Here is a 60,948-nt window from a genome sequence, read left to right on the forward strand (position 1 = left end):
CAGCTGGCTTATTTACATCCAATAATTTAATTGACAAATTTTGAAACTGACAAATAGTAAAATGTTTAAAACAGTTAAACTGATAGTCCTCTATCATTATTCATATCTTGATTGCCTGAAATACAGATCCCATAGCAACAACTTACTTATTAAATCAATCAAGCATTTCTGCTTTATCTGTGATTTATATGGAGTTATCCATTATGTAAGAAGGAAACTTACAGCCACTGAAATAGAATCAGTATTTTCCAAAAAATGCATAGGCTTGTTTAAGTTACATAGATGTTTAATTAAAAAAGTAATCCGCTTTAGCTCTCCTAGTCATCACAGCGCATCTATTACAATTGTCTAAAACAAAGCCAGTCCGATTGCAGATCAGAATACCTCGCTCTAACCCAAGTAACATGCTCATGAATCAAATATGATATTGTAGGTGAAAACCAAGCGACAACCTCCCCCAGTTTCTGTTGAAGCCAATATGGAAGTAACTTAAACTGCAATTAATCGACAGGCTCCAGAAAGGAGTAGAATCTCATTGAGACTTGAGCCAACTTTACAGCAGAAAAAAACATGCTTAAAGTCTGGTACAAATTGTGGTTTTGGTCTATACAGCTAAAAAAAATCCTTCATGAAAACTGTGAGGGGGTAATTAAGGGCGTGGTCACTTTGAGTGACAGGTGGATAGCCATTAATCGCTGTCTGTTAGTCATTGTGTCACCTAAGATCCGCCCACGTCCTGCCTCTTTGCCCCTTTTCTGTAACCCGGGTGTGATGCGAGATGACACGCTGCCAAGCTGGCAATGGCCAGCTCGTCTCTACTTTAAGCTTCAGAACTGCACTTCAGAATCCTATGAGTGAAGTAACGGACACTACGTCTATATTTTTTTACAGTCTATGGTGAAAAGCAAGGGTTGTCACAACCCTTTACAAGGTATTTTTTGAGAAGAACATAAGTGAGCTAGCCTGACAAGCCAGACCCACATCAAGATGTTTGGTCTGGAAACTCACCATAGACAGGGCTCAATCTGAGGAGCGGGATAAACGGTTGTCTTTCAAACTCCCTCTGCACGCGATAGGATAGCGCTACACCAACCAGAGCAACGAAGGTGAAGCAGAGCTAGTTGACAGATCAGAACACATCTTCCCTTTTTAAGAAGTTCTTTGTTCTTTTCTCAGAGAAAAGCTTAACTCCAAGTCTTCCAAAGTCGCGGTCAAAGCTGATTCGAAAGACCGCCATTCGCCAGTTTCTGTGTTTACTAGCAGCACACAAGCGCAACTCTGCCGTCATTATGTTAAGCCCCGCCCAACGACTCTATAACCGATGTGATTGCCCCGACCAGAGTTTGGCTTTTACAGCTCAGAACTGTATTGAGAGTTGCTAGACACTCGCAGCAAATTAGATTTGCAGCCGCTATAGGGTGCGTCTAGATTTCTAGGCTATAAGTGAGCTCTTCAAAAAATACTTCCAGGCAGACTTCATATCTGGAATAAAAAAAAAATCTTCTCCCACTCGACTCGAGCAAGATCATGATAAAAACCCTGTTCATTAAATGGAGTCATACACCGCATAGTAATAATACAAATTTTTCTTTTAAGTAATATAGCATTTCTAACTATTGCAGTGGCACAATGATTGCTGTGGAGATGCTACTGAATATCTACCAGTCACTTTTGTAAAAAAAATAAGATCAAGCTGATGATTTAGCTGGCTTATTTAGGTTTAATCTAGTTGGTGTATTTACTTTTTGCTGAATGTTAAAAGTATCACAAAATAATTAACCCCAATTTCCCAAATTAAAATCTCCAATTAATGAATCCATGCCTTGTGAAGCTGCGTTCACGGGATTCCCCTTGGAACTGATGCGTCTCCAACGAGTTGTTGTCGAGAGGAACTAAATAAATGACATGCCACAAAGGTTTTGTATCTCTTTGTAGTATTTGTGATGTACCTTTAAACTGTTATGCTGTCTGACCAAGACTCGGGTTTCAGCATTTTATCAAGACGTACAGCTAAGACAGCAGGAAGCTTCATTCTAGTTTGTTTGCTTCAGAGGCCTTGGCTTTTCCAATGACGAATGCAGCAATGTGTTCACCACTGCTGTTTGAAATTCACAGGTAAGAAATAGCATCAAAGCCAGCCTCACTAGCGTAAATGGTACAGTTCTGCTGCTGTCCAAACCCTCTGGGAATTAAGCATCGATTTTTACTAAATGCGTAATAAACTCAAGTCACCCAACCATCACTGCCATGAGCAGTGGAATGACTTCCTCCCATCCTAACTTCAGTTTGCTTAGCCGGAGGAATAACTGACTCTACAAAGCCCAGAGGATCATAAAGAGAACTAGCAATGGACAGAACGCCACGGATGGGTATCAGTATGCAGAATGGGGCTTGATTTCAATACTGCAGGTGAATATGTCCCATTCCACGTACCATTGAACTCCTAGGGCCCTTTCCATGGGCAGCTGGTCCCTAATGAGGTCTAGTTGCTTTACATGCTTAGCTCTGTTCTCTTCAGCGATAGCAGACAAAAGTGTGCAATTATTGCTTATCCATTTATTGAGTCTAAACCTCTCTTTGGCATAGATACAATGCCTGTTCCTCTGTGTTAACAGATTTTTTATAGAAGCTGTCCCTGATTAAGCTTATAACATCATCTGAATGATCCTGATTATCATCCGCTGCCTTCAGACGAGCAAACGTGGTACAGTTTGGCGGCGATACGAGCTCTGAAAATGTTTATGAGCGTTCTGCACTCTACAAGTTCTGCATTTCCATTTGGCCACCACAGAAAACATAGAAAGCTGACATCCTCCTTTGTCACCCTAACCTGATGGAATATTCATTCTATATCTGTCATGAAAGCAACTGAGCCTTGTCAGACTAGAAAGTAGCAGTCCTATGAGTGTATTAGTCAGATCTGTACCTTGCAAGAGCTTTGTTCAAAGAAGTTCCACCAAATGTGGCTACATAATCAAACACCACAGGTAGCTTCCCTTTGGGGCTTCCCTTTTAATCATTTTTCAGCCCACATTGGGACTCAATGCCCCATTAATTCCCTACCCAAAGAGCAGTTTTACAGTGTACTGTCCACTACTCTTGGCGTTAATCTCTAAGGCTTCAAGGTTTTTGGAGCATTTACTCCATTTCAAGAATTCACACTTACAAATAAATCTGATAGAATAAATGGTATGCATATTTAGAGTGCTGTTAGAAGAGAGGGCTCCGAGCTCAGTATTTGGCCCGAAACCCTGAGTACTCCCCCTGTATCTCTGGTTAGGAAAGTAACCAGGTGAGTGTGAGGAAGACAGGGTGGCGGAGGAATTCTGAAAACCTGTCAAGGAACATTGGTTCTTGCACACTGTAAAAAATTATTTAGAAAAAAAGTTACCTGGTTGCCTTAAAATTTTGAGTTCATTGAAATTGAAATTTTGAGTTAATATAATGAACATTTTTTGAGATTCGACAACCTTTATTAAAAGATTATTAAAAGATTTTTTAAGCATATTGGGTAATTGTGTGTTTTATTTCTGATGACGCAGTGAAACATGCCAAATAGCGCTTTTTCATGATTTATCAAATTTTTTATGTGGTTCAGAGACAATAATATTTTGAGTTTATATTTATTAAACACATTTCCTTCATTGTATCAACTCAAATTTTTAATTTCAATAAACTCAAAATTTTAAGGCAACCAGGTTACTTACTATTTTAAGTAAAACCAACAAAAAACAACCAAATGTTTTACAGTGCAGAAGCTCAAATGTGCTGTGTAATATGAGAATAAACCTCACTGGTTCTTGCTGAAGCTCAAACGTGCTGCATAACATGAAAATCAATGAACTTCACTGGTTCATTGGGAAGCTCAAACGTGCTGCGTAACATGAGAATGAACCTCATTTAATTAAAAATGCCTTTATTTGTGTTTCAAATATAAACAAATGTCAGGTTTCAGGGTTTCATATTCACAAAACATCTTAAGGCTAAAAGTAGCTCCTAACTTGCCAATTTAGGAGAAACAAATTTTAGGACTTTTAAGAAATTTTCAGTACATTTTTTAAGTATTTTACAATGGATTTTAGCATTAAAACTAGCTCCTAAATCCATGAAACACTACACTGTAAAAAATAAATTAAAAAAATTATTCTAAATTTTTCAGTTGGCCAAATTTAACTTCTGTAAATTGATGCAATTTAATTCATAGATATTCAATTTGGCCAACTAAACATTTTTGATGTAGGAGTAGTCAAGAGAACTCCTAAGTCACTAAAACCAAAGCACACACAATCATAATAACCACCCACAGACAGTTTTTACAGATTTTGTAGCTAGAAACAGTTTTTTTCCTGACCCATTTTTTTTTTTAAAGTGACTAATTTAGTTGTAACACGCATGGTTTACAACTTTCCACACTTCATGATGACAAAACTATATTTACTAGGTGCCATATCAACATTACTACTTAGATAAAAAATTGTGCCAAAATTTTAAAATATTTGGAACATATTACTAAACATTTATTTAATTAAAGCAAAAGTTTTTTTTTTTTTTACCTAAGTTTTTTTTTTCATCTCTAATTTTGTGTTTATTTTAAAAAGACAAATCAGATATTATTGAAATCTTATATCTGTTACACAAGCTGTGGTTTTTAAATGTATTCTAAACTAGCTTTTTTATTGTTTTATACTGTTATCTGAGGTGAACTAATGACATTTTTGTAGTTTTTACATTCAAAAACATCATAACTAATAAATAATAGGCTATTTTCTACACTGGTTTTGAGGCTCTCTCCAGAACGCTGGGTTTTGATGGGCTTGATGCACTGGAGACTTGGAAGTAAACGCCACGGCTAGGATTGGATAAGATTTGCATATTTAATGAGCTTCTGCTCCCTTAATGAGGGAGGGATTGTTTTGAAAGCGGCAACCAGAATAATTATCTGACAGGGCTCTCAAAACGTCTTTATCAAACAAACACAAGGATTTACCTCTCATCCATCCGCAACTGATTTATTTTTTTATTACTTGACCTGCCCGATTGGTGGATAAGCGCGAACCGCAGACAGATAAGCGGACGCACGCTTTTCAAATATCAAGTCAAGAGACTGAACATTAACAACGCAGATCAAGAAATGAATGTTATTTCACTATTTAAGATACTAGATACCTGCTGACGTGCTTACGTTTTGGTCTGGCTAACACATAGTGTTAGCCCTGGAGTGTTGGGCTTTGTCAGCCCCCTGGCTCATAACATATCCGATCTGGGGCCTGTTCTTCATACGTCGATAACTCAGTTAGCTGGATTTGACTGTTGACGATTTGGCTTGATCTCAGATTGTTTGGTTCTTAGAAGCTCATCCTGGACTTGCTGTCATAGCAACAGGTCCGTCAGCTTAAACCTGCTCGGGAGCGGCTTATTTCATGTAAACAGGATTAGATTGCATGTTGAGGTGATACTTAAAATCTGTCCCAGCCACTGCGCCTTTATTACAAGACTACATTATTGAACCAGGGGCAATAATAATTTAAAATAATAATAAATATAAAAGTTTATTTGAAAATAATATTTTAATGTTGTGTAAAATTTGCATATAATACTATAGACACAGTGGCTTGATTGAGAGATTTATTTGTGAATTGTGATGGAATCATTACTTTATAGATGTATTGGAGGTTTACACACATTGTGCAGTTAATCTTTGTCATGCATTAATTAAAGTGTTGACGGATAATATGGGAGTGGCTTGATGCAGCTCAAGAGGTGCAGATAATTTGATCTTGACTGTTAAGAAACTTTAATTAATACCGTCACATAACAAATCTGCTATGTGATTTGTATTCTACAAGTATTCAGTTCTTTGAGCCAGCCCCAGTATGGCTTCCAGCATCCATAGAAACTAAAGCACTTGACAGTGATGATCCTTTTCATTCAAACCTGCCAACTTTTTGATTAATTTAATTTTCCTTTCTATCAATGTGAAGTACTTTAGGATGTGTGGTACTAAAAGTGCTGCTCATGTGCCCCTTTCACACCTTCCATTAATTTCACAAACTTTTTTTTACCTTTAATTTATTAGATTCTTTTTGAACAGGCAACAGAACTCCATAGTTTGGTCTTTTGTGGCCACAAAATGCACAAAATTACCTTACAGCTACCGAGGAAGCGTTGATTGGTCTCTCTTTGAAGTTCAGTTTAGTTTGATTGCTGTTTTGTTCAGCTTCTGCAGTGATTGCTGTGGCAAAACTGCTCCCCCTGCTGGCCATTTTAATGTTGAGTTTTTAAGTTTTGTTTTGGGAATTCTTCTATTATTCACTGGACTTCTCCAAAAGCTGGATCAAGTAGGACTAGTGCTCGTTTCTCTGTGAAGATCCTTGAACCCTGGCTTTCATTTGTCATTTTCTTGTATGCTGCAAGCAAGCAACAGATTTGTCAGGTAGGGTGCTAAATCTACAGTAGGGGAATACAGTCATAAAAAATTAATCTATATAAAACTGGAGCATCTTATCTTTTTCATCTCATCGTCATTCAAGTCTAAATGTATTCAAGACTCAAAAGCCATTCATACAACAACTTTATGATTGTTCTTCATCAAGCTTAAAATGTCATGAAAGATGCAAGTCTACAAGTTGACATGTATTTTACTTCTGCATATTAATAATTTTTAATTAAATAATTATAGTAAACAATTAATGATATGACAATTTATTGTACATTTATCTCCAATAAACCAGTATCACCAGTATTTTTATAAACAAGACCATTACCAGTTATTGTAACATTCTTGTAAAATACATACAAATATATAATGCAACTTTATAGAATAAATTATTATAAGTTCAACTGAAAAAGTTTGAGTTTCTAACTCTTCTTTGCAGAAACATCAGAAAGACCTTATTTGAATTCATGAATAAAGTCATTAGGGCTAATATTGATTTATTATTTTAAAATGAGTTTCTTTGACTTTATTATGAATGACATATCATTCTGACCACAGTTTCCAATCCATGACAGCATTGACCAACAGGAAGATCCAGAAGAGAACCAATTACAGGTTTGTACCTTTCTTCATTTTTAAGTGAGTTTCATGGAAATACTACAACGGACACATTTTAAATATTCTTTTTGAAATACATTATATTAACAAATTCACTTTTATTATGCAGATCACCCAATGAAGCCAACAGTTGGAAATATTTCTTGTCTTTGTAAAAATTTGAGGCTCATAAAGGCAGTATTGTTACAATTCCTAAGTACTGTAAGAATTTATGTACTGCCATAGCCATAATGAACTAACTTTTACAGTGTTTTTATTTTGAGCATGCATGTATAGGGTACAACAGGGCTAAATGCACACCGGGCGCATTTGACTCTCTTTTAAACCACAGTTCAGCCGCTTTTGATGATGCATTTGGACTAATTTGAACTAATATTTGATGTTTTTTTATGTTCTATATTTAAGAAGCAAATGAGAATTGATAAAATGACTGACAAAGGTCAATTTGAGACAAATGTCTTCTTAAGTGTCCTTCAGCTATTGGTCAAGCTAATTTAAGCAACAGTTTTTCAATAACAGAAAAATATGCAAAAGTATGGTATTTAGGGTAAAAGTTAAAGGCCCAATTAACGATAATACATTTTCCATTTGTTGGCATGACGGTTCGATTCAGATGGTAAATATAGCCTATTTGGGTGTCCACCAGATAAATCACCATATAATGAAACCATCAGATTTAAAAATATATTATTCTCATATAATAAAATATAATGTACTGTTACTACTGTACATTTATATTAAATTATTATGGTATCTAGGTATTTATCTAGGTAAATAATTTTGTTTCTGTATTTTTTACATTTTTATTAAAGCTGCAGTCCGTAGTTTTTTCCTCTTTGCCGCCATCTCTGTTCGAAAACTGCAACTGCAGTTATTCACGGACTTATCCAAGTACCTCAGAGATGGCACACAGCGCAGTCCAATGTTTGGAGGAGAATGTGCAGCTGTCACCCCTGGCACAGGTGTGGATACTCTCATTTTAAAACACAGACTCGACTGTTTGAATGAATGACCGACATAAGAATGCTATCTGAACAAGTAAAGCTAACATCCAAAAAGGGGGAAAGCATTGCAAAAAATCGCGAAACCGTGCAAATTATACTTTTCCAAATTATTAATGTTAACATTAACATTGCATGACTAGGCTACATTTAATGTGGGCTACCTGTAGTTCAGTTTCCATTTCTGTGTAGTCTAATTTCTAATTTCATATAGGCCTACCAACATGTGGAGCAGAGGTAAATTGTTCCCTCCATAGCTAGCAAAAAATAATACGTTAGATATTTAGGCTACCATAGCAAACGAGAGGCTAAACAAAGAAAACTCCGTAACTAGCCTATATGAATTAAGCGAACAACTATGTTACAGCCTATAATTGAACTATTAAAATGTCTTACCTGTCCAGCAGAAAAAAACATTCAAAAGCCCTTTTTATCCTTGTTTTCGTATGGGCTCTTTTTTTCTGTAACGTTAGCCGTTAACTCCGATGTCCGAAGACTTTTGCATTTTACATCGGGTGAATCTCAAGTTGTCACTGGTCGTTTGAACCTTTTTGGATCCGCCATAAAATTGCTAAGTTTAATTATATTAAGTGATGTGAGAAAAGGCTATAAATCTCAACATACTCGCACCCATCATAGGCTGCTAACCGGGAGACCTTAGATGTGATGTGACGCAATATGCTTGAATTTCCCGCGGAAATCTACCAGTACTGGAATTAAAAACATTGTTACCGTTGTAAATCGAGCTACAGTAAGTGGATAGTTTTGAAAACTGGCTGGTTCCTGGTTGTGCTTGCTCAAATTTATTTTGGATTAGTTTAACCCCAAAAAAGTTAGGCTACAGACAGCAGCTTTAACATAATTTAATAAATAGAATTAATAATTTATTTTATTTTATTTATTTATTATTTATTTTTTACTTTTTACTTTAATTATCAAAATAAACAGAAAAACTTAGTAAAGTGATTGTTTTGAGCAAGTATGAACTTAGACATGATTAAACTGAAAAATATTCATAAATTAATCGCATCCAAAATAAAAGATTGTGTTTAAATAATATATGTGTGTAGCCTACTGTGTATTATGTTATTAGTTATTATGTATATATATATATATATATATATATATATATATATATATATATATATATATATATATATATATATATATATATATATATATGATAAATTATATATACAGTTTGTACATGTAGGCTACATATTTCTTAAATATATAGCATGTGGGTGTATATAGCCTATATAATAATTACACAGTACACGCATAGGCCTATATTATGTAAACACACTTTTATTTTGGATGTGATTAATCACGAATCATTTCCCCCCAGCATTGTTAAAAACATAGAAAAAAAAAAAAAAAAAAAAAAAAACCAGACAAGTATTTCTTCCTTTATTTATTTTATTTACTTTATTTTATTTCTCTTGTTAACCTTGTTGAAAACATGTGGCTACTGTCTGTGAAACGTTTTTTGTTGTTTGTTGGATTCAATGTTGTAATTCATATGTTCGCTCAATAAAAAAAAAAAAAAAAAAAAAAAAAAAAAAAAAAAAAAAATTGTTAAAAACATATTATTTTAGCTAAATTTGTATCACTGTTTTTTGCCCCGTACGTGCTGTTTTTGTCTGTGTGGGGTAAAAACCCTAATCACCTCATTCATTAATAATATTTTGCAAACAAAATAAACCACTTTTATGATTTATTTTTATACAAAATCTGTTGCTCCATCAATGTTCAAAGCATATTCTGTAATTATACACAATATGAGTAATGAAAAGCAAAATTTTCTTAATTTAGCCCGTTGATTTTGACGCACATTACTTTGATAAAGTTTGATTTAAGTTTGAATAAAGAACAAATCTCCAACTCTGCTTCTCCCTCCAGCTCAGCAGGCAGCGGTAGTGCGTCATAAACTGGATTACAGACAGAAGACTGTAATGCTGATTTGAGACCAGCAGGTGGAGGTATACACACTGTGGGACTAAAATCAGCGGCAGAAGAAGATATACGCGTGTTGTATGGTTGTTACTAAAGGAATAGTGGTTATTCAATGGCGGGGCTTGAGTTGCTGTCAGATCAGGGATACCGACTGGATGGACGGAAAGCGTCCGAGCTGCGTAAAGTGCAGGCCCGCATGAGTGTGTTCGCTCAGGCCGACGGCTCTGCTTATCTGGAGCAGGGGAACACCAAGGCCCTGGCGGTGGTCTACGGGCCGCACGAGGTGAGGATACACCAGCACATCTTGTGTTCATTCAGAGCCTTTACTAACAAAATTCGCTAAAACTTAGGGCTAAAACAGTTTAAGCGGATTTTTTTCCCAGAAGGGAAGGCATTTAAAAAGTCTTACATCACAGCAGAAAGTCTGAAATTCCCTGTCATCATGATATCAAATATTGCATGCATTGCAAACATGAAGAATTCCCCATACAAAAAATATAATAATAAATGTGTGATATTATATACAGACTTTTTGAGAGCACTTTGTCAACTATCAAATGTGAAACCTGACAGAGTTGACACAATTTAATTTCCAGGACTTTGTGAGATCCACAATGAAGTGCTCCTCAAAGTTAAAGCTGCCCATGGCACAGCCTGATTTCTTATGAATTATAAAAATCTGAATCTGAATAAATTTAACTTCTAGTTGACACGAAGTGAGGACACAACTTTGATAGCCATTTTTTAAATGTAAAATTTAGTCCTCCTTAAAGATCTCCGCCTTTTAATGTAACCATATTTTGTAAATTCATTTGTTTGGCAGTTTTACATTTTGACATGCTGAGAGTAGGTTAATGTGTTTTCAAGTATGTGTTTTTAAAATAATTTAAATAATAAAAATATTTTTATTATTAATAGAAATGATTTAAAAGTATAAGCAATAATGCCCTAAATATACACATTTCCTTTAGATTCAAGATATGGTTACTTGAGTAGCAATTATTAAAAAAAATCTTGAAGCAAGAACAAATATCTGTCAGTGCATTATAAAAATGACTTACCTTTGAAATATGTTCCCTTTTTTTCTGAGCCCTTTGACCGATTGTTTTATTCATCTCACTTCTTTAATCATCTCACTTCCTTTTTGATAATTCTTTTCAGAAAACAAGACTTCATGTCTTGTGTTATTTTGCATCTCAATCAAATTCATCTTGATTTAAGTATATCTAGACATTTGCACTGGAAAACAAGACAAAACTTATGAAGAATATAATTTTTTTGCAATGCAGTCAGAAAAGGTTATTTCCATATTCGAGTAGTGGTTGGGACCAGGTATTCAAGCTTCTTTTTTGTAAAATGAATTAAGAAGAAAATGATATCTGTTTGTGTTGCTGATACAAGACAACATTTACAAATTTCTGAGAACATTGTCAAATTTTTTAGGAATTAATTAAGCAAAATGTGTCTTCTCTCATTCCTCATGTGTTACCTCACATTCTTTGGATTTATGTGAGTTCAGAAAAACCCGGTTTCTTTGATTTGATTGGCCATCTCAGTCATTTTGTTAAAAATCTGAGGCAATTTAAACTCCCTCAAGACATAGTAAAGGTTTAATTCACTTCAAGATGAACATTTCCTGATAGTTTACTCACCCCCATCATGTCATCCAAGAGCTTCAGTCGAAAAGGAATATTTATTTATTTATTTCTGGGAAAACATTACATATAATGTATTTCAATGTCCTTTCAAATCCTGGCCAAATCACAGAGATGCCGATGTGCACGGGACTACAATTATCACAGGACCTCTGTGTTCTGTGAAATATGGTTGGTAATTTGCGGGGGAATTTTGACGTTACAAATTACAGACATGGCCGATTCGCACGGGATTAAGATCACAGACATTCTCTGCAATTATTACAAATCACCAGAGGTTCCTAGATAATATTAATCCCGTGCGAATAGGGCTAAAAACCCTATTCCTTGGCTAGGATCATGCTCTGAAGCCCTTTGAAACTGCTTTGATTTGGACCTTCTACCTGTTGCCATTGAAATACATTGTATGGAGAAAATTCCTGGAATGTTTTCCTCAAAAAACTTAATTTCTTTTCGACTGAAGAAAGAAAAACATGAACATCTCGGATGACACGGGTGAGTAAATTTATAAAGAAATTGTGAAGTGAACTAATCCTTAAAAAGACCCGCTGTTATGTGCGATGTATGCACACTATCCTGTTATTGAGGACGAACTGTATAATAATGTGAGCTGTTCTCCTGCAGACGCGAGGCTCGCGCAGTAAATCCCTGCACGATCGTGCGGTCATTAACTGTCAGTACAGCATGGCCACATTCAGCACGGCTGAGAGGAAGAGACGTCCACACGGCGACCGCAAGTCCAGCGAGATGAGCCTTCATCTTAAACAGACCTTTGAAGCCGCAGTGCTGACAGAGCTCTACCCGCGCTCACAGATCGACATCTACGTCAAGGTATGCATGTGCGTCTGTCAGCGCCGTTTCTGTGTTACACTCCACTAACCTGAGCTGGGAGAGAAATGGGCAATTTGAATGAAATAGCACTGAACACAAATCTCTTACCCAAGAGATGTTTATCCCAGAATTTGCTCCTGTGTCTTGCCACAGAAGCTAATCCGTTCTTATGATGCTTTTATTTAAAAGATTAATGTAATAGCTTAATCAATTTTTCCGAAATGGCAAAGAAGTCTATTACTGTAGTGTTCTTTACAGATCCTCCTTCAAATACAATGAACAGTTGACATTTGGTCCCTTTACACATTCTCGGGGTTCACAGAGGCGGAAGTCATCATAGTTGGGTAAACTTCTATAGCGCGCAATAGTTGGTTCCAAAAGTAAAAACTCAAAACATTAAATATCTACATGCGGATATGTATTTTTAGTTATAACTCCTAAACCTTTAAAGATAGTCTTAAGCACTATTCGCACTGGATTAGGGACCTCTGTGATTTAGAAATTACTCCCCCACATCTGAGTTTTGCGTGGCACATTCGCACGGGATAAGCAAAGCCTGTGATTTTTACTCGAATTTACTGACTTATCTCCCGGATATGATGTCAAGACGTGTAAATGTTTTTTCATTATAGATATAGCTGTATGAAATCATAAACAGTCATATGTAGGCCTATCGATATCGTTTTGATTGTTTTATAGTAATACAAATTATTTAATTCAGTTAGAGAACAGACGCTACAATTAAAAACTGAACTGAGCACAGACCAGCGGCAGGAGTCCGATTTTATTTATCATGAGTGAGAAGCTGACAATATACGGTGGAAGATTCAGATTAAGGAGTTAAACGTTATATTTACAATGGGAAAAGGCTCCCTGCTCACCTTCCACCGGCGAAACAGCTGCTTCCCGCGTTACCGACATTTGTAGCAGAGATTAAACGATCGTGGGACAAGCTCTTTTCTCACCGGGTGCCCGTCAAGGGTTACTCGTCGCTCAATATGAGTGAAATGGAAGGGCTCGGGCTCTTTAACCCTCCCACGGTCGGCTCACCACCTGCATCCAAACAGGCAGATCACTCTCTCATCTGCCATGATCACTCTTTCCCTCCCGGGAAAAATGGCACGCTTTACAGCTTCCATGTACCAAAAAATATATAAATCCTCCGGACTAGCGGTGTGGGCACTTAACGTCACTGCATTGTTGGCAGCCTATCAAGCCTAGTTGTTGGAGGAGCTGGGTACTCAGTCGGATGCCAGCAATCCAAACCCGGACATCTAGGTGGAGATCTGCCACATAACAGATCTCAACTTACACACCTCATGTGGTGTGGTGCAAAGCTGCGGCCGTACCATGGCTCTTGCCGTTGCGGGAGAGAGGTTGCTGTGGCTTAATCTCTCGAGCATCGGAGATAAGGAGAATTTAGATTTTCTTGACGCTCTGTTCGATGCTACACTATAAAAATAAATTGTTGGTTTAACATAAACTAAGGAACCTGGTTGCCTTAAAATTTTGATTTCATTGAAATTAAACTTTGTGAGTTTATACAATGAAGGAAATTTATTGTATCTGAACCACATAAAAAAGTGATAAATCAAGAATGTTTGCACATTGATTCAAATGTATTCATTGTTAGAATACATTTGAATATCTACGACCCCCCCCCCCCACACACACACACACACACCCAAAAAAATAAAAAACGACACCACTGTAAGGTTGATTCAATCACAAATGCATTAGTCTGACAGTCATAAACAGGACTCAGGCCACAGCCTGTATGGAAACATTTATTGTTAACTTAATGTTTGGAGCAGCAAGTTATCAACTTAATCGATATGAAGTGCCACTATACAATCATCACGGCTTTCAGTTTGTCTACCACATCAGATGTCGACGCGGTCCTCTCCAGCAGCTGGAATGTGTTTACCGATGCCATAAGCAACTCTCAACGGCCACCAGGATTATACGGTTTTATAAAAGCTATTTATTTGTTGTAAAGTGTAATAATCATCTCAGAAAAAATGTATTCTAATGTCAGGCACAGTTTAAGTAGATGATTGTTTGCTTACATGGGTAGGTTTAGGGAACTGTTATTATGCCAATATTACTTTATAACTTCTTACGAAATAAGTTTATCCCTCAGAAAAATGTACTTTCCTCTCTTGTCAACATGCTTGGTGCATGTGTTTCAGGTTCAGTGGTGACTGTGTACGTCATATAAGGATGCATATTCAAAAGTAATCCGGTCAGGTCTTTTACATGGTGAAATGTTTCGTTTAATCGATTCATGAAAAGGTTTATCCCACCCATCTCAAAACGATTACAATTTCATTTAGTTTGGGCATTTTTATTACGATTGTGGTGTTTCATTGGAGCATTTTCATTCAGATTGGACATTTAAACCGATTACAGTGCTCCATGTAAACGCACCCGACTGTAAAAAATTGAGCTGCATGGCACTTTAAAAACCGGATAGTTTATTTATAGTTCGATTACGGATATTTCACGTCATGTTCAAAAGCATATTCGAATATCGAAAAAAAAGCGACAGCCCACAAAAATGGCCGGTTTGGGCTACAACAAGCTTCTTCCCGGGTTGGTGACATCATAATCCCCTCCTAGTCAGATGTGACTTCTGCCCGTAATAAGGGGTGTGGCGTTTCCGGACAACCTGTGCTTGGCACTTCAGCAAATAAAAATACATGAAACTACATTTGGCCATATAACCATTCTAAGGCCAGTGCGTTTTTCAGAGGGATAGGCTTCACAGAAGCAGGAAGCAAACAAGCTGTTCAAAGGACAGTGGAGACAGCGGTGTGAAATAAAGATAAAATATAAGAAGAATACGGCGTGAAAAAAATAAGTATTAAGATCTGTTATACTGCGCCCCATAAACACAACCAAGCCTAGAAAAAAAACACGGAACCACCCCTTTAACAAGTTATTGCATATTGCATTTTTCACCTATAAAGTGCAGTCCTGTCCAGGAAGCAATGCGCCTAAAAAAGTGGGTAGTGCTGATGCTCTCTATAGTGGTGAATGGGAAACGACAGCAAATATAATTGTTGTGTTCACATTGGCTGTAGTCCATGATAGTGTTTCCACACAAAAAAAGTAGAGATTCCTGTCACTCCCTCAGTTATTCTATTAGAAACACCCTCGCATCAGCATTGTCATTTACTGGCAAAATATAGCATTATAAATTTTAACAAAAGAAAACATGAAATGTCCTAGATTTGTGGAAACCATAGTCCATTGGCTAAAGAAGTCCCGATCTCTTGTGTTGTGCTGTAGATTCTGCAGTCGGACGGGGGAAACTACAGCGCGTGTGTCAACGCTGCGACTCTGGCTCTGGTGGACGCTGGCATCCCCATGCGTGACTATGTCTGCGCCTGCACCGCTGGTTTCGTGGAAGACACGGCACTGGCTGACCTCTGTCACGTGGAGGAGAGCGGAGGCGGCACTTCGCTGGCTCTGGCACTGCTGCCCCGCAGCGGGAATATCGCCCTGCTGCAGATGGACGCCCGGCTCCACCAGGACCACCTGGACGCTTTAATGGAGGCGGCCATGACGGGGTGTAAAGGCCTCAGTAAAGTGCTGGATGGCGTTGTGCGTCAGCATCTGGAAGAGGTTTCGGTTCTGACTAGTGATTGAAAACATCCTGCAAACTTCAGACTGTTCCCTTTGTAGAATGAAGCCTACATTTGACTGAAATGACCAAGTTGAACAACAAGATCAAAAATCCTTCTGGAAGAAACGGCATCTCTACAAAAAAAATAACTGTTCTGCTAGAATTAAATTCTCTGTTTTGGAAGATTTGTAATAAAAAGGTTTGGGTATGTTTCTAAACAGATGAATACCATTCAATGTTTTATTGAATCAAACATTCAGGTAATCATTCTTTATTCAGAATTAGAACGTTTCTCAAGAGTTAACCATCTTCTAAACATTACCAGATTAGGGTGCTTTTTTGGTGCTAAATATAACATTTTTCATAAGGCTCTATAAAACACCATGCTTTAAAGTCCTGCGTTTATATATACAGTACCAGTCAAAAGTTTAGAAAAATTACTATTTTTAATTATAGTAAAGGCAATATAAATCTTTACTGTCACTTTTTATCAATTTAAAGGAACTGTATTTAAGAAATGTATTTTAATTAATCATAAAATGACCCTGATATGTCACTAGAAATTTAGAAATCATGTTAATTTCAAATACTTATATCACTGACAACAGTAGTCCGGCCAGGATATTGTCATTTAAAAGTTGTTGTTGCAGCCCTCAACTGATGTTGATGTTGACATGTTTTGTTTTGGCCTGAAGCTCCGCCCGGCCCTACACCTATCTGCCAATCACAAAGTCATTAGTGTTTCGCCGTCCGGGTTGCCAGATCTGCTCTAGTTACCACAGCTGCAGATACAAACGTTCCTGCTGGATCTTGTAGCATATCTGGCAACCCCGAGTCAGGAGTATAGGGGAGAGGGGATAGTGATTGCAGTACCTGTTTTGGCCACTTCCTTAACACATCCTTGCTTAAAGCTGCAGTCCGTAACTTTTTGCACTTTAGTGGTCAATAAACAGAACTGCATGTGTCTTGGGGAAGAACATTGCAGCCGGAGCTACTTCTCTCTGTTTATGTCTATGGCGAGTTGCACAGGGACTGTGCTCCTCCGCAGCGGTACCTACCAGTCTGGCCTGAAATAGTCCCAAAATAAATACTTATTATAAGTGTACCATAATGATTCAAGACAAAAACATGGATTTAAAAATGGATTCATGTTGTACATTCTCAATATATCATTTTTGTAAATCTTGAACACAAAAAAATGTATGGACAACAGCTTTAATATAAAGGTATTAATACAAATAATTAAATAAATAGTGTATAATTATTGTTACAAATTATTTATGAATATTTTGAACTTTTTATTTATTAAAGAATCCGAAAAAGTAATTTAGGTTATAAAAAATATAAACAGCACAATTGTTTCTGACATTGATAGCAAATCATCATATTAGACTGATTTCTGAAGGATCATGTAACACTGTAGACTGGATTAATGATGCTGAAAATTCAGCTTTGCGCATAGTAATAAATTACACTTTACTATATATTCACATGAAAACCATTATTTTAAATTCTAATATTTCACATTATTACCATTTTCTCCCTCTATTTTTGATCAAATAAATGCAGCTTTGATGAGCAGAAGAGACAATAATAATAAAATAACAGTAGTTTTTTTTTAATAGTAGTTTCCAAACTGTGTGTTTTTTATATGTAATGCAATTTTCCGTTAACCCTAAAAAACACAAGTTCAAAATGCAGACAAGGCACCTGTGAAAAATAAATGCAGAAAATTATGTAAAATCCAGTACAACCCCTGGCAAAAATTATGGAATCACCACACTTAGAGGATTTTCACCCAGCTTTTTTACTTTACAGCAAGCAAACAATTCACAGATATGACAAAAAAAGTGTTCAATGGCTTAACATTCGGGCTTCATGAAACACTTCAAAAAAAGTCACTAACACTTTATATATTAATGGCATGTCTTTTTCCAGATCAAGTAGAGGACAAAAGTATGGAATCACTCAATGTTGAAGAAAAAAATATGGAATAATAAAAAAAAGTACTTTGATGCTCCTTCTTTGGCTTTTATGACACCCGAAATTCATTGAGGCATGGGCTTCACTAATGAAAAACAATATTCCCGCTCAATCTGGTTCAAACTTTCTCGGATAGCAGTTGACAGATCAGCTTTGCAAGATTGAGTCTTATCATGGACCATTTTTTTTTTTTAAATTTCCATAATACATTTTCAATGGGATTGCGATCCGTACTGTTTGCTGGGCATTTCATTGAGTTGATATGCATTTCCTGAAGAAAAGCTTTAACACTCTTTGCTCTGTGACAAGATGCATTGTCATCCTGAAAAATTACTTCACCATCTCTAAAGCCATTTTCTATGGATGGAATGAGATAAGTGTCCAAAATTTCAATGTACACCTGTGCACCTGTTGAGTTAATGATCGCCATCTTTCCCGGTCCTTTACCTGTCATGCAATCCCATATCATAAATGAGTTGGGAAATTTGGTTGATTTCTTCAGTCATCTTCAGAAGAAGAAAGTGTTATTTATATAGCACCTTTCCGTAGCTCAAGGTCGCTTTACATTGCACAATTATAGTACATTTAGACACCTACATTTACATTTATATATACACATCACATAATGCATATAATTGCATTATCTGAAATGGTTGTTGAATAGATATGTTTTTAACTGGGACATAAATGCACCCACAGATGAGAGATTTCGTAGTGTAAAAGGTAGTGAATTCTATAATTGAGGAGCATTTATTCTAAATGCTATTTCTATCTTTATATTTTTCTTTAGAACGGCGCCACACAAATGTTCTAGCATCATCTCCTTGACTAATGCAGAGTCATGATTCATCACTGAATATCTCTTTCATCCATCCATTCATTCACACTCCATGATTGCTTCTCCATAGCCCACTGTAACCTTGTTGTCTTCTGTTTTGGTGTTAGTGCTGGTTTTCGTTTGGCTTTTCTAGGTAACTCCCATTTCTTTCAGCCGGTTTCTGACAGTTCTGTCACAAACATTGACTCCTTTATCTGCTCCTTTGATTTTCATTTGTTTTGTTGTGCATTTCCTATTTTCCAGGCATATTTCTTTAGGTTTTCTATCCTGACGCTTTTACGTCTTCCTTGGTCTTCCTGTATGTTTCCCTTTCATTGCCTTCCCATTTATTTTATACTTGCACCAAATCTTAGACAGAGCTGACTGGGAGCAACCAACTTCTTTGGCCACATTCCTAGTTGAAATTCCTTGCTGAAGGAGTTGTATAATCCTTTCCATTGTTTCAACTGACAACTCTCTTGTTGGGGCTATGTTTCCTTTTAATTAGCTAAGTCCAACAGCTCGTTAAGGTGTGTAAGCACACTCTCACACAACATTGGGGCGGCAGTGGCTCGGTGGTTCATTTAGATTGTCTACAAACCGGAAGGTTGGTGGTTCAATCCCCGGTTCCACCTGACCAAGTGTCGAAGTGTCCATGAGCAAGACGCCTAACCCCAGCTGCTCCCGATGAGCTGGATGGTGCCTTACATGGCTGACATCGCCGTCGGTGTATGAATGGGTGAATGTGAGGCAAAATGTAAAGCGCTTTGGATGGCCATAGGGTCTGTTAAAAGCGCTATATAAATGCAGTCCATTTACCATTTTAACTGCTGACTAATTAGCATTTTTAGACATGTCCTGGTATTTGTTTAAAAATTTTTTTAAAGATGATTCCAAATTTTTTTTCCTCAACATTGAGTGATTCCATACTTTCCTCTACTTGATCTGGGAAAAGACATGCCATTCATATATAAAGTGTCAGTGACTTTTTTTGAAGTATGTTTCATGAATTTTATAATAGCCCAAATGTTAAGCTATTGAACAAACTTTTTTTGGTGTCATATCTGTGAATTGTTTGTTTGCTGTAAAGCAAAAAAGCTGGGCGAACATCCTCTAAGTGTGGTGATTCCATAATTTTTGCCAGGGGTTTGGTATATTGTGTGCCAGTGGTTGTATATTGTGTGGATTTTTATATATATAGATGCCATGGAATGTGAGCATTTGCGAGTCAGTTACAACGACAAACAGCAGTCAGTTTGAGACCCCGATGAGGACCGATTGTTGCAGCAGCTGTCCAGGTGGCTGGTCTCAGACGATCTTGGAGTTGCTGGATGTAGAGGTCCTGGGCTAATACGGTTATACGTGGTCTGCGGTTGTAAGGCCGGTTGGAATGTAATGGAATACTGTCAAATTCTCTGAAATGCCTTTGGAGAAGGTTTAAGGTACAAAAATGAACATTCAATTCACACAAACAATCTCATAACATTATTTAATGCAGTTGTATTTCTTCAGTGTCAAATATTTAATTTGATTGGTAACAACCCTATAGTGTCTTATTCTAATATAATTTATTGATTAAATTTAACAATACAAAATGAAAGCTGAAGCATAAGATTGGTGGGGGGAAAATCCCTTTATGAAAGGTAAAAATATCCCAAATATGCAGATTTAAATATGTTAAAGCTGATGAACACTGGTGAGAGTACTGCTTTAGAATAAATTATATATTACAAAAAATAATAATAATCCAGACAAGCAAATGTTTTACTCGGACAGAGAAGTAAATGACAGATTTACAAGAAGATGAACAGGCTTAATGTTGGGCCCTATACATTATGCACTCACCTAAAGGATTATTAGGAACACCTGTTCAATTTCTCATTAATGCAATGATCTAATCAATCAATCACATGGCAGTTGCTTCAATGCATTTAGGGCTGTGGTCTGGAACTCCAAACTGAATGTCAAAATGGGAAAGAAAGGTGGTGTAAGCAATTTTGAGCATGGCATGGTTGTTGGTGCCAGACGGGCCGATCTGAGTATTTCACAATCTGCTCAGTTACTGGGATTTTCACACACAACCATTTCTAGGGTTTACACAGAATGGTGTGAAAAGGAAAAAAAAATCTAGTATGCTGCAGTCCTGTGGGCGAAAATGCCTTGTTGATGCCAGAGGTCAAAGGAGAATGGGGCGACTGATTCAAGCTGATAGAAGAGCAACTTTGACTGAAATAACCACTCGTTACAACCGAGGTATGCATCAAAGCATTTGTGAAGCCAACACACGCACAACCTTGAGGCGGATGGGCTAAAACAGCAAAAGACCCCACCGGGTACCACTCATCTCCACTACAAATAGGAAAAAGAGGCTACATTCATACTTCTGAGTATGAAAGAGGACATCGAATACGCATATTTCTATCATACACTTAAATTTTCTTTTGATAAAAGTTTCTCAATCTTTCCAAAGATCTTGAGTAAATGCAGTAAAAGAACAAATGCAAAATAGTTTCTTTTTTCAGTGCACAAAATTCACAGGTATAGGACATTTTAACTTAAATCTTTCCAAAACATGTTTTGTGGGGTACATTCTATGAAGAATTTTGTAAGACACTTCCTTGATTTTGTTATAAACACAAAACTTATTTGGCAGTTTCCATGCTTTGGCCCAAGAGATATCACCAAATAAAGAAGACCAAAATAATCTTGCTTATAAGCATTTCTTATATCCTTATTGCAACATTTTTGTTTTAAAACATAAAAATTATCAATAAAATTTTTTACTACAAAGATTGTCCAAAATGATTTCCACTGAATTAAAGTTCTTAAAGAGTAACGTCACTCTTTGGAATTGCGTCAAGAACAAAAGCAAATTCTCTTGGTTTAACTGGTATTTGAATTTTTTGTAGAAATTTAGCTTATGATAACAAATGTCCATTGTCATTAACCAATTGCCTAACTAATATAGCCTAATCCCTTGATTGTACCAAGAATGATAGAAAAGTGATTTGTTTTTAAATAGTATGTCTTTGTTATTCCCAATGAAATAATTGTGTGGTGAAAATTGTGCTTATATATCAATCTCCATGCTAGCAGGGCTTGTCTGTGAAAATCAAGTAGAGGTAAGGAATGGGGCGTGCCGTGAGGTCTTTTTGACCAGGACGCGAAAAGCTTTCTGATCCTCATAAAAGCAAGCCATAAACTGAATCACTATAATTACACAAATAATTATACAAGACAAAATAAATTTCTTTCACTGTAAAAAAGCAATAATGATATTAAGAATACATTCAAAAGTATGTTACCTCTTGCCACGCCCATTACTCCAAGCTGCAGCTACCCCTGTCTCATGAAAATTGGCCAATTTAACAGGAATTTTATCAACAGAAAAATTACATTTCAACAAGAAATCTATGCCACCAAGAGTATTAAAAATATAATTAGGAAATACATTCCAAATACTTTTTCTATTCTTTAAGAAATCTATTAATCATTTAATGTTGAAAATATCATTAAGTGTATAATCTAAGACCTCAAGTCCCGCTTGCTCTTTGGTGTTACATATTACCTCTTTTTTTAAATAATGTGGCTTTTTTTCCCCATATAAAATCATAAAGTATCTTATCTAACTCCTTAATCATTTTTTGAGGCACATCTAATGATAAAGACGAATATACTGATCTATATATACCTTCCGCCTTTGACAATAATACCCTCCCAAATATTGATAACCTCATTAACCATAAATTACATTTTTTGTTTTCTCAATAATTGGTTCAAAGTTTAACTGACTCCTCTGTTTTTCATTTTTATAAATTATTACACCTAGATATGTTAATTTGTGTTTAACATGGATGTTTTCTATTTCATTAGAGGAGCAATCTTTAAGGGGAATCAATACCGATTTATCACAATTTATTTTAAGGCCTGATACCGCAGTAAATGCCTCAATATATCTAATAATTTTTTGTATCGCAAAATTATTTTTCTAAAAAATTAGTGTCATCAGCAAACTGACTAAGTTTAAATTCTACACCTAAAGCTGTGATACCATTATATTGATTTCTCATGCATTGCCAAAACCAGGGTAACTAATAAAAAAAAAGGAGAGTCCTTTTAAAAAAAAAAATTGCCCAATGCCACGATGAATATCGAACCTTTGTGATGTACCATAATAGCTAGTAGCCTACCATAAGAAAGTTTGACAGAACTATTACATCCATTGTACAAAGTTTTGACTGCTTTCAAAAATAAATCTCCAAAACCAAACAATTTGATGACTTTAAAAAGAAAAACATGGCGCACTGTATCAAATGCTTTAGTAAAAGTCAATAAATATAATTAAACTATCATCATCTATAAAGTGATTATAATCTATCATATCTAAGACAAGTCTAATATTATTTGTAATATGACGGCCTTGCATAAAACCGGACTGTTCTATGATTTTATCTAAGCCATGTTTTATTCTTCTAGCAAAAATCATTGCAAACAACTTACTGTCATTATTGAGCAAACTATAGGTCTCCAGTTTTCAATAAGTAACTTGTCCTTGTTAGGTTTTGGAATCAATGTTATAACTCCTTGTTTTAAAGTAGCAGGCAATTCACCTTTTTCTATGGCTTCGACAAATACTAATAATAGAAAAGGGAGAAAGTTCTTTAGAAAAATGTCTTATAAAATTCTCCTGTTAGCCCGTCATTGCCTGGAGAATTTTATTTTTATTTTTTAGCAAGTTAATGCACTCTCTCAACTCATCAATGTCTACTTCTTTATCACATACATTCTTAAAGTTGTCATCATTTTTTTTTTTTGCATCACTCATAAAGGTATTTAAAAAAGCATCAATATTGGAAGTAGCCAAAGTGGAAGAATATAAATTACTAAAAATTGAGCAACAAATTTCGAAATAACTAAAGAATTATCGATTTTGTTATTGATCATTACACAAGAAAAAAAGTTACCTGGTTGGCTTAAAATTTTGAGTTTATCGAAATTAAAATTTTGAGTTAATACAATGAACATTTTTTGAGATTCGACAACCTTTATTAAAATATTATTACAAATATTAGTATTATATTTTGTAAGCTCATTGGTTAATTGTGTGTGTTTTATTTCTGATGAAGCAGTGAAACATGCCAAATAGTGCTATTTTCATGATTTGATTGGTTTGAGTTTCTATTTATTAAACAAATTTCCTTTATTGTATCAACTCAAATTTTTAATTTCAATAATTTTGAAGGCAACCAGTTTACTGACTTTTTTAAGTTAAACCAACAAAAACCAACAAAACATTTTTACAGTGTAATTTTGAAACTGAGGCAAAAACAAAAATATATATAAATGAAATTGAAATGAAATTTAAAAATATAATATGAGCCCAAAAAATATTTTGTATTTTTTCCCCTATTTTTTAAATTTATTTATTTATTTATTTATTTATTTATTTATTTATTTATTTATTTATTTATTTATTTATTTATTTATTTATTTATTTATTTATATATTTAAGCCTTGATTGAATAAATGCTCCTTTTGATTTCTTTTCTTATTATCTCAGTATGTAGCAAGATCATTTTTTTAAAACTCAGAATCAGTCATGGCTTCTTTTTCCTTTTTATTTAGATTTAATATTTCCTCAATGATTGAATTTTCGTATTTTTTATTTATTTTTTGCTTCCACTTTTTCTTGGTTAAGATGCCTAAAGTGGTTCTAATACTAAACTTCATTAATTCCCAGTACTTTATGTATGACTTTTCTATATCTGCAATTGCCCTATATTTTTCAATAATATTCTTTTTTTTTTCTTTAAGCATTACTGATTTATCTTGCATCATATTTATTCTTATAAATATTCCTTAATGATCAGTCATTATGCAAGTTTCTATCATTACAGAAGCCACATTATTAACTAAATCATTAGAAACTAACCAATAGTCAATACGAGAATGAAGAGATGAGTCTTTATTACTGCATGTATATTCCTTTCTGTCTGGATTCTTATATCTTTAAACATTAGTAAGGCCCAATCTTAAACATACATTATCTAATTCACTAGGCTCAGGCTTGCTTTTTGGGGGCCATCAATAGCTGCATCAAATACAGTATTAAAATTTCCTTCCCAAACAACTTTGGCAAAAGGATAGGCTACAAGGAAATAAAATGCTGGATTCTAGATTCAATTTTTGAAAAGAGTATTTTGTTGCTCAATTTGTTATTGGTGGCATAGATGTAGATATTACACATACAGTAGAGCAAATAAGAGAGCACGATGACGTAAGTGCGCCTTTATGCATCAAATAAGGAAGTTGAAGATCCCGGTAGTTCCCCTTTACTTTAGAGAACCATGAGATAGTTCTGTCAAAAGAACGGAGTTCGGGCTTCGCCGGTGTAAAATTCGATTATTTTCCCTGTCTTTGACGTGCAATTCGTCGTCATATTTTCTTTCCGGAACTATACGTTAGTTGGTAACTTAGAAGAGGTGAAAAACAGATAAGAGGGAGGATGGAGACTCACCTGACGGAGGACGAAATGGCCGATATAAAGAAGGAAGTAAGTATCGTGTGTATGAAAATGCGTTAAACAAATTGTCTGTGAACATATTATAAGTCTGTGAGCAGATTATATGTTCGATAAAGTGAAAGTGAAAGCGGCGCGAGGCAGTTTGCCCCCGGATTATAAACCCGACAGAAATGTATAATGAGTGCACAGACAAGACAATGTAAACCAATTCTTACGGTTCATTTCGGTTCTTCAGTGTTGCTTAAATGAGCTGTAAACGGTAGCCCACCTTATTAAGTAGCTACACTCATTCATGCTTAAATTATACTGGCCTACGCGCTGGATTAGATATTAGACATTATAATTAAGTTATTCTCAAAGTTGATGTATGTTAACTCACTTAACCTTTCTCCTGGTTCGTTGAAATTGTTGTGAGAAACCAGTCTGCGTAAACAAAGTTTCCACACGTGTTAGCCAAACATAAAGCCGAAAAGCCTACTTGTACATTTCAGTGCCCCAGACATTTTAAATTGGTGCTTGACCAAAATAAGATGTTAAATAATGTTCTATGATAAAACAATATCTTATTTCTATCAATCACCAAGCATTTTCACGTCCCTGAGGCACTTAACGAATTTGTAGCCTACTTTTAGAGAATATTTAAAATGTGCACGTCTGTAATTTTTGGCAATAGATCTATTTGTGTTACTTTATTGTTAATTTTTCTAAAAATGAAAGATATTTTATTAAAAAACAAAGTTTTTAACTCAACCCTGTTGCGCCAACCATTCTCCACCCATAAGTAAGACTCGCCCATATGTGACTTCATTTACCAAAAATCATTCAGGTGTCTTTATTAGTGATATAAGTAGTTTCATACCTTTTATTCATATTACTGAGGTGTATTATAGACAGGGATCGAGGGTACCATCAAGTTAAACAACTCAACCCCATCTCATCTCAAAATTAAGATGGAAAATTATTATTTTGAAAAATTGTAATTTAATCCATATAGTATATACATTGTACTTATTTCATTGCTGCTATATATGGTCTACTCTCCTACACTACAAGAGTTTCTATGTGTCAGTGTCTATTTTGGGCACAAAACATCCACCCTGTAACATTATATGTATATTTCTCATAGTTTCTGGATTGGACACTTGTAAGTTTGAGTTTTTGATTTTATGAAACATTTTAATTAAAAATAAAATAGCCACTGTTTCAGTAAATACATACCAAAACCATGACAACTCATAATTTTGTTATAAATTGAATATAGTATATGTAATATGTCCACTTAAACATTGATAAGTCTCCTATATCAGAAATGGCAGCCACATCAGCAGCAGAAAGGCTTGTGCACATATGTTGACACAGAATATGAGAGAAAGAAAGAAAGACTTAAGATATTAATTTACTTATTTTTATATTAAAAATATAAAATGGAAAGTAACGTCTCTTTTTAAACCTGTTACAGTCTTCAACCCTGTCACACTACTCTCAACCTTGTCACATTAATATTTTTTAGGGGGGAAAGGGGGAAAGGGATAAAAATGAAGGGATTTGGTGTTGATTAGCACCTGACATGTCAAGCACTAACACAATATACTTGTTTTTTTTTGTTGTTAAATTGTTATATGCATAAACAAAAATTAAGAGAAAACACAAGACACAATTTGTCTATTTTTTACATTTTTGTTTAAATCTGAAGTAAAAAAACAAACTGTAAATATTAACTGGCCTTTAATGCCTGATGTGGGAAAATATAATTTGTTGCTGGTCTGACATGTGCCTAAAGATGTGGGGCATTTAGACAATTATTCTTGCGTGGTTTCAAAATCAAAAGTTGAAATATTACCAAGTCCTAGATATGACCACTGATCTATAAATTACTATTCAGTGGGGCAAAAAAGTATTTAGTCAGCAACCTTTTGTTTAAGTTCTCCTGCTTAAAAAGATGAGAGAGGCACAGGTACACTTCAACTATGAGAGACAGAAAATCACTGTCTGATTTTTTAAGAATTTATTTGCAACTTATGGTGGATAATAAGTATTTGGTCACCTACATAAAAGCAAGATTTCTGGCTCTCACAGAACTGTACCTTCTTCTTTAACCCCTTAAGTGTCACCCCCCTTTTTGAAAATATACATGAAAATTCACTATCCAAAATTAAATGGTTGCAATTCAAGAATGCTTTGGAATATAGACATAAGTTTGGTCTCATTTTAAAGAAGACAGTCAGCAGAGTATTGCTCAAGTGAAATCACTTCAAAAAATTTAAGTTTAAAAAAGTTATGGAAGTTTAAATGTACTGTAAATCAAATATACTGTACTAGATATTTAATATTTAATATACAATATATATGTTACAAAATAATGTGGACTCTAAAATTACTATCAAATCAAAGCCACATGTCTAATCAATTTGTGTTCCAAATTTGAAGTTGATATCACAAAAATTGAAGTTCCCATGAGATTTTGTTTAGGCGTTGTACCACAAATAGCCACCGGGTGTCATTCGAATTCCGTTGATTTTTTTAAATGCAATTTCCTGTGTCAAATGTACATATTTTTGTGTAAATATCACAAAACAGTTTGCAGATATAGAACGGTGAGACTAAGACCTTTCCGACGATATGCATTTTGTCAAGATTAGAAAAGGTTTTTATTATAAATTAAATAAATATGTTAAATAAATATGAAACATGACAACGCCACTTGGGGAGGAGCCCGCTAGAATAATTTAGAGCACCGTTTCCATGGTAACGCAAGGTCCGTTTTCAAATCGGTTTGCACAGGATGAATCTTGAGTTCGTAAGCTTTCGATTGATATATAGTTTGTCAACATTAGATCAGGATAAATATAGGATATATTGTTTTAAACATGCAGTGGCAAATGGGCCCACCGGTGGGCCAGTGACACTTAAGGGGTTAAGAGGCTCATCTGTCCTCCACTCGTTACCTGTATTAATGGCACCTGTTTGAACTCGTTGTCAGTATAAAAGACACCTGTCCACAACCTCAAACAGTCAGACTCCAAACTCCACTATGACCAAGACCAAAGAGCTGTCAAAGGACACCAGAAACAAAATTGTAGATCTGCACCAGGCTGGGAAGACTGAATCTGCAATAGGTAAGCAGCTTGGTGTAAAGAAATCAAGTGTGGGAGCAATTATTTGAAAATTGAAGACATACAAGACCACTGATAATCTCCCTCGATCTGGGGCTCCACGCAAGATCTCACCCTTTGAGGTCAAAAGGAATTCAAGAACGGTGATCAAAAGTCCCAGAACCACATGGGGGGACCTAGTGAGTAACTGGGAGAGTTACTCTTCAGAGAGCTGGGACCAAAGAGAGCTGGGACCAAAGTAACAAAGTCTACCATCAGTAATACACTACGCCGCCAGGGACTCAAATCCTGAAGTGCCAGGCATGTCCCTCTGCTTAAGCCAGTACATGTCCAGGCTCGTCGGAAGTTTGCTAGAGAGCTTTTGGATGATCCAGGAGAGGATTGGGAGACTGTCATATAGTCAGATGAAACCAAAATAGAACTTTTTGGTAAAAACTTAACTTGTTGTGTTTGGAGGAGAAATAATGCTGAGTTGCACCATACCTACTGTGAAGCATGGTGGTGGAAACATCCTGCTTTGGGCTGTTTTTCTGCGAAGGGACCAGGATGAAAAAATTAATGGGGCCATGTATCATGAGATTTTGAGCATTGAAGATGAAACCTGGCTGGGCTGAAGGAGTGGCTTCGTAAGAAGCATTTCAAGATCTCAACCAGATCTCAACCCCATATATAGAAAATCTTTGGAGGGAATCTGTGTTGCCCAGTGACAGCCCCAAAACATCACTGCTCTAGAGGAGATCTGCGTAGAGGAATGGGCCAAAATACCAGCAACAGTGTGTAAAAACCTTGTGGCGACTTACAGAAATGGTTTGACCTCTGTCATTGCCAACAAAGGGTATATAACAAAGTATTGAGATTAACTTTTGTTATTGATCAAATACTTATTTTCCACCAGTGATGGAGTACTCAAGTCCTGGACTCGGACTCGAGTCCGACTCGAGACTCCGTTCTCTGGACTCGTGACTCGACTTGGACTCGCGGACTGATGACTCGTACTTGGACTCGAGTCTCAAGGATATAAAATCGGACTTGAGGATTCATCAAATGAATTACGTTGTTTCTGACTAAATAGGTCATAAAATTTGATATAAGATGTTACACTTTTCCTGTTTCCGGCTCCAAGACCAGCCGCGAACCGTGATCTTTTTTCCCCTCACAGACACTGCTACCGCTCGCTCTCCTTGCTTGACAACACACTCACTGACATCACCCACCTTACGCCGCATTATCCTGCATTATTCGTGGTCTAAATGTTGTCATTAGGAAAATGCAGAAACTATTATTGACCAATGCATATACGATAATAAACAGAGGAAGCTAGGGTTGGGCGATGTCTGCCTATTTGGCATCAGACGTCGACGATGTCTACATAGGCCTACAGTGAAGCCAGATTCAAACTATGCTTTCTGCAATGGCTGGCGCTGAGCCAAAGACGGACGCGCTCAGCGCTTAATCCCGCTTATGTTTATTTTAGATTTCATTCAGATATTTAAATACATATAATTTATAGCAAAATAATACATTTATAGTTTGTAAAATACACAAATGTGTCTATGGAAGCATTGCTGTATTGTTTTTGAAAGAAGTTTCTTCTGCTCATCAAGCCTGCATTTATTTGACAAAAATACAGAATTTTTTTTAATATTATGATATATTATTACAATTTAAAATATTTTGTTTTCAATTTATTATACTTTAAATTATCATTTATTTCTGTGATAAAAGCTGAATTTTCAGGATCATTCCTCCAGTCTTCAGTGATCATGATCCTTCAGAAATCATTCCATATGAGGATTCATTATGAGTGTTGAAAACAGTTCTGCTGCCTAATATATTTGATGAATAAAAGGTTAAAAAGAATTATTTAAAAGTAAAACATATTTTCAAATAATATAAATCTCCTTCACTGTCACTTTTTATCAATTTAATCACATCCTTGCTGAATAAAATTATTGATTTATTTCAAAAAAAGAAAGAAAAAAAATGACTGACCCCAAATTACTGACCAGTAGTGTATATTGTTGATACAAAAGAGTTCTATTTTTAAAACATTTGCTTCTTTTTTTTCTTTTCTTTTTTTTTTACTTTTTATTCATCAAAGTAGCCTATTATAAAAAAGTATCACAGGTTATGAGAATTCTGGAGGAATGATACTAAAAATTCAGCTTTGCATTACAGAAATAAATGATAATTTCAAGTATAATTAATTGGACTCGAACACGGGACTCGAGCCTCGACTCTGACTCGAACTCAGGTAATGGTGATTTGACTTGGACTCGACTCAAATTCTTCTTTGGTGACTCGGACTCGGACTCGGAAAACTGGGACTCGAGACTCGACTCGTACTCGACAGTTGGTGACTCGACTACAACACTGTTTTCCACCATAATTTGCAAATACATTCTTAAACAATCAGACAATGTAATTTTCTGGATTTTTTTTCTTCTTCTCATTAGCTGTGTCTCATTTCGTTAAATGTCGAAGGCTGCGTCCTCTGGAGGACACGTCCTGTGTAGGATGCAGTATACGGAGCGTCCTCAATCAGAATTAAACGAGACGTCCTTCGTAGGACACACAGGCAGGAAGTAATACGTTGCTATGCCAACAAATTCAGCCTCGTTGCGCTCTCACGCCAGTTATATGAATGAAAATTATTTATAACTTGAAAATGACTGACATTTTTGTTATCTTGACAGCAATGTACTGTTCTAAACGTTTAAAATGCACTAAACATTTGTAATCCTGTTTACCACAACTATCTGTTTGAGGTAATAGAGCTTAAAAAAAACAACAAAAAAAGCTTGAACTACTTATTTTAAACACCACACCTACGCTCGCATGTATATCTGGCGGTGGTGCCGTTTTTTCATACAATATAAAAATAAAAAAAATATGACTGTTGTTAACGGAGACGCAAAGAATTGTGGGTCATCTCCAGCCGTGAAGGCTACACCTCATGCACACTCCGAATTCCTGTGAAAGAAGGACGCATTCGAAGGTCGCATTTGGATAGTCCTACTCGCTTTTTTGAAATGAGACGGCCTTATGACGTAGGCACCCTTCAAATGCGACCTCCGGAGGACGCAGCCTTCTGAAATGAGACACAGCTATTCTGTCTCTCATAGTTAAAGTATACCTATGATGAAAATTACAGGTATCTCTCATCATTTAAGTGGGAGAACTTGCACAATTGGTGGCTGACTAAATACTTTTTTGCCCCACCGTAAATATATATTCTCTATATAGATCAGTGGATATGACCATACATTTGGAATCTTGAGGACTTTGGACACACCTTTTGGCTCACATACTATTCTTTGCTTACTATATACTATGGAAGTGGGCATATTCAGACGCAGGGATGGTGTTTCTCAACTCCGGTCCTGTCTGTATGAAGCCCCTCCTTCCGAAAAGCACAATGTGCTCTGATTGGTTGGCTGGAGCAGTGTGTTGTGGCAATTTTTGGAAATGTCCTGTCCCTTACCATAACTGACAATTTCAACACACTATTAACTAACTCAACCAGGCTCCACCCCTTTATTTTGCATATGAATTATTTAAATGAGGAATATTGTGACGTGTTGGTTCCCGAAAGAAAACTCAAGACAACAATAGAGGCGTTTCAGGGAGTTCAGAAACACTGATATAGAGAAAAACTCCCACTGGTGGGACTTTGGAAACCTTTTTCATGCTCAAACAGTAAAATTACACACTAAAGAACACTAAAGAAATTGGAAGATGACTGCAAATATCAGCCTGTAAATTTTCACTTAAGCTCTTTTTCATTGTAGGCCATAGACAGGTTACGGCCATACCTGGTGGATAAGATCATCGCTGAGAGGCACTTTGATTACTTGCGCTCTAAGAAGATCCTGACCAGAGAGGACACGGAGGAGATCAGCTGCAGAACCACGAGAGGGAAACGCACTAGCAAACTGCTGGATATCCTGGCAGAAAACCCACGGGGTTTAGACATGCTCATTGAGTCTATCAAGTGGGGCCGTACACTCAACTTCATCATCGCAAAGATTACAGACGAGGTGCAGCGCGTCAAAAATGAGCGGCTGGAAGCTTTAAAAGGTAAGAAAGAACATATTAATATTAACATATAACATATTTATTTAAAAAGGTCATATCATGAAATCAAACATCGTCACTGTTGAGGGGAAACCCTGTATCTTCATATTTTCTCATTTTTAATTTCCCATTAATCATTACTTTTTGGGCCCTATCATACACCCAGCGCAATAAGACGACAGGCTAGTGTTATATTTTAGTTTCAGAGGATAATGCAGTCTATGCACACTTTACTGTCCTTGTCCAGAAAGGGAATAAAAACATCATTAAAGTAGTCCATATGTGACATCAGTTGGTTGATTAGAATCTCTTGAAGCATCGAAAATACATTTTGGTCCAAAAATATCAAAAACTATGACTTTATTCAGCATTCATTCATTCATTCATTCATTCAGTCTTCTCTTCCGTGCACCTCAAATAAAGATTCAAACGGTCATGAATCAGTGAATCGATCAATAATTCGGATAGCCAATGTCACATGATTTCAGTAGTTTGACACGCGATCCAAACTGCTGAAATCACGTGACATTGGCGATCCGAATTATTGATCGATTCACTGATTCATGACCGTTTGAATCTTTATTAGAAAAACACAGAAGAGAAGACAATGCTGAATAAAGGCGTATTTTTTGTTACTTTTGGACCAAAATGTATTTTCGATGCTTCAAGAGATTCTAATTAACCAACTGATATCACATATGGACTTCTTTGGTGATGTTTTTTTCCCTTTCTGGACCTGGACAAGAAAGTGTGCATAGACTGCATATGTTCTGGGACTAAAATATAAAATATCTTAAACTGTGTTCTGAAGATAAACGGAAGTCTTATGGGTGTGGAACGACATTAGGGTGGCATTAATGACATACATTTCATTTTTGGGTGAACTAACCCTTTAAACAGTAAAGTAATTTTTTTGCACAAAGAACAGTCATATATTTGCAAAAAAATATTTTCAACCCTCATTCTGATCCTCTACCAGGAAACCAATTTTTTGTCAGTATGTCAGTAAACAGCCACTGAAACGGCTAACATTACTGTTAGAAATAAACCATCCAACTGCGGTCAAAAACAAGAAAAGATCACCGCATCCAGTGTGATGTTACATGGAGCCAATAATCTGTTAGTAATCAGATGGATGACTTCATATAAACACCTCAATCAATCTTATTTAACGGGATCTGAATGAAATTTCCATTAGCTTGGAAGGTGTGAATACTTTGTGCCTATGTGCAGTGCCATGGTGTGTATACATACGTCATGCAAACGTGCATAAAAGTCAGATTGTTTTCACTGGCAGTGACTTTCTGCGACTCTGAACGCACAACTGCAGCTTTGTTTTGAACACGTGATGCACATGTAAATGAACATGGCAATCGGATTGCAGCATTTAAGGTTCATATAAACAGAAATGTCCAAATATCAAATTTGGGGTTGGTGATTGGCATTAACAACGATTTTTGTATCTATTTATAAGTATATAGCCTACTGTACATATAAGGGGAAATAAGTTAGTCTTTTTAGCACTATTTTAACTTTTCTTGGGTTCATTTATATTTGCCTAATAGGATAAACGAACATTATTCAAATGACTCTGTACTCAATTAAATAATCCTTTAACCAATCAGACAAAAAAAAAAGCGTGATCAACAGGCACCGACTCATTGCTTCTCTATCCGTCATCATGTTAAACCCGCCAATAGCACACCAGGTGGATAAGCCAGTCTGTGATTGGTTCCTGCAAAAGTGTAAAAGAAGCAGTAGAAATGAATGTACAGGTTTCTAGACTGAGTTGCAGGGCGAAATCAAATCGCCAGCAGATCAGGCTGGGTTTACCCAGTCTACCGCCACAGTACAGTCAATCATCCTCACGTGATCATTGATCAGCTCTGTGCACTATGGTTGACTCAAAGAGCTTGTTTTGGATTAGCTGATGCAATTGGAGCGGCCGTTATCCACCGGAATCAAATAGTTTTTATTTCTATAAAAAGCAAAACTACAGAGCAGGCATAATATAAATGTAGCGTTGGTATTTTTTTTCCTAACGTCACCCTCACACTTCGTCATGACCAGGTCATTACACCAGCTTTTAACCTCGACAAGAAATCTCATCACAGTTTAGTCTTGTGCTAATTCAACAATAACACATTGTTATTTACAGTGATAATGAATGAATAACTCCCTATTTGTATATAGTCTATTAATGTATTAACTACAGTCGTAAATACTTTATTACGCTATATTTATTATAAAGTGTTACCATTTATCATGTAAGGCCCTTCATGCATGACAATATTATATAACGCCATATTGTATCATGTTTTGCAGCAGGATCCTCAGCCAACTCATGTTATTCAAGTACAAAAAGTGCAACCAATGACTTCTCCAAAATTGACTTGGACTATGACAAGTACTCCACTATATGTTATCATCCTGAAGGAGAAGCAAGCGCATCCGCCTCGGTGGCTACAGGATCTTTTAACCTGCGCTACGGGTCGGGGCGAGGGAACGAGGCTCTGTCGGTGTGTGGAGGTAGCGGGAGCATGAATGTGTCTTCCACTACATCATCCAGCCTGCCTAAACCCGGAGACCCTGGAGCTCCGGCACTACCCGAGGAGCTTGAGCCAGAGGACGTGGACGCTGCTGTCTGTGGGAGTGCAGGAAGTAGCGGGGATGTCCATTTCCAGCCGCTGCGCTCACGTGCTTTGTCTCCTCACATGTCGTAGCGTAACCTTCATCCGACATTCAATCACTGTGTGAAAGTCTTTCACCAATCCAAGCATAGTCAAACTTTAAATATATATATATTTGCTGCTTGTTGAATTTGCTTAATTAAAATAAGTTAAAGCAACACCATTTCTGAACTTTTTAGTTTTTCTGACAATCCGTGTTTTCACTGTTATACGGTAAGGGGGACGCTCTTACACATCTTCTGAAATAGTACAGCATCTCCAGATCTGAAACAAGCGAAGAAGAAGATCTGCATGGACCAACAGCAGATAATCATCAAAAAAAAAAAAAAGCATATTAATCATAAACTGCCTAATGTTACTGAATGAAATGTTGACCCAGGAAGAGGAAACTTGGGGGTGTTGATGGACTCCATCTGAGGACTGAGGAAAACACGATTTTCTCTTTTCTTTTTTTCTTATTTTTTTTTTTTTATGAAACTTGCCCACATTCAAGTGTTATTGATAAAACAATTATGAATGAAGCTGGAATAAAATGTTTTGTTGTTTAAATGCAATAGCTCTGTTGTTGCTTCTGTAGCCCCGCCTCTTTTCCTCTCTGCACGTGTTGTGTTATGTCTTCCGGTTTGTATTTCCACAGTATGAAGGTAAGCTCTTACAGACTTATGAATGAACTGCTCAGTTTAAAGGTGTCATGAACTGGCTTTTCAAATTTATTTTATACTGTTGTCTGAGGTAAACTAATGACATTTGTGTAGTTTTTACATTCAAAAACATCATAACTTATAAGTAATAGGCTATTTTCTACACTGGTTCTAAGGCTGTCTTCTGTATACGCTGGGTTTTGATGGGTGAGCCGCAAAATATACCACAAGAAATATACCACAAAAGCTAAGTTCAAAAACAAAATTATAAAGATGGCTTTTTGCTAGCCTGACAAGCCAGACCCACATCAAGATGTTTGGTCTGGAAACTCACCATTGACAGGGCTCAATCCGAGGGGCGGGATAAACGTTCGTCTTTCAAACTCCCTCTGCACGCGATAGGATAGCGCTACAACCAACCAGAGCAACGAAGGTGAAGCAGAGCAAGTTGACAGATTAAACTTTCAACGTATCCGGTCGGCAAAACTCAGAACACATCTTCCCTTCTTAAAAATAACTTCAGTGCCGTTCTTTGTTCTTTTCTCAGAGAAAAGCTTAACTCCAAGTCGCGGTCAAAGCTGATTCGAAAGACCGCCGTTCGGCAGTTTCTGTGTTTACTAGAAGCATACACACGCGCAACTCGGCTGTCATTATATTAAGCCCCGCCCACTATATACACGATGTGATTGGCGCGACCAGAGTTTGCCGTTTACAGCTCAGAAGTGAATTGAGAGTTGCTAGACGACACTCGCGGCAAATTAGATTTGCTGCCGCTAGGGTGCCTAGATTTCTAGGCTAGCTTTTTGCTTGTTTCTCTGGCAAATAAGATCTATACTAAGGGGTGTTATGGTTTCAATTAATCACGGTTTAGTTTATCACAGTTAGGTATGTGGTATTTTAAGGCAAAAAAGGACTACTGTCAAATAAAAATAAGTTAATAAGAGTCAAACTACAAGTACAAATATATACAACAGAGCAAAGGTGCATATGAAATAAACTGCTTTTCAGGTATCTAACATTACATTTCAGGTGCACCCCCCCCCCCCCCCCAGCTAAAACCGCAGCTTTGGGGGCATACATGTAAAGGGTGTCTTTGTGCCTCTTAACAGACACAAAATGCAATTAAAATGTCTGTTTAACATGAACAGGGCCCTTACATGTCAACGAGATGCATTTAGCCACTTAGCCATTGTTTAAATTCACCTGTTTTAGCCGGCTAGCTGTCGTGTTTATGATGAGGCTCTGCTCATCGGCTGGTCAGTCCTCAGTATGAACGTGTCCGAGAGAAATAATTTTCGATTCTGTACTGCTGATCCGATAAGGACTCGTGAGTTCTCATCAGATCTCTTAGCAAAACATGACTCAGTTCAGTGAACGGTTCGAGTTACAACATATAATTCATGACATTTGTTTATTTATATTCGGAGGGACTGTCACTCATGTCAGAAAGTGAGTAACTAAAATAACGTTTGTGATCAGCGCTGATTTGAGACGCGAACCGTTTAGAACGATTCAGTCCGATTTGGTGAACTGGTTTGCCCGGTTCACTAAAAAGAACCGGTTAAAAAGAACGATTTGTTCGTGACCGGACATCAATAGAATAATGATCCGATCGGGCTCACCAGTGAAGAAATGGTTCACGTTTGTGCCTTTCTGAATTGTAAAAATTTGCAGCGAACACTTGACTAACTTACGCAGACACAACACAGCCGGGCCGGTTGAAGAAAAATGCCATTCCATGGTTGAAGACGGGTGCATCCACTGTGGAGGTAATGTAAACTTTATTTATCCTTCCATTTGGGCATACACGGCTTGAGGAAAGATGTGCCGTATTTAAAAATAATCTTGCTTTACACACACATGATGCTCTTACCAACTGGACTGCCTTTTTTTCCGGCTACCGCTGAGTTCCCACGGGACTTCAGCGCAAGACACAACTAGCCGCCTAAAACAGGTGAATTTAAACAATGGCTAAGTGGCTAAACGCATCTCGTTGTCATGTGACATGGACAGACAGACATTTTAATTGCATTTTGTGTCTGTTAAGAGGCACAAAGACACCCTTTACATGTATGCCCCCAAAGCTGCCGTTTTAGCTGAGGGGGGGCTCTGGTTATCAACTGTAATAACTCCGCGTTGCAATCACCAATCCGGTTCGGTTTTTTTTTTTCTATAGACTGTAGCCTACTCACAAAGATATAACGATCAAGATAAACTTAAAAATTTGCCGGAGTTGTCCTTTAATGCAGATTTCAACACATCTGCATTATCAGTTCCTCTGAAAATAAAAGCATGTGCGTGTGTCTGACTCTGTGTACTACTGTGCTCTGAAGTTCACTGTGACAAAACCGAAGTCAAACCACATTCAAAAAAACACTAAACACATGAGTCACTAAACATATGAGAAACATGCTCATGGATGGTTTAGTCTGTGCTTCTTTGTTTTAGTAAATAATAAAGTCTATGATGATAATATTCTTTTAGTTATGGCATCATCGTCAATACATTTAGATGATACATTGACTGAATAGAGTAAAACTGTTTTTGATATTAAATGTGACAAAAAAGGAACAAATCCATGTGGCTCTGGAGATCTCCTCTGCTGAAGTATCCGACTCTGTGCTCTGAGGCCCACAGTGACAGGAAACACAAGAACACTGCACAAAAACCTTTCCAATGAGAACATGCAGACACAGAGACAAAGAAGCATCATAATGCTGTTAATTATCCATACAAAAGTAGCTTATATGCTGAGATTCAATCTATTATCACATAACAGATTCGTTCAATGTGCCTCAAAGTGTCAGTGTTAGAACGAAGAACCTAATTTATATTTGAACTACATTAATATTATAAGAAAGGAGACACAAAAACCCATTTTTTTGTGCATGTTTTTCCCCATACCATAATATGGGCTAGTTGATGGCCATTTACTTCCATAGCATTATTTCTCTCCCACTGTCAGAAAAAAGGTACATTGCTGTCACTGGGGCGGTACCCATAAGGTACAAAACCAAAAAGGTACTAATATGAACCTTTAAGGTACTAATATGCAACTCTTAAAGTACTGATATGTACCCTTTATATGTACCATTTAGGGGTAAGTAAGGTACAAAGATGAACCTTTTCACTTTTGTACCTTAGGGTAAGTCAGTGGTGCCTATTTTTGTGCCATAATATTCATAATATCTGCTTTTGTGTTTAATTAAAAATAAATTCATAGGTTTGGAACAAATACAAATGACAAATACATTGCTTTGTCACATACAGTGCACCGATGTTTGGGTCAGTAAGATTTATTTACAAAAAAATCAGCAATGCAAATTATAGAAATGGTTTAGCCTGTGATTCAGATTATCTTGTGACTGTTTCTTTACAGCATTTTAAAATGTAAATAATCATAATGAAAGTAGGCTAACAATCATATGAATTTTATGAACTTCTAAAGTTTATGAACATATACACTTGCAATCAATACATTTTGATCTCAAGTAAAAGTAGGCCTATAGGCTACAACATAAGCAATAGTAGCCTATACAGATTTTGAGATGATTTTTGCTGGAAACATACGCTTCATAAATTTGTTTTTTAAAGCTTACTGTGAACAACTGACTCCAAAATATGACTAAACATAATTTTAACTTATTATTCAATGCATTAGCACTTAGAATTTATCTGCAACTTAACACTGATCATAAATTTGTTTCATTTTAGACAATAGCAGAGCCAGGACAGGCCAGAAAAAACCTCCTCATTCAAAATAAAGCTTCTCTTTATTGTGGATTGATTTCATTCAGAATATTTCATCCAATTTAATCTGCTTGAAGATCGCGATATATTATGTCAGCATTTGGTGGGAGGGAGTTGAAGCTGGCCATAGGGTCTGTGCAGAGGACTTGGGTCTGGGTCTTGTGGTCGTCTATGGTCTGTGCACGCCTCACCACCAGACCGTTCAAGCTTACAAAAGCAACATGTGCGCTCCACTTGACTTTTCATGCTGGACACACCCACATGGTTTCGCCACGGACGCTGTTGCTCAGGCAACTCTTCGCGGGACATTTTTCGTTGCTCAGACAGCTCTTCGCGGGACATTTGTCGCTGCTCAGAAAGATCTTCGCGGGACATTTGTCGCTGCTCTCTCAGCTCTTCGCAGGACAGTTGTCGTGGCTGCTCTGTCAGCTCTTCGCCGGACAGTTGTCGCTGCTGCCCGCTGCCGCTCTGAATGCTGCTGAACGGCTATTCTGCACATCAGTGCCCTCACTGATTCACTCACTGGCGGAAAATCGGCCAAAGCCAGGTGTCTCACTGGGATTTGCGGTTTTTCTTTAACTGGCTCCTTCTTTTTACAGCTGCTGCTCTTTTCTATTGGACGAACAGGGCTCCGCTTAACTGACGTTACTATGGCTGCTTTCTCCACACGGCTTCGGGGCACAGGTGTTATCCGACGAGCCGCAGGCACTGGCAGATTAGGTTGTCGTAACGGAGCTCTCGCTGTCACCCGGGGGTTGTCCGTCTTGACAGCAACTTTACAAACCAGCGGAGGCAGAGTCGGGACTGGAGATTTGTTAACTTCCCAGTGTGGCCTTTCAACTCTCGCCCGCGTTGTATTGTTAGGTCGGGTCACACCATTTGTATGCTCGTGTCCAATCACCATGAGTGGTGGTGTGTGCGTGGGTGCCTGGACAGTGGCAGGCTTCACAGATCGTCGATGCTCTGACGGAATCCACACACGGTGATGCTGCCTGATATTCTGACTCTGGTTAGGTCGGGTCAGACCAACTTTACCCTCATTTCTAGTCACAATGAGTGGTGTGTTCGTGGGTGTCTGGACTAAAGGCTTCACAGACTCTTGATGCATTGATGGCATCTGCAACCGGTGATGCTGCCTGATGGTTGTCTGACTCTGGTTAGGTCGGGTCAGATGTATTTTACACTCTTTTCCAATCATCATGTGTGGTGTGAGCGTGGATGCCTGGTCAGTGGGCTTCACAGACTCTCGGTGCTTTAACGGCATCTGCACACGGCGATGCTGCCTGATGATGGATGAAGCTGGCCTGATGGTTGATGGAGGTGCCGGTTGAATGATAAAGGGTGACTCTAAATTAGCTGGTAACATTTTCAATAAAGAAATATTGCCCTTCTCTATGAAATCCTTCTTTCGCTGTCAGTTCTCTCCTGAGATTGTTCACACAGAAGCACATTAATGTTCACTCGAATGTTAAGTGCACTGTGACGTCACAGTATGTTCGACATGCTTAGATTCAGAATTTAGAATGTTTTTGTTTGGTATTTGTGTTTAAAAAATGCTTATAGCCTACATAAACAAGTAATATTTCTTGTAGGCTATATCATCTTTATTTCTCTAATTAAAGAGCAATAATTTTGTCATGTGCTTTTTAAAGTTTGACATGCATTTATGTAGGCCTATTCATTTTTGGCATACTTTTATTTAATTTATATTGCTTTATTTTATTTTTTACATGCCCACTTTGGAAACGGGGTTGCAAAAATGGCAAACCTCATAAATAATAATAATAATTTGTTCGATTTATATAGCGCTTTTCTGGGCACTCAAAGCGCTTTACATTGAAGGGGCAATCTCCTCAACCACCACCAAATAAACTGAAGTGATGGATTGTCTTGAGGAGCTGATTATAGTTTTTTTCAGTCGATTTGGTACATTTCTCCAAACTCCGGTAACATTTTCAAAACAGTTTTGCAAACTAAATACACTCTTATGTTGGCGAAACAGTTATGCATTTATTAAAATTCAATATTAACATCAAAACTAAAAGTTTGTTCTCTGTTGATGTGATAACAAATTCAGCTGAAGATACACAAAGAAATTAATGAAAATAGATGTGTATATATATATATATATATATATATATATATATATATATATATATATATATATATATATATATATATATATATAAAATTTAAATTAAATAAATAAAAAAATATTTTAGTGCACATGAGTCAATTAGTTTTCTCAATCGATTTGGTACATTTCTCCAAACTCAGGTAACAGCTTTCAAAACAGTTAACAAAGCAAACTAAACACACTCTTATGTTGGCGAAACAGTTAAGTTCACTGAAACAGCGTTCTCTGTTAATTCGATAACAAATTCAGCTCAAGATTGACAAAGAAATAAATGAAAATACATGTTTTTCGTTAAGTTCTTTATGAGGAGTTTAGGAGTTTCTTTAATACAGTAATCAAATTTAAATTTAAATTATAGAAATATCACCTTTTAAGTTTATTATACTTATTTAGCAATAATGCTAAACTGTTAAAAACTTACAAAAAAATTAGTTATAAAGAAAGAAACAGCATGTACAACACAATACTATGAAACTGCCTGCTTGGAATTTTGAAAATGTGTTATTCCGGCCCGGTAGCCATGCTTGTGAAATCTAATAACAGAATGTGTCACTCATAGTTGAATATAAGAATTAATTTGCAGCTTGATTGACTCCACTCACTATTACAAAATGTTAAGAGAACAGATTCCAGCTGATTCAATCATTCATTTTTATGTTATTTATCTCATTTAAGGATTAGACATTTGGTAAGTTATCACAGCATTTTTCGTATATTTTATACTTTACAGTCATACTCATAAGTATGAGTGACAGACAAATCTAGGGAATGTCGTACAACCTGCTCAGAAATGGTTTATCTCTCTAGGCTGCACATCATCTCCACCCATGAGGTGATTTTAAAAAAATGTCACTTTATCTGATTTTTAACTTTTATCAGCACTCATAGATAACTAAACTTGAAGATGAGCTCTGGTTCTGCCAGTTTGCAAACTGCAAGACAATAGCTTCAGTTCCTCAAATGTAGAAAAACCCTGTGTGTGGTAAGTGCAGAGTCAGTCTGGTGCTCTGACTGAAGAGTGAGTTGGCACAAATGTCTGACAGGGAGCCTTTATTGTGTAGTGCTTCCAATAATCACTCGGCATGCAAAGGGACAGCTAAATCATATGCGGCGGACCCTCAGTTTATGGAAAACTTCAGGAGAAAACTGAAATATTTCTTCATGAGTCCATGCCAGAAATACAGAGCAAGAGGTCGTAAGCCATGGAAAATGATGCTGCAGATACTCAAGATTGCCATTATTACTATTCAGGTATGTGATGTAATTTACCCCAGAACTTATGATTTATCAAATATGTACTCTTTTTAGTCTGAGTTTTTATAATATTGTGCTTTTTCACATGTTCAACTTTCTTTAGTGTGTGATGTTTCTGTTTGAGCATGAAAAAGTTTTCCAAAGTCCCTCCAGCGGGATTTCTTCTCAGTATCAGTGTCAGTGTTTCTGAACTCCCTGAAACACCTCCATTGTAGTCTTGAGGTTTCTCATGGGAACATGCACGTAACAATCTTCATATGCAGAATAAATGGGTGTGGCCTGATTGAGTTAGTTAGTAGTGTGTTGAATCTGGGGGCTATGGTAAGGGGTGGGACATTTCCCAAACACTCTGGAAGAGCTTGACCAATCACAACAAACTGAGCCAGCTGACCAATTAACATTGTTATAGTTATATTCGATATATACTTCAAGCGAAATCCAACGAGCTGATTATATATCATTACGAGCAAAATCAGGCCAAAACGAGTTCGAAGTTGGCTCTGGCTGGTAAACACCTTCAAACTGCCATTGGTTTATGGCGAGTACGTAATAGGTAGGTGTGGCTCTGGGGCTGTGCATTTTTGGAAATCATGTAAATCTTCAGCTTGACCTTGATGTAGCTATTCAGCTAGCAGCTAGCATTAGAGTATTAGTAGACTGTTAGGTTATGGTTGGTGTTAAAATAAGTTGACATACTTGTTAGAAGAAGTTGACATACGTTACTTTTAGTTAGTAGAATGTCTAAAGTGACTATTGAAGTAAAGTCTTACCTTTTGAATTTCTATCACAGTTGGTCTCTTTTGGATTGAGCAACGAGATGATGGTCACCTTTAAAGAGGAAAATCTCATCGCCTTCAAGCATTTCTTCCTCAAAAGTTACAAGGACAGCAATAAAGATTATGCCTTATACACAAAACACGAGGTCCATGATCATATACTGTACACAATCAGAAGGGTAAGTCCTTTGAGTTACTGTCACATTGTGGTAAGCACGCACTAATTCACTTAGGAGAAACTACCGCAGCAAATTACAAATGAGAACCGACTAGGAACTGAACAGGGAGAAATACAAGGCAATTGTATAAATACAAGGGGAGCATAAAGAGAAACAGCTGCAAATCAGAAGTAACCAAGAAAACCGGATTTTTTTTACAGAGCAGGGATACAGGAACTAAAGGAAACAAAACAGAATGCAAAAAAATAAGAGTCCATAATGTGACAGTTAAACAGTGGGGGAAAAAATGCTTTGGACCAACTTTAATGTTGGGGGAATTTCGACCCTTCGTCTATTGGCATATGTGTAACTTCATGCCAATTTTCATTGGTGGACAGTCCATGATGTCAAAAGCTGAGCGCCTGTCAGTATAAATCGGCTCTTGTATTACACATCATCAGCTTTTTTGTCTTCCGTTTACACCTGTGTTTATCATTGTCCACTTGTGATCCAATCCACCAAAACACATCTTAATACAAAGTGTAAACAGGGCCTTAGATCATGGGCAGGGTTAGTCACCTATCCCTGGGACAGAGGTGTAGTGGAGTAAGGGACAGAGGTGCAATGCAAAAAGAACTAAAATGTAATAACCCAGCTACTGTTGGGACTTGTAGTAGCCTATGGATAATTCCCACAGTCAACACCAAGACACAGAGTCAAAGTTCTTCAAAAGGGAACGTTTCAAGTTGCGTATACAACCAAGTTCCCTGAGAAGGGTTAGGGTTAGCCTGCACGTCTCCCTTAAAGGTGCTCACTTGTGACCCTCCCTCTCCTGCCTCCTTTTTCAATATCAACCAGTTCGTCAGCCCCATCTCTGCTGTCTCCCATCAGCCCCTTGACTCCTCCTCAACCTCCCCTCTGTGGTGTGAATTGACTGGGGTTGAGACAGGAGCAGGAGGAGTCTGGTGGAAACCCAAAGTCCAGCCAGGACGATACACCACAGTGGAGTCTAGGGAAGAGGAGCAATAGGGGAGATTTTTTCAATAAAGCCATGGGGGACAACAGAAAGAAGCCAATGGAAAGGGATCCCAGACTCTTGCCTTCCCTCGGGTCTTCCGGCATCCAGCTCCTCCTTGTCAAAGATATCCCCTGGCTCCTCCTCCAGCCGCCGATACCGCAATTCCATCTCGGGCCATTGTCCAAACTCATACCTCCCTCTTCACCGGGTTCCCCCAATCCTCCGCTGTCACCTCGGTCGGATGTCACCTCACCTGAAAATCTCTACCATGGCTCCTTCCTCCCTCGACTGTGGAGCGTCTTCATGGCTAGACTCTGGGTTTCCACCAGACTCCTCCTGCCTCCACCCTGGTTCCTTCCACCATTTTCGCCACCCTGGTTTTTCCCCCGTCACCCCGTCAACTTCTCTGGCTCCCTATCCTCTGCTGGTTCTGCATCCTCCTCCAGAGCCCCCGGCCTCCCTCCTCACCGGGTTCCCCCAATCCTCCGCTGTCACCTCGGTCGGATGTCACCTCACCTGAAAATCTCTACCATGGCTCCTTCCTCCCTCGACTGTGGAGCGTCATCCTGGCTAGACTCTGGGTTTTCACCAGACTCCTCCTGCCTCCACCCTGGTTCCTTCCACCATTTTCGCCACCCTGGTTTTTACCCCGTCACCACATCAACTTCTCTGGCTCCCTATCCTCTGCCAGTTCTGCATCCTCCTCCAGAGCCCCCGGCCTCCCGCCTCAGTTGGACTTTTACGGCTCAAGGGCGCAGAGGGGGGAGTTCTGTTTCTGTTCAGGGAACAGTTCTGTTTCTGTTCAGTTTCTGATTCTGTTTACTCTTGTAAGCCTCCTTGATTATGTATTTAAATTCATTTGTCACTTGTCAAGCCTTGTTTAAGCTTGTGCATATACTCCCTGTTCTGTATAGTTCATTGTCCGTTTTTGTTAATGAGTTTGCTGTTGTGGATTATTATTAAAGTTTTTCCCTATAACCTTACATTCATGCAATTCCTATAACAACCTACCCGTGACAATGTCCTTGCTACATACTACTATGCACAAGGCTGGGTTTCATTTTAGCACAACTAAATGTTAAGTTGCTAACATTTTAAACATCTTTATAGATGTGCCATGACTGAAACTGCTTTATTGTTTGCATCTGATCAATTATCTGATTTTTTTTAGTATCTACACCTGCAAAACCTGACTGTAGATAATCATGCATTTGAGAAGATCGATGGCATGTTCACCCCTCTGTCACTCTGTCAAGATTTTTATCGGCACGCTAACATTTTACCTGCCAGTGAGACCTTTGATATTGATCCACGTGTAGAGACAGGTCTGTACCATACTTCAAATTTATTGTGGAAAAGATCGTTTGGATTTATAGCTTATTGTTTTGTATTTATTTTATTTTTTTATATATTCATTTTTGTATATATTTTTTTTAAATATTCCAGAATGCATTTATTTTTATCCCATATCACACTACAAGAATGATGATTTGGAAAATGACATGAACCTCACTTTAGATTTTCAAAGGTGTGTACACTACATTCATCTATGAAATACATCTGTTTTATTGTATAGAGTTTATGGAATTATATTTTTGTGATTATTTCAAAGGTTGTTAGCAGTAAACATCTATTTTAAAGTAAAGGCAATCAACGTTCAAACAGTACGACATCAAGAGCTTCCTGACTGCTATAACTTCAAGATTAATGTAAGTAATATTCCATTTCATACATATTTTGTACAAAATACACTTCTCTATTACCTTAACATCTAAAGAGAGTTGGTTTCTGCTTTAGAATTCACATTTTTACTTGCCGTAATCACACAGTTTCCAGGATTGGCTAATAGAGGTTTGACACATGAAAGCTATATGTTTTCCTCTTCTCCATTTTGGTTTCAATTTTTCATTTTTCAACTTTCCAGTCAACCATCTTGTTCATGTCATACCATTTTGTCACAAGCTTTTCAATGTCATCTAGAGAATGACTGACTTTGTGCTGGAATACCCTTGGGAAATGTTGAAGTTAATTGGATAACGTGGGTATTCTGCTGTGTTTGATTACAGATCAAGTTTGACAACAGTGCACACAGTGGAAAAATCAAGATATCTTTAAACAGTGATGTACAAATAAAGGGTTGTAAGGACTGGAATGTTTCTGGCTCAAGTAAGTTGATTTGTAATACTAGACCACTTAGCACAAACACTTCCTCTCTACAAAATCAGCGGTCATCACATATCACAGTGTGGTCATCACAGTCAGCACTAAACAGGACATTACATAAATATACAGTGGCTCCAAAGTATTTGGACACTTCAGACTGATTTAAAAAATGTATGAATAATTAGAATTATTTGTGGGGGTCAATGCACTTCCTGCTCACTTCCTACCCACGATCAGTTATCCAACGGCTTAACAGTTAAAAATAAGGGCATTGAATACATTTAGTCATCCTGCTGTCTATGTAGCAGCTAACTATTTTGTGCCATAATAAGACTGATGTCTAAAAGTCTATTTTGCTGTGTTTGTTCCAGCAGACAGTCACTTCCGGCTCATTGTTCTGTTTGACTGTGTGGTCATCTGCTCCTGTTTGCTCTCTCTCATCCTCTGCACACGCTCAGTCTACACAGGCGTTCTCTTACAGTTAGTAAGTCTCCTGGTCACATTAAGTGCAGATCTAGAGTTACTCAGCAAGTCCACTGAGCAAATCAAGCCTATAAAAGAACTGCTCTATTCTATTCTTATTATAACATAATTTAAGTTTTAATCACACAAGTGTGTTATAGCTCGTTAGCAACTAATTGTAAAATATTTGAGTAATGATGTGTATTAAATCAAATTGTACAAGTTAGCCTAGTCAAAATTTTAATTAAAATGCAATTAACATGTTTGTGCAGTATCAGAATTATCTTTTACTAACTTTATCTTGGAGTTTGTTAACTTAAAGGCAACTAACCACCTCAAATGTTTATTTTTATGTTCTGCCAACTTATTAGGGTTTGCAATAAGTTTGAACAAGACATTTACAGAGTATGATACATAAAAAAGAGTCAAAGGCTGACTAAAAGTTCAAACTCATTTTAAAGGCTGTGCCCTCTGGAGGTCATATTTGCATATTTGTCTGCCGGATACGTCAAGGATGTTTCATTTTAGAAAAGTAACCATTATAAAACTGACTGTTATTCCTCATGATGTCAGGCTTATATTCAGTTTGCTTGTGTTTTAGTTTTCCCTGTTTGCCTACCTGGCTATATTCCCTTGTTCATTTGGTTACTAATTACATTATGCACCTTCAGTTCCTGTTACTTGCTTCCCTTGTGTATTTCAGGATTTATTTTCTTCTGTGTTGTTTTAGTTTACTAGGTTGATGTATATTGTGTGATTCTAGTGAGTTCCCCATAGTATTGTTAGGAAAAAAACAAACAAACAAAAAAACTGAGATTTATGCAACCAAGCCCTGACACATGAGGTGGAAATTACTGTCATTACTTTCTTACTTTGAAAAGGTTACTTTTCTGAAATGAGGCAGCCTCTCTGACGTATGCGGCTGACAAACATGACCTTTGGAGGGCGCAGCCTTAAAGGAACACTACACTTTTTTTGAAAATAGGCTCATTTTCCAAGTCCCTTAGAGTTAAACAGTGGAGTTTTATCGTTTTCGAATCCTGTAGCAATGTGCATAAATATCGGAAGGAAAGAGGCGGGAACCGGCGAACATTCAAAAACTTTAATTCAGTAAATAAACAAAACGAAAGTAAAGTGCAGGCAGCCCCTCACAGACGACTGCCCGCACACACAAACATAAACACTTTACACTGGCTTCGCTCCTCTTTTTATACTCCCGTCACTCCGCCATGAGACGAGACCGGTGTGGCGCGCAGCTGCCGCTCATTATTACTCGCCACAAATCCATTCTGCCGATCTCCATCTGGCAGTAGCACTTTTAGCATTGTTTAGCATACATCATTGAATCAGATTAGACCATTAGCATTGTGCTCAAAAATGACCAAAGACTTTTAATATTTGTTCCTATTTAAAACTTGACTCATCTAGTTACATTGTGTACTAAGACCAACGGAAAATGAAAAATTATTTTCTAGACCGGTATGACTAGGAACTATACTCTCATTCCTAATAATGAGGAAACTTTGCTGAAATGTGAAACTATTTTTGAATTTGGTGCCTTCTAGACGGAGAAAAGATCTGATTACTGGATCAATTGCCCACCGCTTTCATTTTCATAAAATCAGTTCAGTTAGAGAACAGACACTACAATTAAAAATACAATTATATTGTGTCTGTTCAATATAATGTGAGTGAGCCGACAGAGTGTCACAGCACACACACAGCAGGAGTCAGATTACATTCATCACAAGATCTGAGGTAATTGCGGCCGCGGCGTACATTCACGGCGCGTGTTCAGTCGTGCACGTTTTCAGTTTCATGCCTTTGGAAGCTTAACTTTCATAGGAATTCATTTGAGAAGTTGAAACACTCACTTTGCTCCACCGGCAGCTCCGTTTATATGAATGCCTGCAGCTGCCCAAGCTGAGTGCTGTGAGTGCGATCCCACGCCCCCATGCCCGGGTTACAAAGCCATATGCTAAACCGCTGAAGTAACCCTTTAAGATCTCAGTGAATTCAATAGTGGTACTGTGATAGGATGGCACCATTGCAATAAGCCAGTTCATGAAATTTCATCCATGCTAGATATTCTTCAGTCAACTGTGATATTAAGTGATATTATTGGAAAAGGGTAGCATTTAGGAACAGGAGACACATATCAGAAGACATGTTCTAGTCTGTTTAGTTTTCTTTGTGTTGTTTTCATTCAGTTTCCTGTTCTGCTTTGCCTAAGTAGTGTTTGCTACTTAGTTCATCTGTTGTTCATTTAGTTACCTTAATACTCCCCTGTGTATTGCAGTCGATTTTATGTAAGTTGCAGTCTTTTCAGTTCTCATTTGTCGTATCACGTTTTCTCTACCTACCTTTTGGATTGTTTGCTGATCTCCATCTTCCTGTGCTTCCTACAGTGACAGATATATTTTGCAACACAGTTTGCTGCTTTGGCCCGGAATGGCCATGATTTAATGGAATACACGCTGCAGTTCTGTGCCATTTATTCCACATACAATGATGAGATGCTGTAATCTTTATATTGGATCGGGGCTAACTATCAAAACCCAGTAGACCTTCCAGCTGGAGGGTGGCCATCATCAGGTGTCTAAAGCCCCGTTTCCACCACAGGAACTTTACCCAGGAACCAGGAACTTTGGGTGGTACTCGGTGTGTTTAGACCACAGGAACCAGGGTCTAAATGAAGTTCCGGGTAAATATTTCCCCCTCCAAACGGCCCTGCTCGCGAGGTAGGACTTTTTCAAAGTTCAGGAACTTTCGAGGGCGGGACTTGGGCGCTGAACATGCTGATTGGTTTAGCTCACGCAGCCTTTTATTTCAACAAAAAGTATTTTGCGAGGTTCGGTCTACGTTCAGTAAATATCAGCCTTGCTCTCTGTCTGATGGCGCGCGTTTGTCTAAGCCATCTCACGTTCAATGTCCGTAATAGCTGATAATATACATTGTCATTTTAAATCTAGCTTTACAAGCTTTCTGAATATGCTGCTGAATCTCCATATTAGTGCTCTTTTCTGTCGTTGTTAATTACCTCTTAGTAAACCTATACATAACCAGCAAAAGCAGCACAGCTTGAATCTCTTCCATACTCGTTATTAATTATTTTTCACCATGTAAACGACCTGACTGATTACTTTTAAGTGTGCGTCCTTATATGACGAGACAGCGCGCGCCGCGCTCATGTTGACAAGAGAGGAAAGCTCATTTTTCTGAGGGGTAAACTTTTTATTTCGTAAGTTATGAAGATAATGTTGGAGTAATGACACAGCGTATATTTCCCCAGGCAGTTTTTACTTTAACTGCGCCTGACAGAAGATTTTTGTTTCTTTTTTTCTGAGATGATTTTTACACTTTAAAACAAATAAATAGCTTATATAATACTGTATTAGTCCTGGTGGCCTAAGAGTTGCTATGGCTACAGTTAACACAGTCCAGCTGCTGGAGAAAACAGCGTTGACATTTTTGATGCGGCAGACAAACTGCATGTGACAAAATGATTGTGATTGAAAGTCATCACACGTAAACTCCAGATCGGTTTAGATAATGTCTCAGTCGCGCAGTCGCGCGCAGTCCTACATCACCGGACTAATTTGCCTAATCTTCTCGGAACTTTAGATCGCGGTGGAAACGCAGACAGCTGCAGGTTTGGGGGGAGAAAAGTTCCTGTAAAAAAGTTCCTGGTACAAATTGTTCCGGGTAATTTTGGTGGAAACGGGGCTTAAGAGAGCAAAGCACCACATAGAGTCTGACCATGGGTTGTGAGCCTTGTGGAGATCGAGGGTATGGAAGAAAGCCCTGCCCACCCTCTCGCCACTGAGAGTGAGAACCGGCTGGACTTAATGGACAGTTTGAGTGAGTGTGGAGAGATGAATGTCAAGTGTTGAATTCACCTCGGTCCCTCTGTGTCACCTCTACCTCCTCACCGTGGAATGCTAGGAGACAATTCTGCCTGGGCATAATAAGCCTGAGGCTAGACCCATCATCCTGGCTCCTGCGCCTGTGATACTCCAGCGTTGACCATTATCCATTCTGCCTCCCTGGGTCCCTTTGGACCATTGACTCCACGTGGATCGGATATTGCCACACCTCCACTGCGGATTTGCAGGTAGTCCACTGCTCTCTGACCTCTTCAGCCACTGCTGCTCCCTCGGTCGCGTCTGCTTAACCTCAGCCTCCCAGATCCCCACTTCCATCTTAGGGGGATCGTTGCTGCTGCTCTGTTGCAACCGCCCAGGTTATCAGCGCTCCATCACTCCTTCAGTTCGCGTCTGCACAAGGGGCTCATCTCCCAAAGGCTACCTTTCTTCTGCTCGTCCCCAGGATGTCGCGTACCAAGCCACCATCATGGCTCCTCCCTCCATCAACTCCACCATACCTCCATGTACCTCAAACTGAGTAGCATCACTGAGTAACGTCCTGCTTAAGGTTCGAGTTAAATAACTAGTATGTTTCAGGATCTATTCAGAATCGCACTGGGATTGGTGTAAAATCGTCATCATCGTTACGTCTTTATAGCGTGTAATCGCTGAGCTTTAGAAAGCCTCCGGATGGAGCTGGAGTTCAGTTATGAACTGTACGCAGTAGACCAAATAACAGACTGGGCCGTCTGACCAATCAGAGCATAGTTGGCTCCCCTTACAAAAAATAACCATGGTTTTATTATAGTAAAAGTGTAGAAACAGGTAATATATTTCCAAAAAATATTTTAATTAAAGTTTTTTTTTAACCTTTGATGCATGTAAACCTGTTGTTTGAGACCTCCAAAACTAAATTAGAAAACTTTAAAATAGCATAATAGGGGTCTTTAATGTCTATGTATTTAGAGTGCAATGTCATTACAGTCCTAGTTGTCTATAGATCAAAAAACGGAAATGAAATCTGCACTCAAAATCAAATAGAATTTAAAAAAAAGAATTAAGCCTAAAGAAAAAGGCTAATCAAGAGCTTGGGTATGCAATAATATATTGATTGTAATAGATATGTTATTAACATGTCATATGCATGTTTTTTTTTCTCCTCAGGAGTACACGTCATTTGTGTCCCTTTACCACAATAAAACAGTTCCCTGGTCTGAGAGAATGGAGTTTATTAATGGCTGGTACATTCTCATCATCATCAGTGATATGCTGAGTATCGCAGGTTCAGTTCTCAAAATATGTATACAAAGCAAGGTGAGCAAGAGATACACAATAGAGGCTGGAGCAAACCTAGATTTAAAGTGCCCTTTTTATGCTTTTTCAAATATTACTTTTCATGTAGTGTGTAATAATAAAATATAGCTGTTTGTAAATGTAAAACATCTGCACATTTTCCAAGATCAAAGTGCTGATAAATAGAGTTATTATCTCCCAAAAGAAAGAAGTGATGTGACTTCTTCACAGGACAAAGAAGTGATGTCTGAACTGCCTGAAATGAGTCGTCATTACTTGCCTCATCTTCTGCTCAAACCTATGTTATAACCATAATGCCAGCCTATGGTCTTCAAAGCTGCCGGCACTTTGACCCTCAAACACTGAAGTTGTAGCTGAGACTGGAAGAGTTTGGTTCATGTTATTCATGTCGAGATGACGCTGTTTTCTGCGGCCAAAGCAAATCCATTTGAATGCACTTCTAAAGGAAAGAATTATATTGTGAAACTGATGCCATTGCAACTGTTCGTATTACTATGTATCGAAGGCAGAGGAAAACAAAATGTTCAAAATGGTAATGGTGTTTGGTTTCTGACACACATTGTAAGTGGTTGGCCAATCACAACAGACTGGGCCATCTGACCAATAAGAGCAGAGTAGACCAGTCACAACAGACATGGTCCTCTGACCAATCAGAGCAGAGCAGACCAATCACGGTAGACCAGGCCAACTGACCAATAACAGCAGACCAATCACAACAGACTGGGTCATCTGACCAATCAGAGCATAGCAGACCAATCACCATAGACCGGTTCATCAGACCAAAAAGAGCAGAGGAGACCAATCACAACAGACTGGGCCATCTGACCAATCAGAGCAGAGCAGACCAATCACAACAGACTGGGCCATCTGACCAATCAGAGCAGAGCAGACCAATCACAACAGACTGGGCCATCTGACCAATCAGAGCAGAGCAGACCAATCACAACAGACTGGGTCATCTGACCAATCAGAGCAGAGCTGACCAATCACAACAGACTGGGCCATCTGACCAATCAGAGCAGAGCAGACCAATCACAACAGACTGGGTCATCTGACCAATCAGAGCATAGCAGACCAATCACCATAGACCGAGTCATCTGACCAATCAGAGCATAGCAGACCAATCACCATAGACCGAGTCATCTGACCAAAAAGAGCAGAGCAGACCAATCACAACAGACTGGGTCATCTGACCAATCAGAGCATAGCAGACCAATCACAACAGACTGGGCCATTTGACCAACCAGAGCAGAGTAGACCAATCACAACAGACATGGTCATCAGACGTGTATTGAGAGTTGCTAGACGATACTCGCGGCAGATTAGATTTCCTGCAGCTAGGGTGCGTCTAGATTTCTAGGCTAACACAAACCATGTTCCCATTCAGGAACCTTTAAAATAGCATCACAGGGGCACTTTAAAAGGAAATAAGCCACAGTCTCCTCATCACATGAGCTGTTGTTTAGATCTGTGTTATTGTTCAGTAATTGCCTTGTTTTCAGGAGCTGATGAACTATGATGTGTGCAGTATTCTGCTGGGAACGGCTACAATGCTTGTGTGGGTTGGAGTAATGCGTTATCTGAGTTTCTTTCAGAAATATTATGTAAGCTACTCATTTATTCAGTTTTTGACATGTTGTATTAAGTGGATCAGTAGATACAGTACAAAAAGGGTGGCATCGGCAAAGCAAAAGATTCCAAATTCAGTCATTCTAGTGTATTCAAACCTAACAGACCTTCATTTTTTTGTGAAATGTTTTGTTTGAAAAGTGTGGGTGTGCAGTCTGTTTTTATTGCCACTATTCCTTTACATTCACTCTCCTACAGGCTATACAGAACACAGATGTTCTGCTTCATAATTAATGCAAGACAATGATGAGTCTACCTTTCTTCTCAAACGAGTCTTTTGTGTTTCCAGATCCTCATCCTCACCCTGCAGGCTGCACTTCCAAATGCCATTCGGTTCTCCATCTGCGCTGTTATGATCTATCTCAGCTATTGCTTCTGCGGATGGATAGTTTTGGGGCCACATCATGAAAACGTGAGCAATATCTGAAGATGTTTCATTTTAAAGAGCCCTTGGAACTATAATATACCAAACCTACTGATTTTACATGCTTGCAATATCCTTACATTAATATTGTCCTTATAAAGCTACCCAAGCAGTTTTAAGTCAAACAAATTAAAGGGACAGTTCACACAAAAAGAATGTTCATCTGCGTACCCCCAGGGCATCCAAGATATAGGTATGTTTGTTTCTTCAGTAGAACACAAATTAAGATTTTTAACTGAACCGTTGGTCCTATGATGCATGTCAATTGGGGTGTTTTTCTATGAGAGTAAAAAACACATATGAATTCATATTAAACCCTGTGGCTTATGGTGACACATTGATGTCTTAAGGCACAGAACCGTATTTGTTATATTTTAACTCATGTCAGACGAATCTCATCTAGTATTGCCCAGCGCCATTACTTCCATCGAAGACGGTCAAAAAAAATTGTGCGTTCATAGATATATTTACAAAGACGCCTCATTCGACCAATACGTGCAGGCACTAATGAGGAATCTATAATATACACTCACCTAAAGGATTATTAGGAACACCCGTTCAATTTCTCATTCATGCAATTATCTAATCAATCAATCAAATGGCAGTTACTTCAATGCATATAGGGGTGTGGTCCTGGTCAAGACAATCTTCTGAACTCCAAAATGAATGTCAGAATAGGAAAGAAATGTGGTTTAAGCAATTTTGAGCATGGCATGGTTGTTGGTGCCAGATAGGATCGGTTTGAGTATTTCAAAATCTGCTCAGTTACTGGGATTTTCACGCACAGCCATTTCTAGGGTTTACAAAGAATGGTGTGTAAAGGGAAAAACATCCAGTATGCTGCAGTCCTGTGGGGGAAAATGCCTTGTTGATGCCAGAGGTCAGAGGAGAATGGGCCGAATGATTCAAGCTGATAGAAGAGCAACTTTGACTGAAATCGTTACAACCGAGGTATGCAGCAAAGCATTTGTGAAGCCACAACACGCACAACCTTGAGGCGGATGGGCCACAACAGCAGAAGACCCCACCGGGTACCACTCATCTCCACTACAAATAGGAAAAAGAGGCTACAATTTGCACACGCTCACCAAAACTGGACGCTGAAGACTGTGTGAAATATTGCCTGGTCCGATGAGTCTCAATTTCTGTTGAGAACATTCAGATGGTAGAGTCAGAATTTGGCATAAACAGAATGAGATCATGGATCCATCATGCCTTGTTACCACTGTGCAGGCTGGTGGTGGTGGTGTAATGGTGTGGGGGAAGTTTTCTTGGCACACTTTAGGGCCCTTAGTGCCAATTGGACATCGTTTAAATGCCACGGCCTACCTGAGCATTGTTTCTGACCATGTCCATCCCTTAGACCACCATGTACCCATCCTCTGATGGCTACTGCCAGCAGGATAATGCACCATTTTACAAAGCTTGAATCATTTCAAATTGGTTTCTTGAACATGACAATAAGTTCACTGTACTAAAATGGCCCCCACAGTCACCAGATCTCAACCCAATAGAGCATCTTTGGGATGTGGTGGAACCTTGGGATGTGGTGGAACCCTGGATGTGCATCCCACAAATCTCCATCAACTGCAAGATGCTATCCTATCAATATGGGCCAACATTTCTAAAGAATGCTTTCAGTACCTTGTTGAATCGATGCCACGTAGAATTAAGGCAGTGCTGAAGGTAAAAGGGGGTCAAAGACAGTATTAGTATTGTGTTCCTAATAATCCTTTAGGTGAGTGTATACTGTATATCATGCTGGGTTTTTGACCTTCTTTGACAGAAGTAATGGTGCTGGGGAATATTAGATGAGATTCGAGCAATGGTTGGAGTTAAAAATCTTCATTTGTGTTTTACTGAAGAAACAAACACACATACATCTTGGATGCCAGGGGGGTATAAACATCAAAATTTCATTTTAGGGTGAACTATTCCTTTAAGCATTTAAATGAAATTATTAGAAAAATGATAATTATACTTATTTCTTCACAGTTTCGAACGTTCAACATGGTAGCCGACTGCCTCTTTTCCATGATTAACGGGGATGAAGTCTACTCTACCTTCAAAAAGCTCCGGGACAAGACCTATGTGGTGTGGCTATTCAGCAGGATGTATATCTACAGCTTCATCTCGCTTTTCACATTTATGGTTCTGAGCCTCTTCATTGCCATTATCACAGACACTTACGAAACCATCAAGGTGAGTTTATTAAAGCTTCCTACTCACATGGTAAACACAGGCGCAAGAGATTACAAGTGAAACTGAGCTAGTTTACATTTTCAATATATATTGTGCATGGTGCTTGCCTCTGCAAGCCTGTCACCACAATGCTTTGGTTTTGTGGTGAGTTGTTTTTGCTGACGCATCGATACTTGGGCTGTGTCTGAAAGCTTAGACAGCTGACTTGTTCTCTCGCTGCCCTATCAGGCCATGACTAAACAGACATGAAGCTTCCTCCTGAAACTGATTTCAGACAGACTTCTGAGGCAGCGTTACGGTCTAATGATCGACAACAATATAGCGCAAGCTTGGGTGAATTTTTAATGACTAATTTCTCCCTAGGAATGACATCAAAAGTGGAAAAAGTTGGTAAAAAATGTTTGTATGTACACACAAATTGACGACTGCAACTTTCAGACACCATCTTAATATTTAGCTCAAAGGTCATGGTAACAAATGCACAGAATAGTGGATTATCAAAAGCAGAGAAGGATACATCAAATCGATCAGATAAAGGGATCTCAGGAGGCAGGAAGTGAAGTTAACAAAACAAACAGTTTTTTTAGGTTAATCATTTTAGGTAAAGTTTTTGTTTTTGTTCTAATGTCTTGATAACATTATTAAAGTCACCATGAAATCAAAGTGGGCAATTGTTTTGGCTTTTTTTATGAAAGTTAGTCTTGTCCACGACAATGACGTTTCAGATTATATAGGGGATAGGGAATGATCAGATAGTGCACTATATAGGGGATAGGAAACGATTCAGACAGTGCACTATATAGGGGATAGGAAACAATTCAGACAGTGCACTATATAGGGGATAGGAAACAATTCAGACAGTGCACTATATAGGGGCTAGGGAACGATTCAGACAGTCCACTATATAGGGGATAGAAACCTATTTAGACAGTGCACTATATAGGGGATAGGAAATGATTAAGACACTGCACTATATAGGGGATAGGGAACGATTCAGACAGTCCACTATATAGGGGATAGAAAACTATTTAGACAGTGCACTATATAGGGGATAGGGAATGATTCAGACAGTGCACTATATAGAGGATAGGGAATGATCAGACAGTGTGCTATATAGGGGATAGGGAACGATTCAGACAGTGTGCTATATAGGGGATAGGGAACAATTCAGACAGTGCACTATATAGGGGATAGGAAACAATTCAGACAGTGCACTATATAGGGGATAGGGAACAATTCAGACAGTGCACTATATAGGGGATAGGGAACAATTCAGACAGTGCACTATATAGGGGATAGGGAACAATTCAGACAGTGCACTATATAGGGGATAGGGAACAATTAAGACAGAGTGCACTATATAGGGGATAGGAAACAATTCAGACAGAGTGCACTATATAGGGGATAGGAAACAATTCAGACAGTGCGCTATATAGGGGATAGGGAACGATTCAGACAGTCCACTATATAGGGGATAGAAAACTATTTAGCCAGTGCACTATATAGGGGATAGGAAATGATTAAGACACTGCACTATATAGGGGATAGGGAACGATTCAGACAGTCCACTATATAGGGGATAGAAAACTATTTAGACAGTGCACTATATAGGGGATAGGGAATGATTCAGACAGTGCACTATATAGAGGATAGGGAATGATCAGACAGTGTGCTATATAGGGGATAGGGAACGATTCAGACAGTGCGCTATACAGGGAATAGTAAACGATTCACAGTGCACTATATAGGGAATAGGAAACAATTCAGACAGTGCGCCATATAGGGGATAGGGAACGATTCAGAGTGCACTATATAGGGAATAGGAAACAATTCAGACAGTGCCCTATATAGGGGATAGGGAACGATTCAGACAATGCACTATATAGGGGATAGGTAACGATTCAGACAGTGCACTATATAGGGGATAGGGAATGATCAGACAGTCTGTAATGTAGGGGATTGGGAATGATTCAGATAGTGAGCTATGCAGGGGTTAGGGAACGATTCATGCACTGCCAATATAGGGGATAGGGAACGATTCAGACAGTGCGCTATATAGGGAATAGGGAACGAATCAGACAGTGCACTATATAGGGGATAGGAAACAATTCAGACAGTGCGCTATATAGGGGATAGGGAACGATTCAGACAATGCACTATATAGGGGATAGGGAATGATCAGACAGTCTGTTATGTAGGGGATAGGGAACGATTCAGACAGTGCACTATATAGGGGATAGGGAACGATTCAGACAATGCACTATATAGGGGACAGGGAATGATCAGACAGTCTGTTATGTAGGGGATTGGGAATGATTCAGATAGTGTGCTATGCAGGGGTTAGGGAACGATTCATGCACTGCCAATATAGGGGACAGGGAAGGATTCAGACAGTGCGCTATATAGGGGATAGGGAACGATTCAGACAGTGTACTATATAGGGGATAGGGAACGATTCAGACAGTGTACTATAGGGGATAGGGAACGATTCATACAATGTGTTCCTTTGGGGATAGGGGACGATTCAGACATTGCACTATGTAGGGGATAGGGGACGATTCAGAGAGTGTAAATATACTGGGGCAAATGAAGTCTGGTTTCACATTAGTGTCACATGAAACGCCGCAGCTCCTGAATCACGATAGTACAGAGCAGATCATGTGATCGAGTCGCCATAGAGAAGAAACGGTTTGCGATTAGAAGGAAACTGCATCGTTACCGAGCTCATTGGCTCTGGCCAAGCTATGATTTAAACTAAACACTACTGGCTGTTTCAAATAACAGGAGGAGCTGTTCGATATGTTCCTGTCTTCCTGTTTCAGTGGAAATAACGTCAACACGTTGAGTATTGCTGGGTGTTTCAAGACACTTTATTGATTATTATTCATGTTATGTACTGAAGTTTAACACAGTTAGTTCAGAGTAATAGTAACATGCCTTGTTCGCACGCACAGCAGCAGGATACAGTTCAATCTCAAACACTTACTGCTGTGAACAAATCGATGCTAATAGTCTCAGAATGATCACACTTAACCTCTGCTCTCTGTTTAACCGCAGCATTTCCAGAAGCGTGGCGCACCATTATCAGAGCTGCAGGCGTTCCTCACTAAATGCAGGGATGCACCCGACTCTGGGAAGTACATGACGGATGAAGAATCCTCCTCTTTCTCCTGTCTTTGTGCTCCTTGTGTGGATTGCACATGAGCAAACTGCACATTGCTCCAAAGCAGTGGCTCCTAATATGTTGTGACTAAAAATGGGTTACAGGGTCATGGACAGCACAATAAATACCAATGATAAAATGCAGCTAACGGAAAATATTTATTTAAATGTAAATACAGTGTTTTGTATTTTGAAAATACATGTGTAACAAGCCATTCAATGAAGTTTCATTATTAGGCTGAAATATATTCTGAATGCAAAGAACATGTTGGTGTGTATGACTGCTGAGACACTTTGGTTTTCATTACCTCTTCTCTTCCTCTGCCCAGTAGGAATAAACAATTGCAAAAAAAAAAAAAAAAAAAAAAAATGAAAAAAAAAAAAAAAAAAAAATATATATATATATATATATATATATATATATATATATATATATATATATTTCCATCACCACCATTACTTCTCGTACTTTGAATTGAATCAGCAGTGAACTGACTCATTCAATGACACTATTTGTCTTCTGTAGAGCTTCAGATAAATTAAACAGTTATTGAACTGAATCAACACTGACCTTAGCTGAGCTGAAGAATGACACTATTGTCCTCTGTAGAGCTGCTATAGAATTTTTCTTATTTTTGAAGTTTGCATCCTTGATCATTAC

At 37.9% G+C, this 60,948-nt stretch overlaps 3 protein-coding genes across 5 annotated transcripts; all 3 read left to right on the forward strand.

Moving 5' to 3' along the window:
• The first annotated feature begins 9,957 nt into the window (after nt 1–9,957).
• On the forward strand, nt 9,958–17,118 carry exosc4 (exosome component 4). The gene is made up of 3 exons (XM_067452280.1): nt 9,958–10,294; nt 12,291–12,497; nt 15,792–17,118. Exons 1-3 carry the CDS (start codon nt 10,124–10,126, stop codon nt 16,149–16,151), a joined length of 738 nt encoding a protein of 245 aa, XP_067308381.1. The 5' UTR covers nt 9,958–10,123; the 3' UTR covers nt 16,152–17,118.
• An 8,111-nt stretch (nt 17,119–25,229) lies between these two features.
• bcl10 (BCL10 immune signaling adaptor) lies at nt 25,230–35,874 on the forward strand. Its single transcript, XM_067452283.1, has 3 exons — nt 25,230–25,481; nt 32,356–32,644; nt 34,967–35,874. The coding sequence occupies exons 1-3, from the start codon at nt 25,434–25,436 to the stop codon at nt 35,362–35,364; spliced, it is 735 nt and encodes a 244-aa protein (XP_067308384.1). The 5' UTR covers nt 25,230–25,433; the 3' UTR covers nt 35,365–35,874.
• Nucleotides 35,875–42,876: 7,002 nt separating this feature from the next.
• mcoln3a (mucolipin TRP cation channel 3a) lies at nt 42,877–60,586 on the forward strand. Of its 3 annotated transcripts, none has more exons than XM_067452276.1 (12): nt 42,877–43,110; nt 43,904–44,068; nt 46,237–46,390; nt 46,512–46,593; nt 46,678–46,774; nt 47,132–47,231; nt 47,600–47,712; nt 52,721–52,870; nt 54,373–54,474; nt 54,789–54,911; nt 56,919–57,125; nt 60,183–60,586. In XM_067452276.1, the coding sequence occupies exons 1-12, from the start codon at nt 42,892–42,894 to the stop codon at nt 60,327–60,329; spliced, it is 1,659 nt and encodes a 552-aa protein (XP_067308377.1). In that variant the 5' UTR covers nt 42,877–42,891; the 3' UTR covers nt 60,330–60,586. The 3 variants fall into 3 exon arrangements, with proteins under 3 accessions (XP_067308377.1, XP_067308378.1, XP_067308379.1); XM_067452277.1 differs by having other exon boundaries at nt 47,603–47,712; XM_067452278.1 differs by lacking the exon at nt 54,373–54,474.
• The last annotated feature ends 362 nt before the right edge of the window (nt 60,587–60,948 follow it).

This window comes from Pseudorasbora parva, chromosome 9 (assembly GCF_024679245.1).
Source record: "Pseudorasbora parva isolate DD20220531a chromosome 9, ASM2467924v1, whole genome shotgun sequence".
Taxonomy (NCBI): domain Eukaryota; kingdom Metazoa; phylum Chordata; class Actinopteri; order Cypriniformes; family Gobionidae; genus Pseudorasbora; species Pseudorasbora parva.

Excerpts from the sequence above, each read along its gene's own strand:
- exosc4 (XM_067452280.1), top strand. The coding sequence starts at position 10,124 with ATGGCGGGGCTTGAGTTGCTGTCAGATCAGGGATACCGACTGGATGGA. Across the intron at positions 10,295-12,290 it reads TGGTCTACGGGCCGCACGAG|ACGCGAGGCTCGCGCAGTAA; the intron begins GTGAGGATACAC and ends GTTCTCCTGCAG. Across the intron at positions 12,498-15,791 it reads AGATCGACATCTACGTCAAG|ATTCTGCAGTCGGACGGGGG; the intron begins GTATGCATGTGC and ends GTTGTGCTGTAG.
- bcl10 (XM_067452283.1), top strand. The coding sequence starts at position 25,434 with ATGGAGACTCACCTGACGGAGGACGAAATGGCCGATATAAAGAAGGAA. Across the intron at positions 25,482-32,355 it reads TGGCCGATATAAAGAAGGAA|GCCATAGACAGGTTACGGCC; the intron begins GTAAGTATCGTG and ends TTTTCATTGTAG. Across the intron at positions 32,645-34,966 it reads GCGGCTGGAAGCTTTAAAAG|CAGGATCCTCAGCCAACTCA; the intron begins GTAAGAAAGAAC and ends CATGTTTTGCAG.
- mcoln3a (XM_067452276.1), top strand. The coding sequence starts at position 42,892 with ATGTCTGACAGGGAGCCTTTATTGTGTAGTGCTTCCAATAATCACTCG. Across the intron at positions 44,069-46,236 it reads TACTGTACACAATCAGAAGG|TATCTACACCTGCAAAACCT; the intron begins GTAAGTCCTTTG and ends GATTTTTTTTAG. Across the intron at positions 46,775-47,131 it reads GCTATAACTTCAAGATTAAT|ATCAAGTTTGACAACAGTGC; the intron begins GTAAGTAATATT and ends GTTTGATTACAG.